The sequence below is a fragment of the Pelophylax lessonae genome (assembly GCF_965119305.1).
Source record: "Pelophylax lessonae genome assembly, chromosome: 3".
Lineage (NCBI taxonomy): Eukaryota > Metazoa > Chordata > Amphibia > Anura > Ranidae > Pelophylax > Pelophylax lessonae.
The window spans coordinates 299,773,185-299,845,273 of record NC_138770.1 but is presented as its reverse complement, the minus strand read 5'-3'; the positions used below and the strand labels follow the sequence as shown (position 1 = coordinate 299,845,273).

The 72,089-nt window shown below is 41.7% G+C and overlaps 2 protein-coding genes across 2 annotated transcripts; one reads left to right on the top strand and one right to left on the bottom strand.

The window, feature by feature from the left end:
* Positions 1-33,224: 33,224 nt before the first annotated feature.
* On the bottom strand, positions 33,225-57,760 carry CLDN1 (claudin 1). The gene is made up of 4 exons (XM_082251900.1): positions 57,375-57,760; positions 40,598-40,762; positions 39,763-39,847; positions 33,225-34,115 (listed from the first exon to the last, which is right to left on the bottom strand). The coding sequence occupies exons 1-4, from the start codon at positions 57,595-57,597 to the stop codon at positions 33,947-33,949; spliced, it is 642 nt and encodes a 213-aa protein (XP_082108026.1). The 5' UTR covers positions 57,598-57,760; the 3' UTR covers positions 33,225-33,946.
* A 9,585-nt stretch (positions 57,761-67,345) lies between these two features.
* Positions 67,346-71,657, top strand: LOC309549218 (uncharacterized protein). The gene is made up of 2 exons (XM_082249333.1): positions 67,346-70,652; positions 71,489-71,657. The coding sequence occupies exon 1, from the start codon at positions 68,929-68,931 to the stop codon at positions 70,090-70,092; it is 1,164 nt and encodes a 387-aa protein (XP_082105459.1). The 5' UTR covers positions 67,346-68,928; the 3' UTR covers positions 70,093-70,652; positions 71,489-71,657.
* Positions 71,658-72,089: the final 432 nt, after the last annotated feature.

Sequence of the window (72,089 nt, the reverse complement as noted above, 5' to 3'; positions counted from 1 at the left end):
CCAGTCCATCACCTTTACCCTCAGCTTCTTTAGCAAGGCAGTGGTCATCTTGGAGGTGTATTTGGGGTCATTATCATGTTGAAATACTGCCCTGAGGCCCAGTCTCTGAAGGGAGGGGATCATGCTCTGCTTCAGTATGTCACAATACATGATGGCATTCATGGTTCCCTCAATGAACCGTAGCTCCCCAGTGCTGGCAGCAGTCATGCAGCCCCAAGCTGTGACACTCCCACCATCATGCTTGACTGTAGGCAAGACACAATTGTCTTTGTACTCCTCACTGGTTGCCGCCACACATGCTTGACACATCTGAACTAAATAAGCTTATCTTGGTCTCATCAGACCACAGGACATGGTTCCAGTAATCTATGTCCTTAGTCTGCTTGTCTTCAGCAAACTGTGTGCGGGCTGTCTTGTGCATCATCTTTAGAAGAGACTTCCTTCTGGGACGACAGCCATGCAGACCAAATTGATGCAGTGTGCGGCGTATGGTCTGTGCACTGTAAGGCTGACCCCCCCATCCCTTCGTTTTCTGCAGCAATGCTGGCAGCACTCATACATCTACTTCCCAAAGACAACCTTTGGATATGACGCTGAGCACATGCACTCAACTTCTTTGGTCGACCATGGCGAGGCCTGTTCTAAGTGGAACCTGTTATATTAAACCACTGTATGGTCTTGGTCACCATGCTGCAGCTCAGTTTCAGGGTCTTGGCAATCTTCTTATAGCCTAGGCCATCTTTATGTAAAGCAACAATTCATTTTTCAGATCCTCAGAGAGTTATTTGCCATGAGGTGCCATGTTGAACTTTCAGTGACCAGTATGAGAGAGTGAGAGCGATAACACCAAATTTAACACACCTTCTCCCCATTTACACCTGAGACCTTGTAACACTAACGAGTCACATGACACCGGGGAGGGGAAAATGGCTAATTGGGCCCAATTTGGACATTTTGACTTAGGGGTGTACTCACTTATGTTGCCAGCGGTTTAGACATTAATGGCTGTGTGTTGAGTTATTTTGAGGGGACAGAAAATATACACTGTTATACAAGCTGTACACTCACTACTTTACATTGCAGCAAAGTGTCCTTTCTTCAGTGTTGTCACATGAAAAGATATAATAAAATATTTACAAAAATGTGAGGGGTGTACTCACTTTTGTGAAATACCATATATATATATATATATATATATATATATATATACATACATACACAAACACACTGAACAAAATTATAAATGCAACACTTTTGTTTTTGCCCCCATTTTTAATGAACTGAACTGAAAGATCTAAGACATTTTCTATGTACACAAAAGGCCTATTTCTCTCAAATATTGTTCACAAATCTGTCTAAATCTGTGATAGTGAGCACTTCTCCTTTGCTGAGATATGCCACACCTGTGAGGTGGATGGATTATCAAGATGCTGATTAGACAGCATGATTATTGCACAAGTGTGCCTTGGGCTGGCCACAATTACAGGCCACTCTAAAATGTGCAGTTTTATTACACAGCACAATGCCACAGATGTCGCAAGTTTTGAGGGAGCGTGCAATTGGCATGCTGACTGCAGGAATGTCCACCAGAGCTGCTGCCCGTGAATTAAATGTTCATTTCTCTACCATAAGCCGTCTCCAAAGGTGTGTCAGAGAATTTGGCAGTACATCCAACCGGTCTCACAACTGCAGACCACGTGTAACCAAACCAGCCCAGGACCTCCACATCCAGCATCTTCACCTCCAAGATTGTCTGAGATGTCCACCCAGAAAGCCACTGCAGCGATCTGTTTGCATAACCAAAGAATTTCTGCTCAAACTGTCAGAAACCGTCTCAGGGAAGCTCATCTACATGCTCGTCATCCTCATCGGGGTCTCAGCCTGACTGTAGTTCATCGTCGTAAGCGACTTGCGTGGGCAAATGCTCACATTCAATGGCTTCTGGTACTTTGGAGAAGTGTTCTCTATATATTTATATTTGTTCTTAGATTTAGTTGTCCTTTGAGGGCTTTTTCACACAAGAATACTTGCATTGACATGCATTATTAAAAAAAAAAACATTGCATTCTACAAGCATGCCAGTTGAAAGGCAAAATTAGACATGTAGGGCTTTTTTCCCCAAGGGAGTCATGGTCAGAGAGGGGTGAGGCCACCATGTCAGCCACCATGCTCAATCATGGCGTTTTTATCAAACCTCTCTCACATGTATACCAACCTACCGCATATACATACACTGCTGAGATTAGTGTTCTTCCATCATCACCAACCATGTCATGGGAACATTGTGGCAGGAAGTTGATATTAGGGCTCAGAAGGAGCCATCAGGGAGACATATGAGAGTAAATTCTCAGCTTCTACTAAAAAGCTGATTTTTTTGTATAATAAGCATCATTCGATTAATCTGCTTGGGCAATGGAAATGGTCAATTAAAAATAGATTTTCTATCTGTTTACCTATTTACCTGATATTTTAAAGCCAATCTCACAAAAGAGGAAGTATTCTAGGGCAAAAGCAGCATACACTAGGGTGAACTGATGTCTCTGGTTTCCAGGGACAGTCCCCAATTTTAGGAGGCTGGCCCCGGGAAATAATTTCCCAAATTTTGTACCTGGTAAATAAATGCGTCCCCCATTTCTTTCCAGATTTAATAAGGACCTGTTCGGCCTGGATGGTTGCAAGTTAATCATTCTTAGCAGCATTTCTTTTATTGACCTGGAGCAGAAGGACGGAGGGGAGGGTTGGGTCTATTCCCAGCTGTGTCTGGGGTTACTGATGATTACACATGCTCACATGTGTAATACCACAATGAATTACACACAGACACAATTCCAACTGAATTCAACCTTCACTGTTTTACTTAATCAAAAGAGGAGGAGAGCGTAAGTGAACAACAGTCAGCCGAATCCTGGGAAAGGCAGCTGAAAACTCAGTTGAATTAACTCTTAGCAACTATTAAGTATAAGTAGTAAATAACAAATGAATAATGATAGAACTCAAGGTAACAGATTATTAACAGACATTTAGCAATGAGATTTTTCAAAGGAACTTTAGCTGATTATGCTGCTACGAAAGGGGAAGAAGGGCCAGCCTACAGTAACTCTAATCCTAATGCTTGAGGTCATTGTAGCCGTATTAGTGCACTTGCGACAGAGACAATTGAGTACTGTCCGTAATACTTTTTTTATTTGCACTAACATACAATTTTTCAGGACAAGCTTTTGGGGTATGTCCCCTTCTTCAAGATCCAAGCAGTACTCAAGTTTAGTTGAGTACTGCTTGGATCTTGAAGAAGGGGGACATATGGTACCCCAAAAGCTTGTCCTGAAAAATTGTATGTTAGTGCAAATAAAAAAAGTATCACGGACAGTACTCAATTGTCTCTAATCCTAATGAAAGGTTGAGCTGTATAGGGAGCAGTAACACTTCTCTTTAGAGGAGCAAAAGAGTAGTACTCGTTATCTTCACTGGCAGTTGGAGCTCAGACATAATAAGGGATCCTCAAAGTGTAACAAAAAGGGTTAGTAATCAGCCTAAAGATGTTTGATATGGCAAGTGACAGGTCCTATTGGCAATCCGGAACTTTGGGCTTGTGCCTGCTCACCAAATCCTGAAGATAAATATATAGCGGTTACTCTGGAGCAATGCAAGTTCATCCCTCATCTGGAGATAGGCCCAATGCAGCCGCTCGGTTCGTTCTTTGAAGCGATCTGTGTTGTGCCTTTGCTGTTAGCTATATTGCAGGGAAGCCTCTGGCATAGCGGTGCAGGTCCCGTCCTCGTGGGCAGGAACAGCGGTGGCACTGGATGTCGCAGTAGGCCACAATCAACTCCAAGGATCACAGCAACCTCTCTAGACAAGTCTCTCTATTTTCCCTCCTCGTGGTGGTCTTCTCCAGCCCCAGGCGGACAAGATGGTGTTCTCTACTTCTCCCCCCCAGAGCATGCTGGTCTTTGTAGTCTCTGCCCTATAGAAGGCTATGGGGTCCAGGTTGTGCTACGGACTACATGTCCCACAACGCTTTGCAGCAGCTGGGTCCTTTTAGTGATTGGCTCCCTTTCTCCTGCCAACCCAGAGTGAGAAGAAAGGGAAGGGGAGAAATCTCCCGCAGGAGCTGACAGGTGTGTGCTCCCTTCTGTGAGATCCGGGATCAGCTTGGCACGGCCAGCGGGAGGTGTGGGAGCCGTGGAGGACAAAGCAGCCCCATGCTAAACAGCCTTTTTACACAGAATTAACCCCTTAGGTGCCACAGTGACTCTAATTAGCATGTTTTACTGCATATACAGACTGATTTTACTTTTATGGGTTTAGTAACACTTTGATTTTGAAAATCTGGTCACATTAGCATACACAACACTTTTATTAGCAGAGTATCTTCAATTTAATAGCCCTATTTATTAATACAAAATAGTACTAATTATTCATGTATGAGCCTTTACATACAAATCAGTTATCATGTGCAGTTTGAAATAAGAAGCTGATTGGCTGATTTAGGCAACTGCTCTACTTTTTGCTCTAGTTACCCTATCTTTTATAAAGCAGCTCCACTGTATTTCGTTTTGCTACCTTACAATGTCAATGACAGTAGTTAGAAAAAAATCTATCTTCATTTATCTGACTTTGGAATGTGCATATGTTTAAAAGGTACTTTGAACTTTTAGAGCTGTCAAGTGTATTTTTCTTATTTTTTTCAAAAACGCAGCATCGATGTTTTCACCTTGAAACCAAAACATCAAAAAGAAAAAAAAACCTTGACATTCCATTTATGTTCTAATTCACTGTATTCTGCTGTTAACATCTGCTTTATAATGAGGTAACTGTTTTTATTCACTTATAAACTCAGCAAGAGCCCACACAGTCTATGCATAGGTGACAGGATAATGGCAACATTTATGTGAACATAAAAGAAAAGTATTCATAAGTGTAACACGGCTATGTTACTTATCTAAAGACTCATTTATAGATTCAACAAAAGGAAAGAAGTATTTAAAAACCTGAAGTTCATTCAAGGAACTGCAGCCATTAAAATAGTGTGGCGAGCAAACAGTAGAGTGTAGTGCTGGGCTATTGGCTCAAGAAGCATAGGTCTTCAATTCAGAGCATCCCCACCTCACACACTCCCCCTCCCAGGCACTGCAGCTCACAGTGGGAGGGTCTCAGCAACAGATCCAATCCAGAAATCAGTGGGCAGGACTAGGTGTGGTCAGGTGCTGATTGACAAGCTACGGTGGCAATGCTGAAAGCCACAACCCCTGCAAAGTTTTCTCACCCATAACCTCATGTATGCTGTTCCTGCTTGCATGTAGCTCTCCAATACAACAGCCCACTCTGATGGTCACCTCTCACCTAATCTGTGTGCCCCAGCCTTTATCTGAGATGAGATTAGGCTAGGGGACTTATGGCACTTTTCCACTGCATGGAACCGAACGATTCGGCTCGCTTTTGTGCTTTTCCACTGCTGGTACCGCATGGTATAGTGTAGGAACGGTTCGGTACGGTACGGCGGCGCTTTTCCACTGCATGGAACCGAACGGTACGGCTCTCAAAAACAGTACCACCTCGATTGTGGTTCCAAGAGGTACCATACCCGATACCATGTCCCACAATCCTTTGCATGCAGTCACTACTAGCCACTGATTGGTCAGAGAATCGTTGTTATCCCACCCACTTAACTTTAGTACTACTTTAGTGGAAAAGCAAACCATACCATATCGTACCGAACCGTTCCAACACCGTACCATGCGGTACCAGCAGTGGAAAAGCAAACCGGGCCAAGCAGGGCCGAGTAGAGCCGAGCCGGTACTTGCAGTGGAAAAGTGCCATTAGATTCCCTGCCTAACTCCCCTTAGCCACAGTTACACACCCCAGATGTATGCTTACCTGCATCCCACGGCTGTTGAAAGCTGGTCATGGACTATTATGGGACCATAACCCCTTATGTCCAATTATGGCTGCAAGGAAAGCATAATAATGAGGGGACATGTTGGTAATTTATCTTGCTGAATATGTATCCTACTATATGGCACATAGAGGTAGGGGCTTTATTTGTGTGTGTGTGTGTGTGTGTGTAACAATAAGTCGAAAAATGGACAATCAAACAAGAAAAGATTTGAGACACAGACAATGCCACTGGACAATTCTTAGGTTTAAAAGTAACTTTCTCAAAAAACAGTCACAAATAGGATATATCAGTATACCTGTCTTTTGTTATGGGCAAAAAAAAAAAAACAAATATCTATATATATATATATATATCTATATATATCTATATCTATATATATATATATATATATATATATATATATATATATATGTATATATATATATATATATATATATATAGATATTTGTGTTTTTGTGTTGAAAAAAATGCCTTATTGATGTCAGAGGTCAGAGGAGAATGGGCAGACTAGTTTGAGATGATAGAAAGGCAGGCAACAGTAACTCAAATACCATTCGTTGTAACCAAGGAATGCAGAATACCATCTCTGAATGCACAGCACATCAAACCTTCAAGCAGATGGGCTACAGCAGCAGAAGACCACACTGGATGCCACTCCTATCAGCTAAGAACAGAAAACTGAGGCTATAAATCGCACAGGCTCACCAAAATTGGACAACAGAAGATTGGAGAAACATAGCCTGGTCTGATGAGTCTCGATTTCAGTTGTGACATTCAAATGGTAGGGTCAGAATTTGGCATAAACAATATGAAACGTGGATCTAGCCTGCCTTGTATCAAAGGTTCAGGCTGGTGGTGTAATGATGTGGGGGATATTTTCTTGGCACACTTTGGGCCCCTTAGTAGCAACTGAGCATCGTTTAAACACCATGGTATTGTTGCTGACCATGTCCATTACTTTATGACTACAATGTACCCATCTTCTGATGGCTACTTCCAGCAGGATAATGTACCATGTCACAAAGCTCAAATCATCTCACCACTGGTTTCTTGAACATGAAAATGCATTCACTGTACTCCAATGGCCACCACAGTCGCCAGTTCCCAATCCAATAGAGCACCTATGGGATGTGGTGGAATAGGAGATTCGCATCATGGATGTGCAGCCGACAAATCTACATCAACTGCGTGATGCTATCATGTCAATATGGACCAAAATCTCTGAGGAATGTTTCCAAAACCTTGTTGAATCTATGCCATGAAGAATTAGGGCAGTTCTGAAGGCAAAAGGGGGTCCAACCTGGTACTAGCAAGATGTACCTAATAAAGTGGCCAGGGACTCCAACTTTGACCTGGAGTCCCAGGTATCCAGCCCTTACTCCCTGTCTGCTGTTTTGCATACCAAGTGGGCCCATCTGCACCCCGATCTCCGATATAATCTGCTTTTTAGAGACACTGCTAGCGCATGGAGGGAGGTTCGGAAGCTCCTGAAACTACCTTTATACTTCTCCAAATATCTCCCGATTCGTGGTAATCCTAATTTCCCTCCGGGACTGGAGCACGCAGTGTATCAATCCTGGGAAGAGAGGGGTCTGGTAACTTTTGCTCACTTATGCGACCTACGCACTGGTATTCCCCTCCCTCTCCGCTCCACTATGGCTAAATATGATCTCCAGGACCCGGACCTCTTTTATCTGTCTCAATGCCTTCACTTCATTGCTACTGTCGCCAAGATACCGGCTGACAGATTCAAGCCATCCTTACTGGACAATTTCCTGGAGTCAGCTGTCTTTCCGATTTCTGGTATCTACAAACCCCTGCTAAAGATGTGCCCCCCTGCTGTTTTCACCTCTACTGCATCCAATTGGCTGAAGGACTTTCCTGGGGAGGACACCCTACCCAACATGATAAGCGGTCTCCGCACTACCCTAGGACTCACCCCTAATGCGATATGGAAAGAGACGCAGTTGAAAATTTTTCACCGGGCCCATATCCCATTCCTCTCGGACAAGACGATTCCTGATGCTCATAGATGCCCTCTTTGTTTAGCGGAAAAGCCTTCCCTTTGTCACAAATTTGGGTCCTGCCCGTCCATCTCTTTGTTTTGGGACCAGATATTGACACTCATCAAAGACGTGACACAACTCTTAGTGCCCAAGGACCCCCTGCTGCTGTTGTTTGGGTATTGGGACAAACGTTTGCAAAAATGGTCGGGCCCTTTGGCCTCTACAATTCGGTTATGGATTCTTACCTGCCTGCTGGTAGCCAGACGGTCGATCCTCGCTCAATGGATATCTACAACACCTCCCTCAATCTCCCGGGTTAGATCAGAGCTTACCACACTTCTATCTATCAATACGGATTTCACTGCCCCCTCTGCACGAAAATCCTTTCATCAGAAATGGGACCCCTACCTCTTGTTCATTATGCAACCATCGGCAGGGCCGGACTGGCCTACCGGGATACCGGGAAATATCCCGGTGGGCCGCCGGCCCTGGGGCCGATTTAAGATTGGGGCCGCTTTAAGATTGGTGGGACCGCTTTAAGACGCGGCCGCTATTGGGATGGCCGCTGCAGCCCCAGTGAAGTCTTTCCTACGTGACGTCAGCCGCTATGAGCGGCATGACATCACATCTCGCGGGAGCGGCTGCGCGGCGCCGGTGTTCGGCGGTGGATCATGTGACTCAGCAAGACGGACGTTGGACGGTCACTCATGGCGCCGAGAGTCCCACACCACATCCAGTACTGTCAGTACACAGACGACAGCAGCATGATCAACTGGATGAATGAATCGACTGACCAAGTTAGTCATAAAAATCAGCAGCAGTGCAATTATTGGTCCCATCCTCCGACCTCCACCACTGCCCCCTGGCCCTGTTTATCTCACCACCCCCACAGATCTTATCCCTGATAGGATGGGGGGGAGCAGTGGCGGTGGGGAGGATGGCACCACCCATCACCACTGCCACTAATCTCCCCTCACCACTATAGCTGCCACTGATCTCACCACCACCACTGATCCCCCCCACCCCTGCCACTGATCCCATCCCCCCCACCACCACCCCTGACACTGATCCCATCCCCCCCACCACCACCCCTGCCACTGATCCCATCCCACTCACCACTACCACCGATCCCACCCCCCTCACCACTGCTACCGATCCCACCCCCCTCACCACCACCACTGCCATCGATCCCACCCCCCTCATCACCACCACCGCTGCCACTGATCCCATCACCCTTGCTGCCGCCAATCCCACCCCCCTCACCACCACCGCTGACACCGATCCAACCCCCCTCATCACCACCACCACTGCCACCGACCCCACCCCCCTCATCACTGCTCACCACCACCGCTGCCACCCCCTCACCACCACCCCTGCTGCCACCGATCCCACCCCCCTCACCACCACCCCTGCTGACACTGATCCCACCCCCCTCACCATCACCGCTGCCACTTATCCCACCCCCCTCACCATCAAAACAAGAAAATTGACCCGCGGGACTTTGTATGAGGTACGTGCTCAGTGGCTGGAAATAAATGACATGCATAGTATGTGAATAAAATAATGATTGATTTTATTGCATAATACATAAAAATGGCAACGTATGCTCAATGGCACATAATATAGCTCAATGTCTCAAATACACATGACATGTAACATGAATAATATAATATCACATTTCAGTAGACAACTTGGTGTAACCTCTTGCTTTTAAAGGTAACATGAATGATGTAATAAGATGACCTGGCAGTAGAATATATGTTGTGAACTGACGCGTTTCGGGAGAACATCTCCCTTCTTCAGAGATCAATATATTCAAGGTGTCTCTATAAGAAGACAATATATTACAGTATGCAGTAGGAATGGAATTTAAATGAAAAAAGGTTCAGTAAAATAATGAGAGCTAAAGGAGTACTAAATACTCACAGATCAATAAAGCTCGAATGGCAAAAGTGGACTCCTATATGGCAGCGGTGCGTCGTGTCTAACCCGGGAGCTGAAGGGTCCCAAAGTGCCAGCAACCAGAGAGGGGGGTCCATGGCAGGCAAGTGTGTATGTATGAAAGAGAACCTTCCAAACCTGTTGTATATATAAATATCAAAATAGTGAAAATGTAGCATATGTGCTAACAATAGTAATAAACTTGTGTGATTTTATACCAGGTGGGAAGGGCTGGTGTGACGAGAATAAGGGGTTCCCAAAAAGGGTGTAAGAAACGTGAGAAAGTGAAGGCAGGGGGGGGGAGGGGGGGAAGGGGGAGGAAGGGAAGGAGGAAAAGAGGAGGGGGAGCCCAAAAGCCAAAGAATGGTTGGGGAAGATAGAGAGGCAGTGTGGGGTGAAGAAGTGATGTGAAGGGTGGAAGGAGTGAAATAGGGAGTGAGTGAGGTGCTAGCCTGAGGAAGGTAAGTGTGAAGAGAGGATGTGACCGTGAAGGGAAAAGGTGGGAATGTCCCAGTGACTGACCTGTCAGGTTGCTCCGTGGCTGGCAGCAAGAAAGGGACCCTAGCGTCATGCAGCGGGTGAAAATAGATCAGACAGAGCCGAGGCATCTGTGATCTCGTGGAGGAGATGAACGCTGAAGGCGAACCTCCCCGTCCTGCAAAGATGACGGCACGCAGTTACGCGGGTACGTCAGTGGAGGCACTGACACACAGCGCTGAAGGTGCAACATGACGCCGATGTAACAGGTGGACCCGCTCATCCCAAACAGAGGGGAGGGGCGGGACAGCAAGGGGGGCGGACCCTCCCTCTTCGTACATCGCAGCTCCCGGGAAAAGACCAGAACACCACCTGGCACAAAGGGCCACTATGTCATAAAAAATATAACATTAATTATTTGTAGAGGAGAACTCTGTATTGGTTAAACACTGCATACTGTAAAGACAAGAAAGAAAATAATGAATGGAAAATAGGCAAAAAAGAGGGGGGGCCACCAAGGTTGCATTACCAGCCGGGAGGAAACCAGATCATTGATGGGCACGGTGGGTGTCTTCCACCCTAAATTTAAGTACAAAAAGGGGTAATGGTCTGGTTCCCACCAAAGCTCTCCTCCATCCCAAAATATATATCAAAACAAGAAAATTGGCCCGCGGGACTTTGTATGAGGTATGTGCTCAGTGGCTGGAAATAAATGACATGCATAGTATGTGAATAAAATAATGATTGATTTTATTGCATAATACATAAAAATGGCAACGTATTCTCAATGGCACATAATATAGCTCAATGGCTCAAATACACATGACATGCAACATGAATCACCACCGCTTCCACTGATTCCACCCCCCTCACCACCACCCCTGCTGCCACTCATCCCACCCCCCTCGTCATGTCCACAGCCTCTGACATCTCCTGTACCATGTCCACACAGCCTCTGACATCTCCTGTACCATGTCCGCACATCCTCTGACATCTCCTGTACCATGTCCGCACAGCCTCTGACATCTCCTGTACCATGTCTGCACAGCCCCTGACATCTCCTGTACCATGTCCACACAGCCCCTGACATCTCCTGTACCATGTCCACACAGCCCCTGACATCTCCTGTACCATGTCCGCACAGCCTCTGACCTCTCCTGTACCATGTCCGCACATCCTATGACATCTCCTGTACCATATCCGCACAGCCTCTGACATCTCCTGTACCATGTCCGCACAGCCCCTGACATCTCCTGTACCATGTCCACACAGCCCCTGACCTCTCCTGTACCATGTCCGCACAGCCTCTGAATCTCCTGTACCATGTCCGCACAGCCTCTGACATCTCCTGTACCATATCCGCACAGCCTCTGACATCTCCTGTACCATATCCGCACAGCCTCTGACATCTCCTGTACCATGTCCGCACAGCCCCTGACATCTCCTGTACCATGTCCACACAGCCCCTGACATCTCCTGTACCATGTCCGCACAGCCCCTGACATCTCCTGTACCATGTCAGCACAGCCCCTGACATCTCCTGTACCATGTCCGCACAGCCTCTGACATCTCCTGTACCATGTCCACACAGCCCCTGACATCTCCTGTACCATGTCCGCACAGCCCCTGACATCTCCTGTACCATGTCCGCACAGCCTCTGACCTCTCCTGTACCGTGTCCGCACAGCCTCTGAATCTCCTGTACCATATCCGCACAGCCTCTGACATCTCCTGTACCATATCCGCACAGCCTCTGACATCTCCTGTACCATATCCACCGCCTCTGACATCTCCTGTACCATGTCCGCACAGCCCCTGACATCTCCTGTACCATGTCCGCACAGCCTCTGACATCTCCTGTACCATGTCCGCACAGCCCCTGACATGTCCTGTATCATGTCCGCAGCCTCTGACCTCTCCTGTACCATGTCCGCACAGCCCCTGACATGTCCTGTACCATGTCCACAGCCTCTGACATCTCCTGTACCATATCCGCACAGCCTCTGACATCTCCTGTACCATATCCGCACAGCCTCTGACATCTCCTGTACCATATCCGCAGCCTCTGACATCTCCTGTACCATGTCCGCACAGCCTCTGACATCTCCTGTACCATGTCCTCACAGCCTCTGACATCTCCTGTACCATGTCCGCAGCCTCTGACCTCTCCTGTACCATGTCCACACAGTCTCTGACATCTCCTGTACCATGTCCGCACAGCCTCTGACATCTCCTGTACCATGTCCGCACTTTTACCACTTTTAACTAGAATTTGCTCTTTTATATATAAACCCCTATATGCTTTTATATCTATCTTATCTATGTATAGTACACTCTTCAAATTTGCTTTAAAATGCATGGTTTTCCCTTTTATAAACAAGAAAATAATGGGGTTATGCTATTGGGCCGGTATAATAATGCTATGGGGCTGGTATGAAATTTTTTCCAGGGCTGATTTTTATTCCCAGTCCGGCCCTGACCATCGGACCCCTCTATGGACTGCTTCACGTTCACTTTCCAAGACCCACTCAAGATCACTTTCTGATGATATACTTCTCTCATTCTAGTCCTACACCTTGGACCCTGTCTCCCCACCCTCCCCTCCTGCCCTACCCCTCCCCAGTTCGGTTTACCCCGTACCATAGCAATCACCATTGTACTTTGCTTATGTTTACATTGCCTGTACTCATTACTGGTTTGTTATGCCGTAAAATTTTAAATAAAAAAAATAAAAAAAGAGGCCAGGGAGTGTATATACACTATATTACCAAAAGTATTGGGACACCTGCCTTTACACGCACATGAACTTTAATGGCAACCCAGTCTTAGTGCACTGGTCCAAATCATTTGGTGGAGGGGGGATTATGGTGTGGGGTTGTTTTTAAGTGTTGGGCTTGGCTCCTTAGTTCCAGTAAAGGGAACTCTTAAGGCATCAGCATTCCAAGACATTTTTGACAATTTCATGTTCCTAACTTTGTGGGAACAGTTTGGGGATGGCCCCCTCCTGTTCCAATATGACTGTGCACCAGTGAACAAAGCAAAGTCCATAAAGATATGAATTAGTGAGTTTTGGGGTGGAGGAACTTGGCTGGCCTGCACAGAGTCCCCACCTCAACCCAATAGAACACCTTTGGGCTGATTTAGAGAGGAGACTGCGAGCCAGGCCTTCTCGTCAACATCAGTGCCTGATAGGGTTGCCACCTCATCCCTTTAAAGCAGGACACATTTTATTTGCACAGGTTCTGAGGCTAATATAATGCACATAAGGCACCAAGTGAGTTTAATTACCACCTTAATCAGCCACAGAACCTGTGTAATTATTGTGTGTCCTGGTTTAAAGTGATGAGGTGGCAACCCTAGTGCCTGACCTCACAAATGCACTTCTGGAAGAATAGTCAAACATACTCCTAAAGCCCCGTACACACGCATCGATTATTGGCCGGGAATTTTCGGCCAACGTCAGATCGGCCGATTGTCGGCTTGTTAGTATGATGCTTCCCACAACCGACTCCGACTTTTTGGCTGAAAAAATCTGGTGTGCAGGCTATAAAATTTTTGTTGGCCGTCAACACAACGGCTGATTTTCGTGCAGTCAGTACAGATTTCGGCAGACAAAAATCTGATGAGCAAGACTGGGCATGCTCAGAGAAGAAAAAACACACGGAAAGTAAACCAGCACGTGACATCACTTCTGAAGTAGAATTTTGTTGGCCGAGAAAATTTGTGTGCAGTCTAGGCACATTCCAACCAACAAAACACAACTCTGGACAAAAGTCGGACGATCGGTCGGCCGATAATCGTTGCGTGTGTACGAGGCATAAGGCCCGTTTCACACAGGCTTTCCGATCAAGTCTGCCTTTCAGTTTTTTCAGGTGGACTTGATCCATGCACCTCTATGGAGGAGCGGATGTCAGCGGTGAGATCTCCGCTGACACCCGTTGCTATCCAATCCTATCCTGTCCGTGAAATCCTATCCAGACAGATGGAAACCCTATTTTCCATCCATCTGGAGGATCAGATAGGATCAGATGAAATAAGTGTAAATAACCTTAATAGGAAAGGTTACCTATAGCGCTTGCTTGATAATGACAAATAAGGTGCATGATGTACAAATATAGTTCAATACTAGATATTGGTGCTTAAAGTAAGGTGCATAAATGTTTAGTGCAAACAATGCAAATATGGTTCAAAACAAATACTATGCCAGATAAATAAAAATATATATCCAGTGAAGTATTTGGTTATACCAATTCAATATAAGGTGCACACTGTAAATAAAATTGTTTCATAAGTGCGAGAACTCAAAGTTCATATAAAGTGCATGAGGCGTATAAAAGTCTCATAAGTGCTCCACACAGTTCATATATAGAAAAGGTGACTTCTTGTGAGATTGTTCAAAAAAACATATATCTCTGTGCCATACAAGAGATAAAGTGCAGGCCCATTGGCGTGGGGGATATACCAACAGTATATCATACCTAGGATCAGATGAAAACGGACAGGCGGTCCATTTTCATCCAATCTCCTATAGAGGAGAGCGGGGGTCTGACAGCTCCAACTCTGAAAAGTAAGCGGAGACAGAGCTGTCCTCCGCCTGCTCAGCGGGGATCGGCGGCTCTATCCCTGCTGAGCAAAACCGAGTCCGCCGGGCGGAAAGCCTGTGTGAAAGGCCCCTGAACCTTGTAGACAGCCTTCCTAGAAGAGTTGAAGCTGCTATGGCTGCAAAGGTGGACCAGCTCAATATTGAACCCTATGGACTAAGACTGGGATGCCATTAACCACTTGCCGACCGCCGCAAGTACTTTTACTGCGGCGGTCAGCTCCTCCTGGGCAAAGTGACGTATATATACGTCACTCGCCCGTGAGCCAATAGCAGGCGAGCGCACGCCGACGGAGGCGCGCTCCCGCCCCCGCTCGTTCCTGCACATCCCCGCATGTGTGACCGGCGGCCCCGATGTCCGCCGGTCACTCGCGATCGTCCGCTGCAGAGGGAGAAAGGCAGGCAGCCGATGTAAACAAGGCCGCCTGTCATTCTCCCTGGTGTAAGTGCAGAGACTATACAATCCTGCTATGTAGGATCGTATGTCTCTGTGGTTACATGAAAAACCACACCCCTTTACAGTTAGAAGCACACCCCTAGGGACACATTTAACCCCTGCATCTCTAATAAAGTTAACCCCTTCCCTGCCAGTGTCATTTTTACAGTAACAGTGCATATGTATAGCACTGATTACTGTAGTAATGTCACTGGTACCCCCAAAAGTGTCAAAAATGTCAGTCAAGGGTCCGATCTGTCCGCCGCAATGTCGCAGTCCCGCAAAAAAAATCGCAGATCGCCGCCATTACTCGTTTAAAAAAAAAAACAATAAAAATGACAAAAATCTTTCCCTTAGTAAACGCAATAACTTTTGCGCAAACCAATCAAAATACGTTTACTGAGATTTTTTTTACCAAACATATGTAGCAGAAAACAAGTTGGCCTAAAATGTTAAAAAAATTTGATTTTTACATTTTTTTTGGGAATTTCATATAACAAAATGTGAAAAATATTGTTATTTTTTTCAAAATTGTCGCTCTTTTTTTGTTTATAGCGCAAAAAGTAAAAATTGCACAGGTGATCAAATACCACCAAAAGAAAGCCCTGTTTGTGGGAAAAAAAGGACGTCAATTTCATTTGGGTACAGCGTCGCACGACCACGCAATTGTCCGTTAAAGTCACGCAGTCCCGAATAGCAAAATACCCCCTGGTCTTTGAGTAGCCAAATCCTCCGGGGCTTAAGTGGTTAAAGTTCATATATATATATATAGATGTACATACACATATACATACAGTGCTGTGGCCATATAATGTATAAAACACATCATGCGGCAGCTGTAAAACAGGAAGACTAACCCTACTTAATTGGAATAGACTCAGTCTGACACTTACGCACATAAGAAGATAAATGGAGCAGGAAATAAAAGATATACTCATAGCTTTTGACATATCTTCCACTCCCTTTTAAACGGTTCTAGCAAACACAGTGGCTGCAACAAGGTAACACTCAAAGTGAGTAAGCAGCTACTGACTGTTGCTAATACTATATCTCTAAATTGTCCCTACTTATAGAGATGCTTTGAAACAAGCTGATTTTTCAGTGAGTAGTGACCACTTATGAAAATCGCAGGGCTCCTTTAACTTGGTAAATGTGTTAATTTGCTGTTATAAGCAGAAGTATATAAATGTATATTGAAATGAATGTGTTCCCTATAGAGTGTATTGTTTTTACCTCCACCCTCAGCCCCTGTAGCTAGACTCCCAGTTGGACATAGTTATGAGAGTACTGTCACACTGACATCGGGTTATGAAAAGAAAGCAATCTACAGAGAAACTCGGAGCGGTTATTTTGGGATCTGCTATCTGTCCCTCCTGTTTTTCTGCTTTGTACCACAATGCAGTACTATAGCAATAACATCAAAGCCTCTCTTGGGAATCATCGAGGGGGAGCCATTTCATTGCTCTTGTGTTTTGTTTTTGGGTAGGGTTGTTTGGGGTCTCACCTTATGGTTTGCTGTATTTTTACTTTTCAGAGTAAAATTTAAGGAGTGGTGATAGCAGACTTAATATCTGGATTTACCATTTGTTTCTACTGACCTGACTCTAACCTTAGAGAAAGATGCAGGCTGATGTTCAGGAATAACGATTTGCCTGGATCTTTTTCCACATTCAGTTACTCTCTTGTGATAGATCTCAGCTACAATTTAAGACAGGTGGTTAGAAGGAAATGACCAGAAGCAGACCACCCACCCACGGACGCATAATCACTAAACGGGAGGAACACGGTGTTCTGAACAAATAACACGCACTACAAAATAAACACTAAGAATTGCGCTGCTTCATGGGGAAACTTTAATAGCTTACAATGTCCAAGAGATAAGTGAGACTATAAAATACACATACAATAGAGATTGCAAAAATAAGAGAAAACAAATAGCCAATGTTATTATTATGTCAAGTGAAATAGGGGGAAAAAACAAGGCAGGCTGTCTTTTCAGCACACTGTATATTTTACAGTTATATGCAAAGCATATTCCTTGTAGAATTTCGTATCTTGGGTCTTCCTATGCAGATAATTTTAAAAATAGTGGAAGACAAAATGCAGCATTTACATAGCTTTCTACTTGCTGTGCTCTGTTTTGAGCCTTTCCATAATTAAAATGAGAATTTCAGTCCTTAGAGGGTCTTACAAAAAAGCTATTTCCAAACCAGAAAAATCACCCACCATCCCTGCAAACTATCACTCTTTATCATTATTAAACAAGGGTGCAAACAACTATGCTAGACTCTTAGTGAACAGACTAGATACACTTCTTCAGTTAGTTAGAACAGATCAAGTAAGAATTATTAAATATATTTATATTTATTTATAGATCTGGTAAAATGGCCCGAAAAACAAAATGCCTTTTCTGCTTCTCTCATTGAATGCAGAGAAGGCATTCAGCTGAGCACATTGTGGATACATAGGCATGCACACAGTGTGTGCCGGATGTGCCTGGGCCTAAACACCCCATGTGATGCAGATTTCACCTGCTGCCTGGGCCCCTATGTCATTTACTGGCTCTTTCCTTTTGTGAATGAACACAGTGAGTGATTGGTACAATCACTCACTATGTTCATACATAACTAAAGCATAGTAAACTGTGTTATTTTACACACACATGGATGTGTGCTTGAGCCTTGGCGTTTACCCTCCTTAATGCAATAGACTGGGCACACCTACAGTAGGTGTGGATATTTAAAGTGATTCTAAAGCCGTGTTTCTCAACTCCGGTCTTCAGAGCACACTAACAGGCCAGGTTTGGAGGAAAAGTGAAATACATCACAGGTGGTATCTTTTGCTGCTCAGTGATTGCAGTATTCTAGTCTGCATCTCCCCAGGGTAATACTTAAAATCTGGCCTGTTAGTGTGCCCTGAGGACCAGAGTTGAGAAACACTGTTCTAAAGGATGTAATAAAAAAAAAAAAATCAACATGTTTTACTTACCTGCTCTGTGCAATAGTTTTGAACAGAGCATCCTCAGTCCTATTCTTTTTGGGTCTGGCATCTCCCCCCTATTGAGTGCCTCCAATAGCAAGCCTCTTGCTATGGGGGCACTCGAGCAGGCATGCTCCCAAGACATGCTCCTGTGAAAGGACATTGTCCATTCACACGCAGAGCATGGCTCAGCCCCACCCCCCACTCTCTCCTCATTGGCTCACTGGCTGTGAGGGACTCCTGCTGCTGTGTGAGCCAATGAAGAGAGAGACCCAGTAGAGCTGCTGCTCTCATACACATCGATGCCCCCAGATGTTTTTTTAACCTTAATGCATACAATGCATTAAGGTAAAATCCTTGTGCCTTTAGAATCACTCAAAGTTTGGGTTCCACATCTTTCCAAATATCCAAGGGATCTAGACAGGGATTCCCACCCGATTTGGATCTGGTAAGGAACCATTAGCAAACGCAATCAGAACAAACCATAAGATAACGGGCATACTCAATGGCAATACTTAACATAAAATAGGGCTCTTTGTTGATGACTTATTAGTCTCTCTCCCCAATCCATCAACATTCTTGCTAGAAGTACAAAAGATACTTAAAAAGTACAAAAATAAAAAAGATAAGTAGGAAGTACTTAAAAAGTGTCCATGCTACCGCTAGAGACATTCAAATGAATGCAAATAAGGGAATTATAGAGGCTGGCTTTGCTGATTTCTTTTTCTGAAGTGCTAGTTTCCTGGCTATCATGCTGATCCTCTGGATTCAGTACTTTAAAGCACAAATCCAGAAAAAGTATAAAGTTTAAAGATTTGTGACCAGGTTGTGCTTTAAGTAGCCACAAAACCATTTCACTCAGCTTGTCATGGCAACACCTCCCTAGGTTGCCATGTATCCACAAAAGGCCCTCTCTCATTGTCTTAGCAACATCACCTCCTGCCCATATTACCATGGAAACATCCATAAGCCCCTCCTCAGATTGCATGTCAGCATCCACAAGTCCTCAAGTACTACTAATGTTATAAGTTGTCTTGCTTGCCCCTCACTTCCCTGGTAATAACACCTTCCCTTCTTGCCATGGCACCACCCACAACAACATCTATATCCACAAGCACAAAGAATCAGTGTACACACTCAGTCAACATACATGGAAATTTGACATTCGATATGACTAAGGCTTTTTAGTTGCCTGAAGGCCAGCCTGACATACAGCACAAGTGACTACAACCACCTACCACCCCTGATAAAATTTATAGGTGCAAGACAAAATAGCCATGTTTACAAATTTTAAACCTCACCAGTTGCATAGGTGTAGCTGGCTACACAGGAAAATGTTCTTCCTTGCAGTATCTCTAGCCAAAAATATTTTGAGAGAGTAGCGAATGGTTTTCTAATAATATTCAAATTTCTGTCTATTTTGCTAGAACTTTGTCTATTTTTGGCTATTTAGCTGTTTGTGGCCCAAATAGGGAGATTTTCCCACACTTCCTGTCCCGGGGACAACATTGTCATGGTCTTCAGGAGCAATGAGGGGAAGTCTCCTTAATAGGGACACAGTGGGGTTGATTTACTAAAGACAAATAGGCTGTGTTCTCTGCAAGTGCGGTTGCACTAATTTTCCCCAGAGCTTAGTAAATACAATAAAGCAATACTGATTTCCATCAGCTAATCATATTCAAGTAAAAATATGCTGTTTTTTTATTTTCTTTGCACCTGATTGGGTATTCTTTACAAAGTGAAGCTTTACCACATTTACTAAGCTCTGGAGCTGATGCAGGCAATAGCACAGTGTTTCTGGCAGACAACTCTGTCCCTCTTTTTAATGGTGTGGTGCAGGATTGGCCAGTGGCCTCTCACAAGGTCTGTGTCGACAGCAGTAACAGCTCACCATGCTCTATGCGAGTGTGTGTTGGATATGTGAGGAAGATAGGTGCTACAGCTGGTGTTCCCATAAGCCCAACACATAAATCCCTTTAAGTGAGCTTGCACTCCACCACTGGACTGTATGGAAACCTTTTTTTTGCAAATCACGGTGAAATTTCACTTGTGATGTTTACCCTGTTTTGCAAAAAAAAGTTTTCTGTACAGTCCTGTGGTGAAGTACTGGCTTACTTAACAAGATTTGTGTGTCAACAGGAGGTCTCCATCTGCTTCCTAGGTAAAGGGCTCCTTTCCGTCAGTGTCTTCATCAGCCAGCCCTTTAGCTAAACAGCAGGCTCCCCAGTATCCAGGCTCACTTCATTATTACAGAATTGCTGCAACTCTGTCTCTACTGCTCTCAGTTCCACTGTCCACTCACAGCCTCTGCTCCTCAGCAAGAAGTTACCTCTCCTCTCCTCCCAGGTGCAACAGGTCAGTCTCAGACTCCATCTCTCTGCAGATTAGCTCTTTTCTCCCCTCTCATAAAAATGAACATAATGCCTCCTCCCTAGTATCTCTCAGGAAATTGTAGTTCAGAGCAAAGCTGTAATACTGGCTCTTTGGGAACTATATTCACCACAATCCTTCTTGTTTCTTTAGCAGCTCATGTCCTCAGTTCTCCCCCCAAGTGGATGGAGGATGCGTGAACACCAGCTTCCCTGTGATTTATAACAATAGTCTCTCCTTTAGCCGTGCTTCTATGAGAGTCCCCTGGAAAATACAAAGTTCCTTTCCTGCTGGAGATGCAGACTGGGTTACATGTTATTTTATTTAAATACAGTTCTTTCATTTCATTGTTTTTAATCCATTACATCTTTTAATGACACTCCCATTGATGACCCTGAAAGGTGAAAGTTTGGGTTAGATAAATGCAATGCAGTTAACTTTAGAGCAATTAGTACTGAAACACTCAATTTCAGGCTAACAGCACAGTAAATATTTGACTCTGCGGGAGAATAGCCTATCTATATCAGGCTCTACCTAAGCCACTGACCAGAGGAGAACAGTCCTGCTTGCCTTACGGCCCTTTAGCTCTCGGTAAAGCATTCATTCTCCATTAGGAGCATTTGTAATCGACAAAGTAAAGGAAATGACACAGTCCTTTTTGACAGAACTTCTCACAGTATCAAATAATAGGAAACAGTGCCCAGTAAAATACACAGCAGAAAAATCGCTATAGCGACCGCTTGGAAGAAACCAGTGGTAAATCTAGCTATTATGAAAAAAAAAAAAAAAAAAATGACATGCTTAACAAAAAGCTGGTCAATATCTTGCAGCATAAGGCTACTAAGTTTGACTGTGTTTGGGATGCTTGGAGTAAGTATCTCCAACTTTCAGCTGACTGAGGAGTGTGGGATGTGGAAGTGGGCATTCGGACAGTCCTTCTTTCTTCTTTTGCTTTGTTTCATTCTTCTTCCTTTGTTCCTTTCTTTTCTTTGTCTTTTCTTCCTTTAAATTTCTCCTTCTCCCCCTTCCCTTTTCTTTCTTGGATTCACACTTTCCTTTTTTCATTTAGTTGTGTTGCTTCCACTTGTAGTTGCACATTATGTATACTCACGGCCCATGCCAGTGTGTCAGTGGGTGGTGGCGAAGTATGGGCTCTAATGTTTCCCCTGACAGGGGGTTTTCTGAGTGGGACTGCTGTTTGCCTTATAAGAACCCCTTTTTCTTTATGTTGAATTTCTACTTTATACGGCATCCCTTTGTGTTGGAAATAACTGGTGGTATAATATTTGATTGCCCCTTTTATACTTGTTCATAATGTTTTGATATATTTCACCTGCTTTGTAGAACCTATTTTTGAAAAAACTTTCATTAAAAACATTGAAGCAGAAAATACACAACAGTGGACAATAGGCTTCTCAATACCTTGGTGCTCTGGTGATTCCATTGACAGCTGTTCCTATGGTCAGAATGACTACAGATTGAACAATAGGCCTGAGTACCTCTGACTGAATGAAGGTATCTGCGATACTGAACATGTTGCAGAGTGAGGATCTGTCTCTGCTCCCATCTTCCAGTTTGTTTATTCGGCTACTTGGTTGTGGCTGACTCTGGCTCATTTTGATTATGCTTTTGTTTCCTGCACCCACAACTTCCTGTGCTCCACCTGTGGGCCACCATTCTGCACAAGCTCCATAGTATCTCAGCAACATCTATACTGTCGTCTGCACACACACCATACCAGGGCCTACTACAGGCATCAGTCCCACTCCTTGTCCTGCTATACCCTGTCACCAACTCCAGTATTGTACAGGAGATGTAAGGGAAGCCTTCTCATCAGCTCAACCAGGTACCTGACAAGCTTACAGTCCTTCAGACACTCCTGCAGCTCAGTAAAGGCACAGCCCACAGCAGCCAGGTGTTCAGGTCTCTCCATCCATAGCTCAGTCTGTTCTACCCTGGGATACTACAGTATTTCTCTTTATACAGTGTTCTTCTGGGCTCTGATGGCTCAGTTCCTCTCCGTTTACACATGGTGGCTCTGTACCCTCACTAAGAGCATCCCAAGTACATTCTGCCCTCCAAGCCCTCTCCCTAGGCTCAATGCACCTGCCACCAAGTGGTTAACAGTGCTATTTTTTGGCTAAGGTGGTGGACAATCAGAATTTTTCTTTCTTGTTGAGGTAAGCTTCCTCAGAGGCCACAGCTAAAGCCAGTTAAAGTCTTCTTAACTCCCATCTCTCTCTGCTCTTTTCTCCCACAGAGAAAGAGTAATAATCTGGACCACCGACTAGTGCTACAGTAAATTTGAATGGGAATATTGGATAGGCAATTTAAAAGATCCTGTCACCAACTTTACAACTGCATGTAAAATTACAAAAAACAAATCTTAAAATTTAAAATGCTTACTTGCAGCATTTCTCTTTTTCCATAAACAAATGTGTTTACTTGTAATGTGCCTTTGAAATATTAGGGAATTTGATCACATCAGGAAGAGTGCACTCCTAGCACAACTGCAGCTTCCCCTGCTTCCTGCCATATCACAGTCCTTTTACACATGCATATACATATATACAGTGCCTTGCGAAAGTATTCAGCCCCCTTGAACTTTTCGACCTTTTTGCCACATTTCAGGCTTCAAACATAGAGATATAAAACTGTAATTTTTGTGAAGAATCAAAAACAAGTGGGACACAATCATGAAGTGGAACGAAATTTATTGAATATTTCAAACTTTGTTAACAAATAAAAAACTGAAAAATTGGGCGTGCAAAATTATTCAGCCCCTTTACTTTCAGTGCAGCAAACTCTCTCCAGAAGTTCAGTGAGGATCTCTGAATGATCCAATGTTGACCTAAATGACTAATGATGATAAATAGAATCCACCTGTGTGTAATCAAGTCTCCGTATAAATGCACCTACACTGTGATAGTCTCAGAGGTCCGTGTAAAGCGTAGATAGCATCATGAAGAACAAGAAACACACCAGGCAGGTCCGAGATACTGTTGTGGAGAAGTTAAAAGCCGGATTTGGATACAGAAAGATTTCCCAAGCTTTAAACATCCCAAGGAGCACTGTGCAAGAGATCATATTGAAATGGAAGGAGTATCAGACCACTGCAAATCTACGAAGACCTGGCCGTCCCTCTAAACTTTCAGCTCATATAAGGAGAAGACTGATCAGAGATGCAGCCAAGAGGCCCATGATCACTCTGGATGAACTGCAGAGATCTACAGCTGAGGTGGGAGACTCTGTCCATAGGACAACAATCAGTTGTATACTGCACAAATCTGGCCTTTATGGAAGAGTGGCAAGAAGAAAGACATTTCTTAAAGATATCCATAAAAAGTGTCGTTTAAAGTTTGCCACAAGCCAACCGGAAGACACACCAAACATGTGGAAGAAGGTGCTCTGGTCAGATGAAACCAAAATTGAACTTTTTGGCAACAATGCAAAACGTTATGTTTGGAGTAAAAGCAACACAGCTCATCACCCTGAACACACCATCCCTACTGTCAAACATGGTGGTGGCAGCATCATGGTTTGGGCCTGCTTTTCTTCAGCAGGGACAGGGAAGATGGGCAAAATTGATGGGAAGATGGATGGAGCCAAATACAGGACCATTCTGGAAGAAAACCTGATGGAGTCTGCAAAAGACCTGAGACTGAGACGGAGATTTGTCTTCCAACAAGACAATGATCCAAAACATAAAGCAAAATCTACAATGGAATGGTTCACAAATAAACATATCCAGGTGTTAGAATGGCCAAGTCAAAGTCCAGACCTGAATCCAATCGAGGATCTGTGGAAAGAATTGAAAACTGCTGTTCACAAATGCTCTCCATCCAACCTCACTGAGCTCGAGTTGTTTTGCAAGGAGGAATGGGCAAACATTTCAGTCTCTCGATGTGCAAAACTGATAGAGACATACTCCAAGCGACTTACAGCTGTAATCGCAGCAAAAGGTGGCGCTACAAAGTATTAACTTAAGGGGGCTGAATAATTTTGCACGCCCAATTTTTCAGTTTTTATTTGTTAAAAAAGTTTGAAATATCCAATAAATTTCGTTCCACTTCATGATTGTGTCCCACTTGTTGTTGATTCTTCACAAAAAATTACAGTTTTATATCTTTATGTTTGAAGCCTGAAATGTGGCAAAAGGTCGAAAAGTTCAAGGGGGCCAAATACTTTCGCAAAGCACTGTATATGCACAAATACATACCCATATGCAAACACACGCATATGAGTCAGAGTATAGTATTGACGTCAAATTCCTCATTTAACCCTCGGGGTGCGAGGGTATCGAGAGTGTAAATCCAGTACGTTTCGCGCATGCATAGCTTAGCGAAAAGTTCTGCCTCAGGCAATTCTTTTGGAATGGCTTCAATCACTCAAATTTTAAGGCCTGTAGTGGATTTGCTATGATTTTCTGCAAAATGTCGCGGCATGCTGTGCTTATCACACCCGACCTCAATAAACCGGCGATGCTTGCCAAACCGCTGTCTCACTGGCCTGATAGTACGTCCCACGTAAAGAAGCTTACACAGACAAGTGAGACAATATATCACATACTCTGTGGAGCAGTTAAAGAAACCTACCAGGGTGTAAACCTTGTCCCTGCATGTAAATTGTCGCTGGCCATGTTGGACAAAATTACACATTTTGCAGAGTTTCTTGTGGCAAGCAAACATCCCTGTCAACGAGACCATACATGGAGGGTTTTTGAGGGCTTAACTGTTTTTGGTTTGCTTGGTGCAATCTTATTTTTCAACGTTGGGGCTCTCCTCTCCTATAGGTGACCTTCAGTCTATCCAAAATGACTGAACTCAGATGGGGATCTTGTTTAAGGATACCCCAATGTTTCTGTACATTCTTCTCCATTTTATTATATTTACAATGAAAGGTGAAGGTTTCATTGTAAATATAAAATAAAAAATAAATAAAGTAAAAGTAAATAAAATTTGGGTGATTGAAGCCATTCCAAAAGAATTGCCTGAGGCAGAACGTTTCGCTAAGCTATGCATGCGCGAGACGTACTGGATTTACACTCTCGATAACGATAAACGAGGAATTGGACGTCAATACTATACTCTAACTCATATGCGTGTGTTTGCATATGTGTATGTATGTGTGCATATATATAGTATATATATATATATATATATATGTGTATGTGTATGTATATATATGCATGGAGTTTCATCATTTTTTCTTTTTAAACTTTTTTATAATATATATTTTTTTATAATAATTTTTATTTTTGGGCATCTATACTATTATCATTATTTATTAATTTATATTTATTTTATTATTTATATATATATTTTTTAATTACTATTTTTTTCTTTTCTTTTTTTCTTTATATATATATATATTTTTCTCAGTTCTACTAATTAATTTTACTATTCATTTATTATTTTTATTTATTATTATTTATTTAATATCATGTAGTATATATATATATATACATATATTTCTCAATAGTCAATTTAGTTATGGATCTATTAATATTTACTATTATTATACTTTTCTGGCAACATATTGGTTGTATATTATTTTACTGTATATTATTTTATTTCATGTATTGTATTTATTCACATACCCATGATGGCTATAGTTTTTATAGTATATTGTAATTTTTAAGTTATTTTTTAGATAGCTTTTTTAGTTGTGTACAATCAGCTTCATTGTGTGTAAACAGCCCTTTTCCCTGGTGGAGAATCGCTTAGTATTGGTGTTTCATTTCCCTTTGGACACTAATGAGTGAAGCGCTCCTCCTCTCTCCATATATACCCAGCATTATGATCTCCCCTCAGCACCTGACGAAAGAGCGCATATGTCCGTTGCGGACCTAGCGCATGCTCAGAAACGCGTTGTGCTTTCCGGGCCCCGGGATACCAGTGAGCATCACAGACGTGACCCTTCCTCCCTCCACTGCAGCGTGAGCATCTGCTGGATAACCTGGACACACCGAGACTAAGGCTGGCCACCTTCTCTCCTGCTCCACGGCTCCACCGCACATCCATCAGAGGGACGGCACATACCCATGATGGCTGTTCGATCATCCCTACTCACTACTTTACATTGTAGCAAAGTGTAATTTCTTCAGTGTTGTCATATGAAAATATATAATTAAATATTTACAAAAATGTGAGGTGCGTACTCACTTTTGTGAGATATTGTATCTCTCCTTAAAGTAAAAATAGATATAGTACTTTTTTTTAGTTTTGGATAGGAGTAGAGAGGGAATCTGTCAGATTGTTATTCCAGTCAGTGCCCCGTTTAGGGTACTTCATCCTCTCAATTTGTTATTTTTATCACTATCACCAAAAGTAAAGTAAAGAAAATCCCAAATATTGTGTTGTCTTCAAAACAATGAGGACACTAGTTCTGGTGACAACCAGGGAGGGATATTCTCCCACTTACTGCTTTGGCTATGGGACAGGAAGTGAAGAAAAATCTCACTAGCTGGACACAAATGGCGAAAAACTGCTACGGGTCATACCCTCCCTTACTCCATCCAACATGGAAAAAAAATGTTTTGCCTTTAGTTCTACTTAAAGGACTTACTTCTCCCTGTGTAAGTAGCTATAAATAAACTCCAAGAAGCAGTTTGAAACAGATATGTATGACTATTTTTAAATTATGTGAGATGTATTCCTTATTGCTCATTGAAATTTGTGGAGGAGACTGGTGGATGCTGGCTATTTCTGCTAGCTTAATGGGCAGACCTAACTTACCCTAAACACTGTGTTCTAATTCCTAAGTGTGCATTCCTTTATTTATTTATTATTCATTTAAGTTGATGCGACTTGATGTTTGAATTAAATACAAATTTGATGAAACTTTTATAAATTGGCAGCAAAGAAAAAAGTCAGGAGATTTGATTCTCAAGTTCTTGAATAGAAGCAGGGTGTTGGATAGTGAAAGTATATTGAATTTAATCTACAGTGGTGATCGAAAGTTTGGGCACCCCAGGTAAAAATTTGTATTAATGTGCATAAAGAAGCCAAGGAAAGATGGAAAAATCTCCAAAAGGCATCAGATTACAGATTAGACATTCTTATATGTCAACAAAAGTTAGATTTTATTTCCATCATTTACACTTTAAAAATTACAGAAAACAAAAAAATGGTGTCTGCAAAAGTCTGGGCACTCTGCAGAGTTAATATCCTGTACTGCCCCCTTTGGCAAGTATCACAGCTTGTAAACGCTTTTTGTAGCCAGCTAAGAGTCTTTCAATTCTTGTTTGAGGTATCTTTGCCCATTCTTCCTTACAGAAGTCTTCCAGTTCTTTGAGATTTCTGGGCCCCCGTGGATTTTGAGGTGTGTTTAGGATCATTATCCATTTGTAGAAGCCATCCTCTCTTTAACTTCAGCTTTTTCACAGATGGCATCAAGTTACCATCCTAAATTTGCTGAAATTTTATTGAATCCATTTTTCCTTCTACTCGTGAGATGTTCCCTGTGCCACTGGCTGCAATACAACCCCAAAGCATGATTGATCCACCCCCATGCTTAACAGTTGGACAGAAGTTCTTTTCATTAAATTCTGTGCCCCTTCTTCTCCAAACGTACCTTTGCTCATTCCGGCCAAAAAGTTTGATTTTAACCTCATCGGTCCACAAAACATGTTTCCAAAATGCATCAGGCTTGTCTATATGTTCATTTGCAAAGTTCAAACACTGATTTTTGTTGTAAGGAGGTTTTCTTTTGATGACTCTTCCATGAAGACCATAGTTGTACAAGTATCTCTTTATAGTGGAATAGTGTACCACAACTCCAGTGTCTGCCAGACCTTTCTGGAGGGATCGTGCAGTCAACTGTGGGTTTTGAATTGTTTTTCTCACAATCCTGCGAGCTGTTTTGTCTGATATTTTTCTTGGTCTTCCAGATCTTGCTTTAACTTCCACTGTTCCTGATGACTGCCATTTCTTAATTACATTCCGAACAGAGGATATTGACATCTGAAAACGCTTTGCTATCTTCTTATAGAGTTCTCCAGCTTTGTGAGCGTCAACTATTTTCAGTTTAAGTTTTCTAGACAACTGCTTAGAAGATCCCAAGGTGCGGATTGTTGGGGCAAGGTCAGATGAGTCTGGGCGTTTAAAACCTTTGAGATTGACATCACCTGGTCTTCCCAGATGATGATTGAGAACAATCCATGACACTGGCAGGTCTCAGCCTTGCAAAGGGGGCAGTGCATGCTATAAATTCTGCAGGGTGCCCAAACTTTTGCAGACACCATTTTTTAGTTTTCTGTAATTTTGAAAGTGTCAAAGATGGAAATAAAATCTAACTTTTGTTGACATATTATAAGAATGTCTAATCTGTAATTTGTTGACTTTTGGAGATTTTTCCATCTTTCCTTGGCTTCTTTATGCACATTAATACAAATTTTTACCTGGGGTGCCCAAACGTTCGATCACCACTGTATAGTGAAGGAAACTACAGACGAGACACAGTGCTTTCCAATGCTGCCTCACAGCACAAATTTATTTATAATCCCATGGGTAAGGACTATGTTGTCAGATCCTAATAGAGGTTTCAGACATTGAATTTCATTTAATGATGATCGCGTTTTCTTGTGCAGTAGACAGCTCCTAGGTAAAACCCAAACATATGACTTCAGGCAAATAACATTAGCTCTACCTTGTTCCTACATGTCTTAATTCTTATGCCAGACATGTACAAATATGTACAGCCCATAATTACTGTGTGTTTACACTTACCATTTGTGACCCAGGCCTATCCTAAAAAAGCTTGCACAATAATCAACAGCTAGGTGCGTCTCAAAGTGAATACTGTTACACTAGTCAAGGTAGCAATTTTATGTTCTTGTAAACAGTTATTTTCAAAGGGAAAAACAGAAAGAAAGAATGCGTGTGAAAGAGCAGAAAGAGAGGTGTGAAAATGTATTGAGGTTTATGTGTGAGCTATCTACTGTATCATCATCAGTCTGTGGACTTCAGACATCTTACTGGCTAGCTCTTTAATCAGTCAGGTTTTCAGACTTCTTCAAATGCAAAACTCAGCATAATTCCATCAACAGCTACTGCAATACCTGATTTATTCCAATTTTGGTAAATAGTTCAATCTAAAAAAAATTTATGATATTGATACATTTTTATCTTTTGCTAGTACAAATACAGTGTCACTATAAATATATTCCATGTATGATAATCTTGCTGCTTATCTTAATTTTAGAAACCCGCCTTTCTAAATCTTTTTAACATGGTAGAACCCTTGAAATAACTTTCTGGGCTCAGGGAACCCCTAGGAACACTAGGAAGAATCAATCCCCACTTACAAATAGCTAAAAAAAGGTCACTGATCTCAGTGGTTACTCTGAGAGGCAGAAGTTGCTCATTGCTCAAGGAACCTCTAGAAACCTGTGGATTAACCCTAGAGTTTTACAGAACCCTGGATGGGAAAGGTTGTTATGGACCCTAGTGGCTTCTAATACCAGCCCACAGGAGGTTTTATTTTAGCCATACTAGTATTCTCATATCCACTATACATATTACCATTACAATTCCTATCCTGTCACATCTGAATGATGAGCGCTTACTTATGGTTTTTGTCCCAGAATTCAGTAATTCCTCTGTTGTATAAGTGTCCAACAGACACACTTTTTACTGTACACAAAGTTAGCCATACACTAGTACAACTTAGATTTTTATTTGAAATTTGTTCTTTTTTAATTGTTCGACTTTCTAATTGTTAGTGGGGTCACATTAATGCTCATTTCTGACTGCAGTGACACGAAAATTCGAAATAGTAGGAAGATACATTTTTCTCCAAAAAACAAATTTCTATTAGGTTTATGTAGTTTTTGTTCAGGAAAAAACATCAATTCCAAACTCAAAAATGTTAAGGGCAAAACATGTTGAAGTACTTTTGAACAGCATTTGTCAAGTCATTGAGTGGACTTTGAGTTTTCATACAAATGTTCAGTCACATTTTTGTACAAACATCCTACTAGGATAATGCCAGCTTAAGTCCAGGCAGATGGGCAGCGCAAACAACAGGCAGTAGTAAAGTGAGGAGTCTGATGGCCAGGTTTAGTCCAGACAAGCAAGTTACATGAAAAAGTCTGATTTACTAAAAGGAGTTTTGCATGATCACACTATAAAATGTGTGGCATGCCTGTGCTCTGAGTGTGGTTGTACTTACAGGTCATAATATGTTGGAAGTAAAGTATGCACTTTGACCAGGGTTATTGGATGAAGGCCGGGTTCATCTAATGCGATTTACAAAGTAGAGGTATGAGGTATGTTTTTCTTCTTTGTCATACCTGTTTTCTACTTAAATTATATATGATTTTGAATGAAAGTTTTCTTTATATTTCATAAAGACAAAAGGTACTACAAGCTTGGTGTTTAAAAAGAGCACGGAATGTATTAATTGTGTGTGCTTGTATGGATATTGATTTTGTGTAGCCATTAAACTGAGAGCATCAGTGTTACATCAGCTAATGTATTCATTTATGTGTGAAATTGCAGTGTAAAATACACAGCAGTATATAAAGACATAAAGTATTTTATTATTGTAAAAAATTATTTATTGAAAAAAAAGTTATCACAAGAACAATTTTAATATCTTCTTTACTATCATATATAAAATACAATGTAAACCCATCTTTTCTGGCTAACACAATATTTTAAGCTAAGGCAGTAAAATTATCAATTGTGCTTAATGGTAATTACATTTACAGAAACAGCAGGGTTGATATACCAAAGGAATAAGGTATATTTAATTTGTAGTGTTTGCTCACATAGCATTGCAATTGAGGTACGTTCACTTAAACTCACCACAGAGCAAATAGAGAAAAATCTTTGCCACCGCACACCATACAAATTCAGCATGTAATAAGTGATAGCAGCCTCAGCCTAACGCCATCCAGGCCACGCCCCCGACATGTTTTGCCCCCACGGGGCTTAGTCAAGGAGGTCATTACCTCCATGACTAAGCCTTGTGGGTGGGGCAAAAATTGTTGTCGAGCATGGCCTGGGAGGGAGTTAGGCTGAGGCTGCTGTCATTTATTACACGCTGGGCTTGTATGGTGTGCCGTGGTTGAGATTTTTCTCTATTTGCTCTGTGAATTACATGAAATCAGGGATGACTCCTAGCTTGACTTCCAGTGAAGCACTCTGAATGGGGGGACATAGACAATGTAATGAATATGTGCAGCAGAAAAGAAGGTGGGCTTTTTATGCCCACACAAATCACTCATATGAGTCAGCTGAGGTTTCTGTGCTGCTCACCTTTACTAAATCAACCTCAATGAAATTATGTTTCTAAATGAAAATCCATATTAAAACTGAAGAAAGCTATGATAAAACCCTAATAACAATAAACAAAATTTCCACATTTCCCTTCAATGGATGTTTCTAACTTTAGACAATAGCCACAATTTACTGCCCTGCTTTACAGTATAACATTTGCCACAAAAGTGGAGTTACACTTTAAACCACATTATAAAATGTAATATCTTGATACTCTCAACTTTCAACATAGCATGAAACATATCAAGTTCATACCAAGCAAATATTCCCCTTAAGCTCTAAATTCTAACCCTCCTAAATATACATTCTAATAAAAAATGAACTCAGTGTATTCTTATACTTGACAAATATTACAATATATATTTAAATGATCTTCTGTAATGGCAGTGATATGGTTTAAACAACCCTAAAAAGAAACAAGGGTACATGGGTATAAAGCATTTTATCTTGAGTGGGAGGAGCCATTATAATGGACACAAATAGGATTCTAGTTATTTAAATTGTACAAAGAGCACATCCTAGAGTGTCCTATAGAAGATAACCAAGGTCCCACTTCCAGGTGTGTCAGGTGCATGGTTCCCTGCTGGGTAATGTGGTTCCATCCTCTGGTCTCTTCATCACTACTGTGTCTTGTAATGGTGTAGAGGATGGCTGACGGAACCACATCATGTATCCAACACACCCAAAAATGTGATGTTTGGCATCAGTAGCTCTTAAGGACAGCAAAGTACTGAAATTCTTCTTTAGGTGTATGTTCCTTTTTTCCAGGTGGTAATGTAGTTGTTTTATTTGTTTATAAATATAGATTACCAGCATGTGTGGAGCTTCTGATGACATTTTCTCAAAACACTGTCATTATCATTGTCTAGAATATCATCATTGGTGCCCTAAATTTAACCCCCCCCAAAAAAAGAAAAGAAATTGGCAGAGACAGATTAAGTAGCATTATAATGGGTGAATTATTTATATGTTAAACAACATTCAGTATGTCCATGAGTTCCAGAGTAGCCTGCTTTGAACAGAGAACTTGTAGTCAATCCAGTTGCTTTGCACCTTATCTTGTATCATCAATAAATTGAACACATTTTTGCATTACAAAATTTTAAATGTTGCAATTACACAGTAGTGACTTAGCCTATCCTGCTTGTGATCCAACATTTTTCATTCCTTTCATCCTTTTCTTATACTGTATATATATATTGACAGGTGCTGTACAAGCTCTTACAACATGTATGGTTTAACCAAAGTCAGTGTTATGTTCCTCCTTTAGGAAAACCTGCCAACTGTTTTGGACTTTAGTTGCTTTTTACAAGGCTTTTCAATGTTCTTTAAGTGAAACAATCTTTTATTTAGAATACAAATTCTTTCGAAAACTAGCTTCTGTTTTAGATTCGAACAACTAAAACAATGCTTCTATTGTGGCTCGCTGGCTTTAGTTCAGGAAAGTATGTCGACAATTTACACAGCATTTCATCAAGTGATACAAATAGCTACATAACTGTGTTTAACTATAAAAAAAATGTACTGCAAAACCACTAATTCTTTAGTATGCAACCTTGTCTTTGAGATTCCAGTATTCAAAAAAGTCCTTAATACTTATAAACCTGTGTAATAGTATAGTAATTACTGCTTGGTACTCTGAATACTAATAATCTAGAAATATTTTAACAGCCTTATAGATGTATTTGCAGTAATATTTATTTATCATTACTAGGGGACCTTTGATTGTCTATGCATTATATGCAATATTTTCTATATGCTGCAGGCGGTTGTTAATATTTAAAAGATGAAATTGAGTATTGTTACATATTTCAGACCTGCAGCTCTTTAACTGTCTTGCATCTGTATGAATATACATTTGGACCAGTTCAAGTTCACTGAAAAAATTGGTCATTTGTTGGTTATATTCAAGTTGGCATAGGGAAAGAAGAGTTTGAGTCTCAGTGGAGTGAATTAAACGTAGTCTTTTCCTGCAGGTGCTGAAGGTGCATTTTTGTGGTAGCCTCTTGGTGGTGGGTAAGAAGTTTCCCTTTTAGGACAGGAGCAGCACAGCAAAGCCCCTCCTAAGATTGCCATTGCAGCACCAGCCCAGCCAATAAATAAAGCAGGACCGAATTCATATCTGTAAGAGAAAGAGGAACATTTATTATTTATGAAACATTCAGTGGTGTAGCAAAAGTATATTTTTACAAGGTTTTGGATACGTTCTCTATATATAGTTTGATGTCATTCCTGAAATGCCTTATTCTGTACAAGAAGTGTAGAGCTGCCAAGTGAATCTTAAAATCAGATGCAAAAAACAAACATTTAGATGCTCTATAGTGGACCATAAAATAAATGGCCACTTGCAGCAATGAGGAACATATTTGGTACCAATTAGGTCCCAATACACAGAAAGAAGCAACCTCTATATATATATATATATAGCACTGGGGATGAGAGTCTATACAGCCCAATGATAATTCATGTACTTGCTGGCTGTTACTTGTAGTCCCACAAGATGGATACAATCACAATTGATAACATTAGTGAATAGTTTATTAATAAGTCAATTAAATCTTTCAAAATTGACTGTGAACAGCTGTAAGCAATGTACAAAAACATTGATGTTCATGATCCATCATACCAACAATAACACTGTATGAAGGCTGCATATACCAGGAACCAAACGCTGAATAGAAGACAGGAAGTGATCTGCCCCGGGTAGAAACCAACCATTCCCCACAGTATATTCAGCTGTGTCTCTGTGGTGTACTGCAATATGACAGCTCTCTGTGATGTCTCAGTGAGGGATGGTGGGTGCCGAGAAGGAGAGCGGCTGTTCCCCACTAGCTGTGTGTCCCTGGGAGCACTGTCCTGGACGCTGTGTAGGCAGACCCACAATGCACACTGGGGCCGGATAATGAGTGAGGATGCTGGATGTAGGCAGTCATGCTGTCAGTGGAATCCCAGGAAGGGAATGAGTCAGACTGGACAGCTGTAGGCGCGCTCGCCAGTGTAGATGCAGTGTAGGTCAGGGATGATGGATCTGATGCCTAGCCATCCGTTACAAGGCTGTCACCATGAAGATGTGTTTCAGGCGTGGCCCTTCATCTGGTCATGTGGTATAGACAGCCAGAAAGGATATATATAGGTAATTACTAAGGGGATCAGGATTTTTTTAAAGGTAAATCACTTCCTTCTTCTATATCAAATATAAAATTATAAACCCATAGACTTATCTTATTAAAAATAACATTCACAATTAAAAAGACTCAGAGGAAAAAAAAAAAAAAGAAATGGAATTGAAACTGAAAAAATAATAATAAACATAAAAATCCCATAGTGGTGTAAACAGCTAGCTCTTCATTTAACCCATTGGGAGTCAAGGTCGAAAGCTTGTAAATCCAAAAGGTTTCCCTTTTGCACAAAAGGGAGAACCTTTCATTGGCCGTCTAATACCCCTCAGGTATGATGGCACAAACAGATAAATCTTTAATATTCTGGTTGTGATAGATTTTAAAATATCTTGACACAGTGTGCTTATCACAACCACTGGCAATGAGTTTCCTAAGGGTTCATTTGGTGCGCCCCAAATAAGACAAATTGCATGGACAAGTGAACATATCAATGACATATTCAGTGGAGCAAGTAATACAATGTTTATTCTGAAAAATATTGGTTTAGTGGTGAATTGGCGCAAGAAGAGGTCTCAAAAAAGTCTGGTCCTGGGGACCCGGGGGAGGGGGGGAAGGGAAAAGGGAAACACCAGGGGTAGGGGGACCCCCAAACAGTTCAGGGGGTAGCTGTCCACTGTAGCGGCTGCTGGCGGAAGAGACAGAAGAGATCTCTGGAGGGAGACAAGAGGGAAGACTTCTAAACCACGGCCTGAAGAAGGAGCGCATGCTCCGATAATGCGTCGCCGTAGCATCCCGCATCACCGCTAGGAGTGATGTCAGGATCCCAGGACCCACGAGTGCCAGCGTTCCACCAGTTGACGGGGAGCCCACAGACACCACCGAGGCTGTCCCTGTACACACGGAGGAACCCCCTCTGCCGCTCTCACCGGGATCCACTGCCTCCACCACCAGGACCCGCTCCAGTGATGCTCCTGATGATCAACATTACTTGACTAACTGCATCTTATTCACCGACTGAATGTGAGTGTAATACTGCTGCACATACTTCAATAAATGTCTTGCTGCACTTAGAAGGCGCTGCGCTGTCTTCCCTCTATTCTGAAAAATATTACCTGCTCTATCACTAAAAGAAGATTGCCCATGTTTTAAAAATTGGCACGTAAGGCAAGCTCTCTTTTTGCACTGAAAAGTGCCCAATATATCATCAAAAGTATGATTGTATATCCATAGGTCTCTTGCCAGACTTATTTTTGATCTTACCGGGTGTGATAATGTTTTTTTATTGTGCGTGCCCTCCTGAACATAATCTGTGGCACAGATGGAAGAGTCGGGCCTAGCTTAGGGTCCATTTTGAAAATATGCCAATGTTTTCTCATAATTCTCAAAATGGACCTATGCCCACTATTAAAATTGGTTATAAATCTGACGCTGTTTTGGGAGGAAGCTCAACGTTTACATGAAGAAGTCGGAGCTTCCTGGAACCTTTCAAATGCCTCCTGAACCAAAGTGCTGGAATACCCTATTTGAATAAATTTCTTCATCAGTTCCATGCTGGTAATAATCCACCCTCTTGGTGCAGTTCCTCCACAATCTTTGGAACTTCCCTGAGGGGATGTTGTTGTGCCACACAGGATGATGGCAACTGGAATAGTGGAGGTATGAGTTTTCACTTGTGGGTTTACAGTGATTCTTGGTAAAAATAGAATCATCCTCATGTGACAGTTTCAGATCAAGAAATACTAATGACACGGGGTCAACCACATGGGTGAATTTAGGACCGAATTTATTGTTGTTGTTACAATGTGTGAGAAATGCTGCAAAGTCCTCATGAATACCACTCCAGATTAACAGAATATCATTGATATAACGACCAAATAGGACAATATGCCTCACAAAAGGGGTTGTGGTTCCATATAATTGTTTTCCCAAAAACCTATAGTGATATTGCCATATGAGGGAGCAAAATGTGCTCCCATTGCCATGCCATTTGTCTTGAGATAAAACTTATCTTGAAAAAGAAAGACAAAATTTAGTGGCATCAACCGCAAATTGTGCTTGTCTATGGTTCATGTTGGGATCACTAAAAAGATAGTTTTGGAGGGCTGTAAAACCTACTGTGTGTGGGATAGAAGTATATAAGGAGCACACATCTAGTAAGCCCAATAAGTAACTGTCCTACCACTAATATTGTTTGAGTATATTTATTATATGACCAGAATCCCTAACAAAAGAAGGCAATTGAGACATGATGGGTTGTAAAAAGAAATCAATATATTGTGACAATCCGGACATAAAGCTCTTTGTGCCAGCCACAATGGGTCTACTCTGAGGGTTCTTAATGTATTTGTTAATTTTTGGTGAATGATTAAAATATGGGGTGATGCACACAGATTTCTCCTTCCTGTCCAGTCCCCGTCTCTAAATGCTTCTTCTATCAGGGACTCTAGTTGTGCCTGGTAGCGGGTCATTGGGGATAACGAAATAGGTATTGGCATCAGATAACAAGTGATAAGCTTCTGTGAGGTAGTCTGCCCTGTTTTGTAAAACAAGGCTTCCGCCTTTGTCAGCCTGTCTGACTATTATATTACCATTAGACTGCAAATTTTTAAGAGCTAATATTTCTGAACTTGAATGATTATTGTGATGTCTAGCTTTAGAGTTGCAGAGAGCCAGAAGATCACGATAGGTGGCCTGTTAGCATGTTTCTACATACGGTCCTTTGGAAGACACCGGGAAAAAAAATGGGAGGACTTGGGTAAAAAACTTGGATGTGAGAAAATTTCTGTAAGGCTAGGTGTGGGGATTCCATTGTCCCATAAATTCTATTAAAAGGAATAAGATATTATATCCATTGATGTCTTAAACAGCCTCAGAGTCCAAAACCTTGGGCTCAGGGCTGTGTGTTGCCTCCACAGATAGATCACCTTGATCCCTAGTATAAAAACATTTTGACTGTCAAGTTCTGAATAAATCTATTCAGATCTTTAAACAGGTTAAACCTATTTGGTCCTATGGAGGGAGAAAAATTGAGCCCTTTGGAAAACAGTTGATATTTGTCTGGGGTGAGTGTATGGAAGGAGAGGTTATACATTTTACCATACTTCAAGCTGACCTCAAACACTGTCCCTTCTTTCTTTTTTGTTTGATCTTAGTGCTTCTTCCTCCCGCTCGCCTCTGCAAGTTTTCTTTTACATGATTTATGGGAGATTTTATATTTATTATTATTTTTTCAGCTTAAATTCCTTTTCTTTTTTCTGAGAGTCTCTGAGAGTCTTTTTTTAAATGCAAATGCTATTTTTAATAAGATAAGTTTATGGGTTCATAATTTTATGTTTGATATAGAAGAAGGAAGTAATTTACCTTTAAGAAAATCCTGATCCCCTTAGTAATTGTTTATATATATATATATATATATATATATATATATATATATATATATATATATTTCCTTACTGGCTGTCTATACCACATTACCAGATGAAGGGCCATACCCGAAATGCATCGTCGTGGTGACAGCCTTGTAATGGATGGCTAGGCATCGGATCCATTGTCCCTGACCTACACTGCATCTACACTGGCGAGCACAGCTACAGTTGTCCAGTCTGACTCATTCCCTTCCTGGGACTCCACTGACAGCAGAACTGCCCACATCTGGCATCCTCACTCACTGTCCGGCCCAAGTGTGCATTGTGTGTCTGCCTTCAAAGCGTCCAGGACAGTTCTCGAGGGACACACAGCTAGTGGGGCACAGCCGCTCTCCTTCTCGGCACCCACCATCACTTCCTGAGACATCACAGAGAGCCATCATACTGCAGTACACCATGGAGACATAGCTGATTATACTGTGGAGACAGGTTGGTTTCTACCCAGGCAGGTCACTTCCTGTCTTCTATTCAGCTTTTGGTTCCTGGTATGTGCAGCCTTCATACAGTGTTATTGTTGGTACGATGGATCATGGACATCAGTTTTTTTCCCATTTGAAAGATTTATTTGACTTATTAAAAAACTATTCACTATTATCATCCATTGTGATCCATTTTGTGGGTCTACAAGTAACAGCCAGCAAGTACATGAATTATCATTGGGTTGTATAGACTTACATCCCCCAGCGCTATATTTAGAGGTTCTTTTGTTGCTTTTTTCAAGTGAATCTTAAAGCCTAATGTGTGTCAAAGGAAACAATGACATCTGCACTTCAAGATAGGATCCGCAATAGGCTTTATTGTGCTATGTCTGTACACAACCCACCGGGCTACTCCACCTAAGTAGAGAGAGCATCCCAGCTGGGTAGAGGTGGATATGTAACATGTATTTTTTAGTGCTATTGCTATCATTTAATTTAATGTTGTATGAATGGAGCCAGAACAAGCAAGGTGAGACACTGTACCTGAAGCTGGGGAGACCCAGTGCACACACGTGCCTGAAATGAAGTCACATATCGCACTGGGTTTAAAGCTAATTGGGTTTCCCCATAATATCTTAGCACATACAGTATACTGCCTCATGATAGGAGTCTTTACTAACTGTATTGAAATCTTGCATTATTACTGACCCCTGGTACTCACAAGCACAAATCTTCTGAATTTTTATTTTTTAAAGTTGTTAAATCTAAAGAAGAAAAAGACAAAAAAATACACTTGCAATACTTACTTGGAGTTGGTTGGGGTAAATGCATTGTAGAAATCCCTGGCAATTTGGTTTCCATACCATGCTGTTGCAATAAGAACACATAGCCCTAGAAAGAAAAAATCCATAAGCCATTAAGACTAAATAAAAACGGACCTCAGATCAATAAATCACTATCAACATTTCTAGCCTTGAACAACATAGAACAATCATACACAGAGGCACCAAAAGCGATTTTGAAATATTTTGCCATAAACATACATGCTCAGATTCCCTAAGTGCACATTTTATATCAGTGTAAGTGTGGAAATGTGTGATCAGATTCCTATGGCGCCAATTTATTCTTGGCTGAAAAAACAGTGATTGGCTGAAGATATACAGCACATTTAAATCCTATTTCCCCAGACATTGTTCAGCTCAGGATGTCTGGTGCAATCTAATGGTGTCTATAAAATTAAGAAATAAGCTGGACTGGGTAACATTTATCAGTCATCACATGAATATGGATACCTTAAGAATGGTATCTGCCAATCTTAAATACTGTAGCCGTTAGATTGGATAGTCAACAAGACTGTAAAACTACCTTAAGTGGAAGAATTAGGCTCAATTGTTCAGCTCCATGGAAGACCACAGGACGCTCAATATAGAAATTGCATGAACTATCAGGTTGCAAATGTCCCACTGTGTTATTATGAAAAGGTCTGTGCGTGTGAATCCTAATCCCAGGGCCACCTTTAAATGTATATATTTAAACCTATTTCATTATTTGTGTCTGCTGGAGATTATAGTGTAATACTGTATATGCATTTAGTGAATAAACACCCATCTCTATGGGACACCAAATAAAACTTATACATACCAGCAATAATGAAAAGAATACCACCAACGATTCCAACCCTGGCTTTCTTCACCTCATCATCTTGAAGGCAAGTTAAGCATTTCATTCCAACTGCAGCAATACAAGCTGCAAAGAAGCCACAAATAATTCCACAGATCATCAATGCCCGGGTAGCCTGCATAGTGCCTAGTAAAAGAGAAAGAATATTAAAATATTACAAATTGTATCCTCATTTGTTATGCATTATATAAAGAATGCTAACAAAATGGTTCCAAAACACTGGTAAAGAGGCATCACAACTTGAAGATGATATACCCCCAATTTCTGCAGAAAGCTAAATAGAGTTGGGACCAGTGAAAGAAAATAGGCAATAAACATTTTTGACTAGCCTGAAAATATGCATGTAAAGCCATCTGATCTGCAGAGAATAATGCAATACAGAAAGAAGTTAAGGTGATCATGCTTTATGAATTGTATGAATCTTCAAAAATTGTACAAATCTACATGCGTGTATTTAGATGATCACTACTCTTCATTGGAACAGAACAGGTGATTCAATGCTGCTGCTACCAGAGGGAATTTTGTATTAATAATTGTACAATAATAAACTCAGCAAAAATGTTAGTTTGTCAACCTAATGTATTGCCAAGTGCCCAAAGCTCTTTGTTGGTGAAAGACTCCCATTAACTTTTAACGTTTGCTTAATAAGCAAATAAAAGCTTGAAAGTTGCCGCTAGTGCTTGAACACATGATCTTTGCCTGATGTAAAAAACTCTCATTTGCAAGCCACATCTTATTTGATATAGGTTGCACATCCTGGTATATTTCCCATTTGTATAAAGAATATGAAACTATACAGCAGAGCAATAAATAATGTCAAACTTAATTCATAACGGTATTCCTGTATGCCATAGAAAGAAATGAAAAATGGATAGCAAATTTCACTTATTCCCACTATGAAACCCTGTCATGTATTACAAATTTTATTCTTAATACTGACTTTTTGATGGAGAAGGGTGAATTAGATGTCTAAGTGGTGTTGTCATGTTTCATATCTAGATTTTCTGATTCAATTAAGTTTGTGATTATCACTTTATTGTATTTGGCATCCATGCTATTATTTTGAGGAAAACTGCTCTTGTTATGCTTCTACTGATCCCAGATACTGTAATAACATCTTTAAAAGCCTTCCGGTCTGAAATTCTAAGCTAAGTCCTAACTTGAAAAGTAGCATGTGTTTTACTTGAAGACAGGTTAAAACCTGACATTGTTGTCTTTGGAAGTTCAACCAAATGATTCGGTTTCAAAGGGTTGCCCTGCATGAAATCACACCCATTCATGTTTAATGTGTACATATTTGTGGCAAATTTTATATCCTTTTTGTTTTAAAAATGTTGAGAACATAAGAATATGAGCAAGATTCTTACTTCTTATTTTTATTCTGGAAAGCACATAATGATAGCCAAGACACAAGCCCAGGCTTATGAAACCAAAGTAGTATTGATACTGTTTAACTGTAAGTAGATAACAATCCATCTCGTTAGATGAGAAAATAATAATTAATTCAACTTACTTTTAAATGGCACTTTTTTTGGCTTGGTTTAAGTGACTTGACTGATGTACAAGTTATGAACCATAACTACAGTCATTCAAATTAGGGGTCTTAAAAACTTTACATTGCTTTGCTCAGTTGTGTAATGTGGTCACAAACACAGTGATTTGGGAACATTGACAGAGTTTTTAACCAACAGTATTTTATTCAATTTCATTAAATGCTTAAAGCCATACATAGGTGTTTTCTTTATTTTAACCTTGTGATCCAGTCAGTGACACAATTCCTGTCATAGGGTATCTCCACTCTCGATGGAGGAGCAACAGAAACACCTTTGGACAGCTAGATGCACTAGCAAATTTAGATACTGACTAACAAATGGATGGATAGATAGATGGACTTGAATAACAATTAAAGCTACATCCAACTTTGAGCAGTTACAGTTTATTTTTACCTTTTGGGATAAAGATTTAACATAAATGAATAAAAGCTGACCATTTTAGGCACTCCTGTTAGTGGTAAATGGTCTGTCAACCCTTTAATTGTCAGATTTCCTAGACAGCTTGGTATTTTAAAGGAAGTTGAGAAATGACAGACAGGACGTCCAGTGAAAATAAAGGAAAAAAAAGCCACCACATCTAAGAATCAGCACAATGTAATACATTTTTGTTTTTGCATTTAATGCTGCTTCAGTGCTAATCAATTGTCTGTATAAACAGGCTACAGTAAATTGCAGTAATCAGCAGCCAATGGACATGAACATTTAAGCTGAACATCTTTTTTGGTGTCTAATGTTTTCCTTGGTTGGTAAATATATTATGAAAACTGATGGTGAGATATTTGCACTAAAATTAGATTCTGCACTCATTTGGCAAATGTTTTGTTGCACACTTCCATCCAAGTTCTCCATTGGGCTAGTACTGAGGCCCATTGTAAAGATATCTTCCAACAAAAATAATAAGACTACAAAAACTCTTCTTCACTACTAACAAACAAAATACCTATTTATCCAGCATATATATTATATACACACATACTGTACATACACACTCACACACACACACACATAAAATGTTCAAGATATTTCAAATATAAAACCACAGAATTACAGCAACTACAGCACAGAGGTAATGAATAAAGAGATTGACAATAAAAAGCTCTGGTGTGTCCTGGCATAATCATGAAAATGCAAAACAAAAATATATTGTGATCAATAGGTGTCCGAATTAAGACAGTAGAATATAGTGTGTCAGTTAAGTACAGTTTTCCAATAACCTGCAGAATGCAAAATATATAAGTAAATCCACACAAAAGTTAAATGCTGTTTTAGTCCAATATTTCTCTATGCAAATTAAGGCAACATTCTAATAGTCTGCAAATTGCACAACATGCGTAGGTGAATCTGCAAAAACTGAACTTTGGTCCAATATCATCCCCCAATACATTCACATCAACAGTGATCCCCATAAAGGTGCCAATGTCCCCCAGTGTAATTTCACACTCAAAAGGCTGAAGCTCACCTTTGTGTACGAACCACAACTTAAATCCTTTAACATGGTCAGATACACTTGTACCACACAAGGGGGAATATCCCTCCATGGAGCACATATATGATAATGCCTCAGGATTTCCCTGTACAATCACATCAGAGAAAAATACAAGGTGGTGCATAGCCTTAAATGGTATGCAAAACATTATTAAAAAGGAGTTAAAACACACCTACACAATTTAGTGCACAAAGAGTGTGAATACACATGTAGGTGAGGAATGTTACATCTCCTTTTGCCATTTAACATATGAAAGAATCTCAGCCACACTTCATCTTTTCTAGCAGTATTTTTGAATAATAAATTAATTGACTGAAAACAGTAATCTCTCCACCCAACCTTCCTTGACGAAGTTAACCACTCTTGGCTTGCTCATGGCGATAAGGAAAGGGAAACTTTCCCTGGGAGCAAGCCAGGAGTGGGCTCAAACACATTAATGTAGGTTGGCTTTTGGGTGAAGACATTACTATATGAAGTCAATTCATTGATTATTAAAAAATACTGCAAAAGAAGCTAAGTATGTGCGATTGAGATTCTTTCAACTTTTAATTGAGAGTGAAGGTGGACCATGATGGCCAGCACCCTGCTTGTCCATGTGCAAGACAGGCCAATCTTAAATGGAGTCTTGAGTGTGTGTCCCTTGCCAGCTGCTCCCACTCTAAGGGCTCTTTCACACTTGCTGACCAATCAGACCGTCCATTGCCATCTATGGAACAGTGAATGTAAATGGACATGTGTTTGTTTACACCTGCCGAATGCCGATCTGATCCTATCCGCTAAAAACAGACCAATGGGGTATCCATTTCCCATCCATCTGGTGAATCAGATTGGATGACAGTCAGATGTAAATGGACAGGCAGTCCATTTACATCTGACCGCCCATAGAGGAAAGCAGGCTGTGCCCATGTCCTCTCTGCATAAATGGAGCGGACACAGATCTGTCATCCGCCTGCTCAGCGGGGGATCAGCAGACAGATCCCCCACTGCACAGGTGGATCCATGGTGGAGTCCACCCATGTAAATGTACCCTTATACCTAGGTCACAGCTAAAACTTAATTTCTGGTGTACGTGTTTGCATTCTGCAGATTGTTTGAACACGATTGCACTTTATTGTACTGTGCTTACCTGGACACTTATTTATCACAATAGTATATTTATTGTTGTATTTTCACAATTATACCAGGACACACTAAAAGGGTTTTATTGACAATATTTATATATTGCACTTGTATAATGTCACATTTGTATTTGAAAGTTTTAAATTTACAGCGCTAAACTATTAATATTACATACATATTTTCCAACATGTTGGCAGAAAACTTTATTATCACACCCAAGGGAAACACTGCATGGCCTCTGACACAAACATGACAGCACGTTTTCAAATCGTACTAAAAACAGGGCAATATATAGCCACTCTGTTTCAAACTGTCTATTCACTTTTAGATGAATCCAATCAGGTTTTTGGCTCTTACACCAAGTTGTCTGTCTAATCATTTTGGCTTGACATTTCTTGGCATACAAACCACAATTAAGAGTCGGTTCACACTGGGGCGACATGACTCTCCACGACTTGGGGAGGCGACTTGTAAGTCCCGTGCACCACGACTTCGGAGCGACTTGCAAGGACTTCACATAATGGAAGTCTATGCAAGTCGCTCCGAGGTCGCCCCAAAGTAGTACAGGACCCTTTTTCTAAGTCGGAGCGACTTGTGTCGCTCCTATGGGAACGGGTCCTGTACTACTCAATGGACCGCGACAGAGCGCGACTTGTCAGGCTGACAAGTCGCGCTAGTCTGAATGGGCTCTTAATGGTTAAAAACACCTACACTCCTCCTATTATTTATAAATTTGCCAAGAGAAACTACTTTTGAGTAACTGTGTCACAACCATGTGCAAATGTTTATATTTATGTACAGTTTATAAGATAGGATTTTCTAGAAGATCTCCAATCAAGAAATACATTTACCATTTTGTTGTATGTGAACAAAAAAATTAAAACAAGTCACTGACTACTTCATGTTTGCGAGTTCAAAGTTGAAAATTTGAGGAAGGTGGAAAAATAGCACTGGACCCTTAGGGTTATCTCACTGCCACTGATACGGTTATCCTAAAGTATTGATATTGATGTAAATTATCTGGTTACCAGGCAGGCAGCTCTTTATACTTCAGAGGATCTCCACAGTCTGTTTGGTTTGTAGTGTAATGGAAGATAAATTTAAATTGCAGCGTGAAGCCACTGCTAAAAGGTCCAGATACAACTTTATTCAAATAAAAGCCATGGGACAATCCCAAAAGTAGCCAACATGTTTCGAGTCCAAGAGCTACCGCTTTCTCAGGCCTTGGTTGACAACAATGTACATTGAAGTGAACTGGACCTTAAGTATTAATTTTTTTATTTATTTTTTTCTTGGTGGGATTGCAAGCACAGGCCTTGTCAGTAGCTCGTCTGGCAGTGTCACAACCATGCAAGCATATCCATTTTTCTGTACAGTAAGGCTTTTCAAAATACCAGCAGTGATACAATTGAGAGGATAAGATTTTCTTAAAGATCCCCAATGAATTAATACATTTACCCTTTTGCTGCTTATTTAAAAAACTAGTTTACAACAAGCCACTGACTACCTATTGTGTGCGTGTCCCAAGTGGAAAAGTGTCACAAGTACAATGATGAACCTGAAGGACATATTTACCCTCAGGTGCCATCACTGCCCTAATAAGGAACTGCAGTGTTGTACTATACTTCCTAAAATGTATATAATCTAATATGGAAGTAAATACAGAGACTGGTTTAGGCGCTCAGAGGTCAAAGGTAAAAGAGTTCATATAGATATAAGCTGAAACAATGGCAGATAAAAGTGTTGATGTACACAGGTGGGGCAAAAACAGTTCGCACGGGGGGGATTAAGAGTCCATGTGCAAATTTCTGACAGTTCTTAGAAGCAATCCAAGGGTGGTCCGCAGCTCAGGGTCAGCTCATTCAAACAGAGTGAAGTCAACTCTAAACGGATAAAGGAGGAGGGAAGAGCACCACTTGAGTGCAAGTTTATGATTTATTATGACATAAATACGTAGTAACTTACATTAAAGTAAGGATAAAAGCGTCTGTCAGGTACAAGACGGTTCCACGATGGTGAGAGGGGTCCGCACAATCCAGGGTGCCTCAGGTACAGAGCACCAGACCAGCTGGCTGTGTGCGTCTGGGCGATCGGGGAGATCAGAAAGATGCGGCCGTAGAGGGAACCGGAAGGTGTCTGACGTCAGCGGCAGGGAACTGGCAAGATGGCTGAGGGAGCTTCAAGACGCGTTTCGGAATCTGCGCGAGGGCCCGGGCAGGGCATGCACACTCCTTCAGTTGAAGTCACCATCGTGGAACCGTCTTGTACCTGACAGACGCTTTTATCCTTACTTTAATGTAAGTTACTACGTATTTATGTCATAATAAATCATAATCTTGCACTCAAGTGGCGCTCTTCCCTCCTCCTTAATATGGAAGTAAAGTACTTCCTTTTTGGGCTGATGATGTAAATGTGCTTAGAATACTATGGTGTTACGGGATAACTATTATATTCCAGTTGAGAGACAAGAGCTCACCTGGAGATAGGGAGTCCATGCTCCCAGCATTAGCCTCATGGTTGAGGGCACCAATGTGTAATCTGCATTCCAGTTCACAAATATTCACAGATCAACTAAATATTTAGTTGGTGGAGTAAATAATCAAATATGTGGTGTAATTTCAGTTTTCACAGCATATTTTTTTTTTGCAAGCATTCAAGTGGTAGGTGAAGTGTGATTTTTTTTTTTTTGGAACATTATGAAATACATTTGTCAACAAAACATTTTGTCTTAACTCCTAATAAAAAAAAAAAAATGTTGTAATCACTGATCATTGATATCTTGATGAAGAAGTCTTTTGAGATCCCAAAACATAGCAATATTGGTGCCTGCTTTGTGAACCAGTTATGTCAGAATCTGCCCGAATGGTTCTAGATTGTTGAATATAGAATAACTTAAATCCAGTGCAATTATTATATCTGCCTACTATGTCTTTGAATCCTGATTTAAATTTAAATTTCAAATAATGTTCTATACAAACATAGATACATTCTCTAGAGAAATGCATATACTTTTCATTTCTTCAGACTGTAGGAAGTCCAGTATGTCTTCCTCCTCAAACACTTTTTATGAACACTGAAGGGTAATGGTGTTTTCATGCTGTATATTCTTCTCTATTTCTCATGTAGCTATCCTTGATTCAGAGTCATAACATCTTGTCGGTGTCTGTGTGTTCCTGAGGCCTCGTAGGGAGTTGCACGAGCCATCTAGTTCTGAAATCCCTATCAAGCACCCCTTTTCTCATCTTATTGCTTCTTCACTGACTTCAAATAGTCAAAATCGTCTAGGAGAAGTAGTTATTTGTGTTAGTAATTTTATGGTTGTTGACATGAAAAGGTGATCAGTATGATGATCCACTTACTCGGGAGAGGCAAGCAGCAAATTACTACCCACATAAATAATGTGTAGCATAGATAAATCCTATATATGTTTTACCAAGGATCATATGTTTCAAATCTTTATATTTAGCATTTGAGAAATATTCTTAAAATAGATCCTCTAGACCTGGTTTGCCAATATAACAGTTATTTCTTAATTTAGCCAAAAATGGGAAACTGGGAAGATAGAAAAACACGAGCAGCTATGGAGTTTCTTCCCTTTCTTCACTCTTGCTGTCCTTGTCCTCAATGTGGAGATTTTCCTTTACTTCCATCCCCTGTGACACCCTGTCTTCAGGGCAAGAAGTGAGAAGAAATTCCCACCATGGGGTACAAACAGCAATTAAAACTGCTGAAATTAAATACTAATCCCAAACTCAAAAAATTTGGGCTAAACCTGGGCTTTAAAGTGGAACTAGGGGTAAAAAAAAGTAAAAAAAATGAAAAATACATGGCGGTCTGTCACTAGCATTAACACAGCAATCTCTTGGTCCTGCTAGTAAATCTGTTATCTTTCAACTTCCCTTAAAAGACCAAGCTGTCCAATAAAAGAGACAAACCAATGAGACAAACCATTTAACACTGGTATGAGTGCTCACAATTATCAGCTTTTATTTCTTTATGTAAAACCCAAAAGGAAAATCAAAACCGTTACTCTAACTGCTTAACAACTGTTAGTGGGTGTTTTGGTTTAATCTGGTAAACACTTATGTAAAGTCCACACACATCTAAGGCTCCATTCACACCTGGGCGTTTTCAGCTCCAAAAACGCTCAAAAGAAACGCTTCCAAAACGCCCAACAAGTAAAACCCCATTAATTTAAATGGCCCCTGTTCACATCTGAGCGTTTTGCAAAACGCCTGTAGCTGAAAAAAGTACATGAGCTTCTTTTTGGGCTGATTACCAGCGTTTTTGATAGAGGTCAATGAAAAATGCCTGAAAAAATCGCGGCAAAATCGCGGTAAAAAACGCTACGCTCAAGTGTGAATGCAGCCTTAAAGTCCATCTATATTACCCTTTCACAGGTGGACACTGCTGCTGTCCAAGAGTGGCTATGCTGGTCCTCCAAAGATACAGTAGAGGAGTGAGCGTAGCCACCCTAGGACAGGAAGTGTGTTACTGCCTGGATCACCAGGTGAAAATAAAAATAAAGCCTAAAAAAGAAGGAAATTGAATTCAGGTACAACATTTAAGGATTTGCAAGCTGCACTATATTGTATTTTTGTCCTTGGGTTTCCATACACGTCCGGGAATTACACAAAAAACACTGTTGCAGTGCCCCCTTGCCCCTCCACAAGGGTGAAACACTTGTTAGGGAGTAGAGGAATAAGGTGTAATACTTAACCCATTATTCACTCTTGCAGGCTCTTCTGATGCTCTCCTCATCTCTCCAGTGCTCTGGGTTGTGGGCAGTTCCTCACGTACAATGCAGGCATTGCATTATACATTATGTCAGGGTACATCTACCTGCTGAAGTACCTTAGAGAATAGGCTTTCTTTGGGGAACTGATTGCACAGCATAAAGAAAGCCTGCGGAAGCAAGGAATAAGGCGAGTATGCAAAGCTTATTCCTCTACCCCAAGACTTAAAAAGCACTTTCAGTGCAGATTTGGGCACTGCAAGGGTGTATTTTTTTGGTGTAATTCCCAGAGTTCTGCTTTAGGAAAACTAGGTATCTTTGTTAAAAAATGGCTCATAGAGTGACTCCCTGTTTATTGCTTGGAGTGTATTGTTAAAATAATAACCTTTTGTAAGAAACAGTAGAAAACTAATTTCACTAGAACTTTTTAATTAAGCAATTTCATGTCACATGGGTTTTACATTTAGCAGCTAGTATCGAAGTGGTTAATTTGGCATGTTGTAGGAGGAATGTTCTACTGGAAAAGCTGACGGTTTTGTTAATTCTTGTCTTTTATGTTTGGGAGGGGAGCTGCTTTGCTGAAAATATGCAGCTCTCCGGGGTGACTGTTTTGACAGGTCTGATCTTGTCTAGGAGTCAGTTTCAATCTATGAAAGGAGACGTGTTTAGCATTGCCCAGATCCTCACCTAGGTAGACAAGGATGGGAACTAGCCATTATTAAACTGTTAATGCTTCATGTATATCACAAAATCAGCAATCCTGACTCAACCCAGCTTTCAAGTTTCAGGCTGCAAATCTTTTTATTTTATGGATAAAAGAGACCTGACAATTGTTTCCTAACAGAGCACAGTTAAAGTTTAATAACCATTTCAATAAAATCATTATACATGTGAGAGTGGTTCAGTTTGACACTTTTATTGCCATGTGCTTTATAATTGCCCCACAGCTTCTGTGCTGGCTATAATAATTCTTGTTTAGCAAGTTGCTTAGTAAAAAAGGATAGAAAAAAAAAAGATAAGAAAGGTAGGTGAGGACTATTTACTAGATTGTGAAGCAAAGTCTGATCACGATTAATCATGTCTGTTCCTTGATGCCTGAATACAGGAATTCTCTACTTTCGCAACAATGAGAAAAAGTGCAGACATATATAATCTCCCACTTTGCCTTGGTTTAAATGAATAAATAACATTATGCATATTTATAAAGCCGTGAATGTGACTTTCAATCAAGCATTCACTGCAGGTGAATCATTCGCTGCTATTTTTAAATTACATCCACCAGGAGGATTTACCTGTAATGAATATGTGGTGAGTGCTCAAATTAAAAAGGAGGATGCTGTATTAAATTTACAAACTGTTAAAAATATTAAATATCATTAGCAATCTTACTTCCTTTTCTAGCACTGTTACTATGTGACCAATCATTATGCTCTCATAAGATTCTCACAACTTATAAGCCTGTACCCTCCCACTACCCAAAAGTCCAAAAACCTGTGACATTCTATTGGGAAAATACCAACTTAGGCTAGGTGGATGGAACTTTGACTACCCCACCCTGCTTCTGGCACTTTAATCTTAGCCTATCACTGTAAAGGGTGATCGTGCTGACCAATAGAGAGGCACAGGAGGCAGAAGAGGGTGGGCCAACTTGTTGACTTTCTAATTGACGTAGGTATTTGCATAACACACTCTGGGTTTGAGGGTACTATAAGCATACTTAAATGAACAGGCCTAGCTCTTAGTCACTCCAGTGCCAACATCCACCAGTGAGAAGTTCTACAAAAATGTCTAATTTGAGGCCAACATCCACCAGTAAGAAGTTCCACAAAAATGGCTAATTCGAGGCCAACATCCACCAGTGAGAAGTTCCACAAAAATGTCTAATTTGAGGCCAACATCCACCAGTAAGAAGTTCCACAAAAATGTCTAATTTGAGGCCAACATCCACCAGTGAGAAGTTCCACAAAAATGTCTAATTTGAGGCCAACATCCACCAGTGAGAAGTTCCACAAAAATGTCTAATTTGAGGCCAACATCCACCAGTGAGAAGTTCCACAAAAATGTCTAATTTGAGGCCAACATCCACCAGTGAGAAGTTCCACAAAAATGTCTAATTTGAGGCCAACATCCACCAGTGAGAAGTTCCACAAAAATGTCTAATTTGAGGCCAACATCCACCAGTGAGAAGTTCCACAAAAATGTCTAATTTGAGGCTATCACTTTAAACAGGCTTTACATTTTTGAGTTAGAGTTTATTACAAAAACCTATTGAAAGGGCTAAGAATGACTACAGAAATCTGAATAAATTTAGTAAGCTCTGTTCTGAACTGACAACACACAGGGGGTTATTTACTGAAACACTGGAGAGTGCAAAATCTGGTGCAACTCTGCATACAAACCAATCAGCTTCCAGGTTTTATTGCCAAAGCTCAACAAGCTGAAATTTGAAGCTGATTGGCCACCATGCACAGCTACACCAGATTCTGAGTAAACCAGTTTTATTAAATCTACCCCACAGGTTTTTTTTGTGGACCCAGTGGTGTCAGCCCTGCCCAGTTGTCTTTTACTGAACTACTCAACCACTCCTACTTTCAGATCTCTACAACATAAATGCTAACCAATACATATTCCAAGAGAAGAACTAGGAGGGCTTTTGGAGAAAAGACAGGAACTCTCCATAGGACAGCTCGATAAGCTTTTCCGATAAGATTGGCTTTTTTGCAGTTATAAAACAGATATAATAAAATGCTTCCAAGGATATATTTATGGAACCAAAAACTAGAAAATAAATGAAGTTCATTGTCAGGGTTTGCATATACTTTAACCCCTTCACCCCTTCCCGCCCCTCCTGGCATCCTTTTAAAAGATTCTAAACGCACAGGGGACAGGAAGCATTGGTGATCATGTGACCATTGTGTGACTGTGGCAGTGGCCACATGATCAGGAGCTGGTCCTGTGGGCTACCGACCCTTAGTAGTGACCAAGAGCCGTCTTTAACAGCTCGGTCTCTGTGTAGGAGCATGCAGCGAGTGCGCTCTCAGCACAGAAACATATGCAGTGACACATTAGTGCGGCATGTCAGCATTAAGACCCACCCTTTAGCCACCACAGGCTTTTTTCACCCCACTTGCATTGGGTTATGTTAGACAATGCACTCTCAATGCATGAACTGTGTGCTATTACAATTCATACCAATGTGATGTTTTGGTATGTACTTAAAAAAAAAATTAGACAAACAGCACATTGCAATGTGTTGCAACATGAATTAGTTAAAAGGAAAACACTGAGATAAATGTAACAGTTATAAACCAGACAAAACAGGCTGCTGACACTTAGAAAATACTGCTGTTGAGTCGTACAGTATGCTGCATTCCTCTACCTTTTGCATCTGTTGAGGCATCGCAACAGGAAGACCTAAGGCTCCACCCTGGTCTTCAGTTTAGACTCTTCTCTGCTACTAAAATTGCTTATTCGGATTTCACTGCACACTGTTAGCTTCTCACAGTGTGCATTAGAAGCTTCAGCAAATCAGAACCTGCCTCAATTCATGACTTTGGGATGTCCATCATGGTTTAGCCCTTTTCTTCCCCTGCCAGTTCCTAGCCCACCCCAGTCATTCATTAGATTTCAGTTCCTTTATATATGGAGGCTTAAATCACCTGTGAGCATTACTTAGGGCTGTGTGCTATTTTCAGGAATCTATGTACAATGATTCCCACCAGCCATGACATGCCTGTATTGTAAAGAAAACAGAAAGGCTTTATTAAAAAAAAAAAAAAAAAAAAAAAAAAGAAGGGGGAGTCGGATGTACCAGAGAAGGCAATTTTAAAGCCAATAAAACTTCATAGCCATAGTGTTACAGTCAGTGACAACATTGTTCAGTGTATATTGGCCATGTCTTCTCACAGAAGCATGTTTTTTAAAGTGGTTGTAAAGTTTAAGCCCCCCTCTCGATCCAGCGAAATGCATGAGAGCCTCGGCTTCCCCAAGACTCCCCCTCCTCATTGGCTGAGGCAGTAGTGGGAGCCATTGGCTCCCACTGCTGTCAATCACAGCCAATGAGGAGAGAGTAGGGGCTGGGCCGAGCTGCGGCTCTATGTGTCTTATGGATGCATAGAGCAAGGCTCAGGTGCAAGCATGCACCAGTGCCCCATAGCAAACTGCTTGCTATTGGGGGCACTGGTCAAGGGGGAGGAGCCAGGGGCTCCAGCTGGGGACCCGAGAAGAAGAGGATCGGGGCTGCTCAGTGTAAAACCACTGCACAGAGCAGGTGTGTATGACAGGTTTGTAATTTGTTTTTCTTAAAAGCCGAACTTTTAATACCGCTTTAAGTGAGCATAGGATAAGGACATACCAGAGCAACACTGAGGAATTATGATAGAAAACACCTTACATGCAATAGTGGGATCTTAGCTCATAGGGGTTGATTTACTAAAGGTAAATAGACTGTGCCCTTTGCAAAAGCAGTTGCACTCTATAAAGTGCAGTTGCTCCAGAGCTTAGCAAATGAGGGAAAGCTCTGCCGACTTCCATCAATCCAATCATGTGCAAGCACAAATTATGTTTTTTTTTTTTATTTTTCTTTCATGTCATTTGGTATTTTTTTTATATATAAAGTGAAGCTTTGCCTTATTTACTAAGCTCTGTAGCAACTGCACTTGCCTATTTGCCTTTAGTAAATCAACCCCATAGTTACCCTTAATTGGTTTGCACTAAGCCATTCCAATATAACAGTGTCCAAGGGACATCGTTAATCTAAATAAATGAGACAAAATACCAGTATCCACCTACAGAGTAGTTGTCTTTCAGATATCTACTATTCCTGGCCGAGAAACTGGCAGAATGGGGAGTTTCAAGAAATACTGCTACAAAGAGGTGTCCTGTTGTAGATGAATGTGATAAATCACATTAATTTCTTTAGCACTGACATGTCTTGTGTGATAGATTGCTGTAGATGAGGATATATATGAATTTGAAGGGTATCGAATCAGAATATCTGATATAATATATCACTGCATAGGGACATATATGAAAATGTATGCTACAGAATCAGAACAATTTATAAAGACATTCTTAAATCCTGGCAATTTGTGGATACACTTAACAACGTCAAACGAAATAAAATGAGCTGGCTTTTTTCATTCTCCTCTCCTCCCAGGTGAACTGCTGTAACAAAGATTGATATGGTTCTACACAGAATAGTTTGAAGTGCTGAAAACTATGAACTTCCAGTTACCCATCACCAAACAGTAATGGACATTTTTAACAACTCTGCTTCAGAATGTTCCCTTAATCATCAATTCCTACAAACACAATCTTCCCCTAGGAATGATGTGTTTACTTTTCAGGAGGATCAGTACAGCCATTTCAAAAAGAAGAACTTTGATCACCAAAAATGCTAAGGTGTTTGTTGGGAATTGTGGAAGTTGACTAAATAGGTTGTGTGGTTTAGCTACTGAATTTAAAGTGTATGACCAGCCAAAACTTTTACGAGTACGATTGGAGTGGTTGTGTTGGAGAGATTTTTTTCCACTAACTTTCACAAAAAAATAATTTTAATGGAGCCTTGGATATCTGGAAAAAACAAGGGTTCTTATCCTTCTAAACTAAAGCCTCGTACACACGTGTCGAAATTCGGCAGGGAATTTTCGTCCGACCGATCCGCCGATTTTCGGCAACCGACTCTTCGGCCGAAAAAAATCTGGTGTGCAGGCTATAAAATTTTTGTCCACCGTCAAAACACGTCCGATTTTCATGCAGTCAGTACAGATTTCGACAGGGAAAAATCTTATGAGCAAGACTGGGCATGCTCAGAGAAGAAAGAACACAAAGAAAGCAAACCAACACATGACATCACTTCTGAAGTAGAATTTTGTTGTGTGGGAAAATTTGTGTGCAGTCTAGGCACATTCCAACCAACAGACACCACTCTGGACAAAAGACGGACGATCGGTCGGCCGATAATCGTTGCGTGTGTACTAGGCTTTAGTCCAACCCTTATCAACAAAAAAGCTTTGAACTGGACATACACTTTAATTTTTAAAACATTAGCACCAAGGAGTTAATTTTCAGTAACTTTTATCCAACTTTTAGCACATGGCTAGACAGGATGGAGTGTTTTCAGTGTCACCACCTGCAATAAATTGATAAAGGCAAAAAAAAAAAAAAAAAAGTGAACAAACAGAGCATGTTACATGAAAGAGCATAGTCTGTATTAGCTATGATACAATTACAGCAATTTTGGCATCAAAAGATGGCGCACGTTTAGTCATGGTTGCGATGGTTTCAGATTTATCACCTCATCATGAGTAATACTCTTGTTGGTAGCCAGTGATGCTTTGGCACGTCAACCAGGTTAAGAACCTTAGGGTGACTTAGGATTTTAACTTCTCATAGAAAACTTGGATAGGGAAATAATTGGCAGTACCTGAAATATCAACTTTATTTCACAAAAATCTACTGGAGAAACCATTCACTGTACTTTTAAAAACATCAAATTATTCCATTAGTAAACAGGCCAGTGTCAAGTTATCTGTAACTCTCCAACTACTGCATAACTTTACATAGAGCAATGTTTGCTTACAAGGCAAAAAGAAAAATGATGCATAGTAATACATTTAAAAATATCAAATAATGTGTAAAAAATAATGTACAATAATTGGTTTGCTGGTTGGTTGCCATTGGTTACTGCACTGGTTGTCTTGCACTTAAAGAGGAAGTAAACCCTCCTCTGACACTTGTACCTATAGGTAAGCCTATATTAAGGCTTACCTATAGGTACTGTAAATATCTCCTAAACATGTACCGTTTAGGAGATATTTACCTTACATGCAGCCAGTGACGTCACTGGCGCATGCGCTCTGAAGGAACGGCCGCTGGTGCCGTTTCTTCAGAGCCCCGTGCCGTGACCGTCGGCTTCCGCGCACGTGCGCGGGAGTGACGTCACCGCGGCTCCGGCCAATCAGATGGCCGGATGCCGCGATCCCGGAAGACGGGCGACTGGACATGTCGCCCGTCATACAGGTGAGCGGGCAGGCACGGCGGGGGCTCGTTCTTAGGTAAGTAATTCATAATGAGCTAATGCGATGCATACTAGCTCATTATGGGTTTCTCTTTCAGGTTGCAGAAAAAAAAAAACTTTTGAGGGTTTACAACCTCTTTAATAAAGCCCAAAATGTCAGGATTGGCATTGTGTAGATGGTAGGCTTATATTTAAAGTTGACAACACACAAGTTCCAATGTGTAACTGAAGCAAACCAACAATATTGGACAAATAACCTTCTGCTTTTTTGTATGATTTGACATATTGCCATAACTATTAACTGTAAGCCAGTACAGCCCAGTAAAATATTATATAATATGTTCTGCTTTCCTACAGGTACATCAATTGAGGAAAATTTTTAAAAAAGCTTGTTTATAAAACCTCCCATATTTATTGGTAATTTGAAAGAAAAACATATGGTAGATAGATAGATAGATAGATAGATAGATAGATAGATAGATAGATAGATAGATAGATAGATAGATAGATAGATAGATAGATAGATAGAAGGAGAAATGTATAAAACTGGAGGGTGAAAAATCTGGGGCAGCTCAGCATAGAAAACAATCAACTTCCAGGTTTTATTGTCAAAGCTTAATTGAACAAGCTGAAGTTAAAAGCTGATTGGGTACTTTGCACAGCTGCACCAGATTCTGTGTGCTCCAGTTTCAGTTAATCTTCCCCAGATAGAAAACTTGGTATACATACATGTTTTTGTATGTGTGTATTGGTATTACAACTCATCTAATAAAATTATTATCACTTATAAAGCTATACAAAAAAGTGTGAAAAGTGATACTTACTGCCTAATTTCAGAAGAGAGTCGTAGCTTTTGCACTGCATCTGTCCTGTACTCTGCATGACACAGGACATCCATAAGCCTTCATAGGTCACCTGTGCTGTGATGATGGCATCTCCGGCAAATGAAGACATCTTCCATTGGGGAATAGCTACGGCCACTATAAAGCCAATCCATCCTATACAAGCCAAGGCAAATCCTAAAAGCTGTAAGCCTGCATTGGCCATCTTCTACTACAGGGATGTAAAACTACTGCTTTAAGATACAGTAGCTCTGCTTTGTTGTATTATTAACTATCTAATAATAAGGCTGAAACTAGTCTTTAAATTGATTATAAGAAAAGTGGCTGAGTAGCTGGGTATTCCAACACCTAAATGAACTGTGATAACTATCAGCCTTATTTAAACTCCCATCAGATGTTCTCCTAGTGGTGTTCCTTAGAATAACAGAGGATTAGCTGGATGATCACTCCCCTTACACAGTTCTTCACAACCTCCCACCACTGCTCCTGACACAACATGTTTTTTTCTAGTCTGATTTAGGTTAACATCTAAGTAGATTTCAGCCCTGAAGTCATTGTTTTGCTCCTCATCCATAATAGATCTTTGCAAAGCCAGGTGTCCTCCGCACATAGAGGGAAATAATATAAAATGTATAAATAGAGTGAACAATACCATGGAAAAATAGATGAATCAGGCAACCATCGCTTCGGTTTCTTTTACATAAATACTAGTCATTTGGCCACAAGTATTCTTTTGTTGTTTTGAGAAGCAACCACAATTAACAGGGATTTAAACGTAACTGTGAATTAGACAATCAGACACATTGAACAAAAACTGACAAATAGCAACAACAAACTGGAAGAAGACGTTACAGTTCTTGGGTGAATTTTAAAACATATGTGTTGAAAAGTAAAGATGTTTATTATATTTGATAGCTTACACTGGAATTAAAATCATCTTAGTTATTATGAAACATTTCTATAATCAGCATGTATATTGCCCAAGCTCTCCTTGACTCATGCTAACGTTGCTGAACTGCAAGTATGAAATCTTCATATTTGTTACCCTTCATCATCATAAACAAACTTTTGTATGTAGACCTAAATTTTTATTTTTTTTTGCTTGTAGATAAACAGTTGTACTTTCTGTCCTGAAGAGGTAAAAGGAAATGGGAGCAAATCTCAGCAAAGTGAAAGAAATTCCCATTTTAGACAGTTGTCATCAGAACATATGTCCCTACTGGATGACCTCTTGCTTTGGTGGTGACAGCTCTAAAATGTTAGCTCTCCCCTCACTGTGCCTTGAAAATAGTGGTCACCAGGATGTACAGAAATTAATCTCCCTAGTGTGAACACAAACATCAATAAAAACTTGACAGAGGGTCTAAGTGCCGGTTCACACTAACGCGGCACGACTTCGGGGGCGACCTGTAAAGTCGCGTGCACCACGACTTGCACGGACTTCATATAATGAATGTCAATGCAAGTCGCTCCGATGTCGCCCCGAAGAAGTACAGGAACTATTTTCTAAGTTGGAGCGACTTGAGTCACTCCTATTAGAACGGTTCCCGTAGCACTGCATGGACCGCGGCTTGTCAGGCGGCCAAGTCGCCTGACAAGTCGCGGTAGTGTGAATGAGCACTAATCCTTCCCCAGTCTTTAAAAAACAAACAAACAAAAAATACATTTACATACACATTAAAAAAAAAAAAAAAACAGCATTTTTATACATACATTTCCTTGGTGTCTACAGTCATGTGATGCAAATGGTTCTCTTCTTCTTTGTATGGTAAGCGGGCCTCAATGCTGATTTCTGCATCATTACACTGTGAGTGCAGGTGGTGCCCGCTTGGTAAACAGGTTCATGATGCCCTGCACTCACAGAATGTCCTAATTCTTCCACCTTGAATGATGCTGGGAGTCATTCAGACTGAAAAAGACTGAGGAATTACTGTAGTGGACAGTGCCAGAGAGGAGGTGAGAACTGCAGACAGAGCTGTTTTTTTATTTGACCTGTGCCTGGGGTACCTTTAAATATAAAAACGTTCAGATTTCTTTCCCATTTTGTTTCTGTTTCTCACATTTCCCATTGCTTTTACAGTTTTAGAGAGTACAATCGTTCCAAGTCTGGTCTGATGCAATGTAATTTCTCTTCCATGCTTTGTATTAAATCTTATAAATTGCAGTGATGAATTTTCTTCCTGTTTCAGCTTTTTGTTCCTTGTAGTGGACATCCCTTTCTGCCAAAAGTTATATGTAGCACAGACACCCGACTAGGCTGGCTGTAATATCCCAGGTTCTATTTTGTAAAAGACACATAACAGCTACACAGAATCCAGGCTGTGCATTAATTTTTGCAGTTTATTTGCTTGTTTAACTTGGATGGGTGCGGGTGAGCCTTGGGATACCCCAAAACTAGCATAATTATAATTGAGGACACCTGTAAGTGTTCTGCTTCTTCAAGGTGCAGCCACCCTCTTGAATCCAGAACTTAAAAAACAACAACTCAGGGGACCCATTGGCAAAAGTATAACCTGAATCAGTAACTGTGTTGAGCTCTCCCAAGGGGTGCCAAAGACAGTCTTTAGGATCCTCAAAATTAGTATTTACTGTTCCCTCTAATGATACTGTGATGTTTCTTGTAGTACCACCCAGTCTCTGTACTGTTTGACTCCAGCTTGGATCCTCTGCAAAACTTCCAACACTGATTCAGCTGTAGCAAAACTTCCTGCACTGCTTGAGCTGGGACCCCAAAATGATTTCTTCTGCCAATCAGGTCCCATCTCACAGCCCAGGAGGCCTTAGGCTGGGTCTTCTTCTCCCAGGAACACAGAGTGTTGTTCCAGACCCCAGACTATGTATACACCTCTCAGCCCTCTGCTGACTAGGGATGATCGAACGGTTCGGGTCGACCATCGGTTCGACCCGAACATTGGCTGTTCGAGGTTTTTGCTGAAAAAGTTTGGAATTCGGCAACCAGAGCCGACCAAAATGCAATGGTTCAGGAAATGGGCTTTAAACCATCAGTAAAAGCCAATTGAGACGGCAGGAGAATGCTAGGAATGTGATTGGAGTGACTAGGGGGTCCATAGGCCAATCATTAGTGAATACGCCCCCCCAGTATATAAGATAGCCCCCGCCAAATTCCTAGCATTGTTATACAGGGACATGGAAGAGAGTGGAAGCAGTTCTGTTACTTCTGCTACAAAGTGTCATTTAGCAATTTTTAGTGTGAGGAAAGGGATATCTAGTGTAGTTAGGGTGCTATTTTGCACTATAGTTAGCTTTAATAATTTAGTTTCTGTAGGGAAAGTGTTAAGTGTAAGGGGACCGTAGTGAAGTGTAGGGTTAACTGACTCTGACTGCTATGGCAGGGTGACAAAACCCTTCCATATCAGGGTGACCGCTATAGAGAAAAGATTGTTTCTCTTAGGTCACATTCAGTGCACTGATACGGCTTCTCACCTGTGAGCATGCTTTTTGCTGCAGGGCTTTTTTGAGGAGATGTTTGGAGTCAGGCATGACATCTGAACATCTGTGTAGGTGTATATATACATACACCCATGTCTGTATATATACACATACACATATATAGGTGTGAAAGTAGCAGAAACATATGCTTGCGCTAATTAAATAATTAACAGGCATATGTCTCTGCTTCTATAACACCTATATGTGTGTATGTGTATAAATACATACAAGTGTGTGTGTATATATTCCCCTATACAGAAGTTCAGATGTTTTGCCTGCCTCCAAAGACCCCAAAAAAATGCCCAAAAAAAACGCCAGCTGCAAAAACACACCTGGGCGTTTTTGTAGCTGGCATTTTTTTGGACATTTTTTGGGCGTCTTTGGAGGCCGGCAAAACATCTGAACTTCTGTATAGGGGTATATATATATATATATATATATACACACACACTTGTATGTATTTATACACATACACACATATAGGTGTTATAGGAGCGGAGACATATGCCTGTTAATTATTTAATTAGCGCAAGCATATGTTTCTGCTACTTTCACACCTATATATGTGTATGTGTATATATACAGACATGGGTGTGTGTATATATACCCCTATACAGAAGTTCAGATGTTTTGCCTGCCTCCAAAGACCCCAAAAAAATGCCCAAAAAAAACGCCAGCTGCAAAAACACACCTGGGCGTTTTTGTAGCTGGCATTTTTTTGGGCATTTTTTGGGCGTCTTTGGAGGCAGGCATAACATCTGAACTTCTGTGTAGGGGTATATATATACATACACCCATGTATGTATATATACACATACACATATATAGTTGTGAAAATAGCAGAAATCTATGCTTGCGCTAATTCACACTAATATGGCTTCTCTCCTATAACACCTATATATGTGTATAAATACATATAAGTGTGTGTGTATATGTAACCCTATACAGAAGTTCAGATGTTTTGCCTGCCTCCAAAGACCCCAGAAAAATGCCCAAAAAAAACGCCTGCAAGAACACACCTGGGCATTTTTTTTTGGTGCAGGCATTTTTTTGGGCATTTTTTGGGGGTCTTTGGAGGCAGGCAAAACATCTGAACTTCTGTATAGGGTTATATATACACACACACACTTATATGTATTTTTACAAATACACATATATAGGTGTGATAGGAGCGGAGACATATTGGTGTTCATTATTTCATTAGCGCAAGCATAGTGTTCTGCTACTTTCACACCTATATATGTGTATGTGTATATATACAGACATGGGTGTATGTATATATATATATATATATATACCCTACACGGAAGTTCAGATGTTTTGCCTGCCTCCAAAGACCCACAAAAAAAAATGCCCAAAAAAATGCCTGCGCCAAAAAAAAAAAAAAAATGCCCAGGTGTGTTGTTGCAGGCGTTTTTTTTGGGCATTTTTTGTGGGTCTTTGTGTAGGGGTATATATATATACATACACCCATGTCTGTATATATACACATACACATATATAGGTGTGAAAGTAGCAGAACACTATGCTTGCGCTAATAAAATAATGAACACCAATATGTCTCTGCTCCTATCACACCTATATATGTGTATGTGTAAAAATACATATAAGTGTGTGTGTGTATATAACCCTATACAGAAGTTCAGATGTTTTGCCTGCCTCCAAAGACCACAAAAAAATGCCCAAAAAATGCCTGCGCCAAAAAAAAATGCCCAGGTGTGTTTTTTTGGGGTCTTTGGAGGCAGGCAAAACATCTGAACTTCTGTATAGGGTTATATATACACACACACTTATATGTATTTATACACATACACATATATAGGTGTTATAGGAGAGAAGCCATATTAGTGTGAATTAGCGCAAGCATAGATTTCTGCTATTTTCACACCTATGTATGTGTAGGTGTATATATACAGACATGGGTGTATGTATATATACCCCTACACAGAAGTTCAGATGTTTTGCCTGCCTCCAAAGTCCCCCACAAATGCCCAAAAAAACGCTTGCTACTAAACCGGCAAGGTGTGAAAATAGCGGAGCCATATCCCTGTTCTATAAGTGACCTAATACAAACAATCTTTTTTTTTCTGGTTCTGGACATGATACAGAGCTGAAACTTCACAGGTACACTTTTTAGACACCCCCCCCCCCCCAGACACTAAATCCAAAGAATTTTTTTTTTTTTAATTTTTTTTTTTTACATTTTTACAATAATTGGCTCTCTATCAAAAATGACAATTTTTAAGAACTTTTTTTTGTGTGATTAATAGTCCCGGAGGCATGACCTAGAACCTTAGGCACTTTTTAGGGGCATTTATTGGGTTTTAGGGCTTCAAAATGGTGTTTATTGATTACCAAAGTTCAGGTCCCATTGATTTCAATGGGGTTCTGAAATCCTGGCCGAACTTTCGGGAAGTTCGGATGTTCTGGCCGAACTGAACTTTTGAAAAGTTCGATCATCCCTACTGCTGACCACTCTCATGACCAGATATTGACTTGGGCATAGGCCAGAGACTGCCTCCCCCACCCACTATACTCCAGAACTCAATGGAATGCAGGATGAAGTAGGTGAACCTGCACCAGTGGAACACAGAACAGCCAAAAGCAATGAAATACTGCTCCCTTGCTACAGGGAAGGCAAAAACTAAATTTACCTCAACTCTAGCATCCTAACTAGGAGAGTGCTACATATACAGCTGCAAGAAAAAGTATGTAATCCCTTTGGAATTATATTGATTTCTGCACAAATTGGTCATAAAATGTGATCTGATCATCATCATCTAAGTCACAACAATAGACAGACAATCACAGTCTGCTTAAACTAATAACACACAAAGAATGAAATGTTGCCATGTTTTTATTGAACACGCACTGACACTATGAGGTAACAGCAGAATAATATGTAAAAGACAGCACCAACAATAACGTTAATGGTAGTACAGTCTGACTTTGGCACGCTCTGCCTAACCACTGGTCAGTGGACCATTACCCAGTTATGCCTGGTATTGTGGCCCTTTCCCCATTGTTGACAACCATTTCCCCAATGAAGTGATTTGGTGGATGGGGAAAAGCACAGCCTCCCCTTAGCAGAACTTGCTAACTTTAATGACAATGGCAACAGTAACATACTATGGTGGTGCATGGCTTCCTGGCTAAATGGTGGCCAATCCCAAGTTCTCCTTCAGGCAATCAGGTGCCATCTTGTTGCCATTGCTAGGGTTGAGCTTGTCCTAGGCAGGAGTTCAATTCCGCTCTCCCGATGCTGTCTAAAACAGCATAGGAGAGAACAAAAAAAGTCTTTGCAGCAGAAGAGGAAACGATCTTCTGGGCGGCTTAAAGTGTTACTAAACCCACAACTGTAAAATCTGTATATCTCAGTAAATATCTATAAATGCAGTTAAGTATGATGTTATACTCACTGTGGAACCTAAGGGGTTACTCTTCCGCATTGTATAAAAAAGCTGTTTGATCCCGTCTTCTCTGATCCTCCCCTTCTTCCACTGTCTCCAATACATCTCCTGATAAGACTGAGCCTTTGGAGTCACTCTTCAAATGCTCAGTTTGGTGTATATTTCTAGAGAGTTTTTTTTTTTCTCTTGGGAGGGTGCATGTGATCAGCACAGGGAAAATCAGCACTGTCCAGACAGAGGGTCAGGGGTCCTGTAGCCTCATAGGACAGTCAGAGTAGAATGGAAACTCCTTCTACAAGTGTTAACCAGACACTGATAGAAGTCACATGACTGCTATATACTGCTGATGAGAAACACAGTTAGCAGTTTAAATTTACTAAAATAATTGAAATTTCATGTTCTGTGTAATGTGGGAGACCAGATCTAGTGAATGCAGGGTCCTGGGTTTAGTAACACTTTAAAAGGGCTGCCAACATGCTGTTATGCATACAGTCTTTCTTTGGGGAACAGCTAACTTACAGTATGTGCATCACTGGAAACGGAATGGCTGAAATTATATTGTGATCATACACAGGCCTGGACTGGGACAAAAAACAGGCCAAGTCATTCCAGACCGAGCAGCCACTTCTTGGGACACCCATGGAGCCGGTCCCCTGCACTGCAATGCAAACCCCACCAACTGCCGCCCCGCAAAAAGAACCCCATCCCCACCACTGACAGACCCCCCCACCTACTGCCCCCCCACCTACCGACCCCAAGTCCCAAATACCACTCCCTCTCTCTACTAACAGGCTCCCAACCCCCCCCCCCCTCCCCTGATCTTCATGCCACTGTGAAATCATGTATCACCCGTGTATCTCTACTGTTAATAATAATGACTCGTGTCCCCGCTGACCATTCCGCATTTAAGGTGTTAACTGAGTTCAGTTACATCACGTGTGTCAAACATAAGGCCCGTGGCCCGAACCTGGCCCACCAGGCCATTTCACGTGTCCCCTGAACTTCTCCTGCAGCTGTGGCACCCCCTTGTCTCCACCCCCACCTTGTCTCAGCAATTAGCAGCAGAGAGGAGAACAGAAATCCTAACCCAGATCCTGCGCTTCTCAGTGCTGCCACAGAGAGGCTCGTCTCTGTCCCCCCTCCCCATCAACAGTTCATGGCAAAGAGGGGAACAGAACTCCTCCTACAAATCCTGTGCCTCTCTATGCAGTCGGAGCACCCCCTCGTCTCTGTCTCTCCTGGTCTAGCATTCAGAAGGCTCCGGCAGCAGACTCCATCCTTCTCAAAACCCTGCAGGGGTTCTCTGGACATCTAGTCGTACAGATACCAACCAGCCCTTTGAGGGTAACCATAAAGTTAATGCGGCCCATGATGAAATTGAGTTTGACATCCCTGAGTTACATCTACGGGTGCAGCTTGGCACTTGCCTTGTTTTGCCTGAATCTGGCACATGCACAGTTGCTGCAGAGGATACAGATCTTCACACTACGCTGGGAGGGGAGACCCAGGCATAGCCGCACATCAGGGGGTGAGTGGTGACCACGGCCCACGTCAACCCTGTGTGCACCGCAGCCACCGCCCACCTTCCGCCACATGGCTCTATCATCAAAGGCCGCTCCTGCCATGACATGCGCCCTGGTGGCCCTGGCCTACTAGGCAACTCCTGTGTGTGCCTTCTACTAGTGTGCCCTATAGCCAGTCTTGACCTGGTCATACACAATGATCAGCGGGGATCAATGGGTTAATTTACTAAAACCGGTAAGTGCAAAATCTAGTGCAGCTGTGCATGGTAGCCAATCAGCTTCTAACTTTAGCTTGTTCAATTAAGCTTTGACAAAAAATCTTGAAGCTGATTGATTTCTAAACAAAGCTGCACCAAGTTTTGCACTCTCTAGTTTAGTTTTAGTAATTCAACCCTCATGTGTTGTAGTAAATCCAAGCATCTTGCTCTGAGCCAGGGTGTTCCCAGGAAGTAGCATTTGCTTTGCTGGCAAACCCAATTTGCTCAAGGAAACTGGAAAAGTGGTCCAAAGGACTTGGATTCTTAAAAATGGTACATTGGCACCTCAAAGTGGATGCCAAGCCAAAATATTTTTCCTGGTGCCTCCGTGGCAGCATACATATGGTTGGTTGCTCCACCCTCGACCAACCCACAGGACCCCTTTAACTCTATAAAAGAAAGAGCTCCCCCCACGCCATTCTTTTTTCTGTCCTCAAGACTGCAGGATCACCCGGATTAGCCCTTACCGCAGCGCCGTGTTGGTGTTACAATTGCAGGGTCATGCTCCCCTGTAGTATGGAGTCCCAGGACTCAGGCTGCTAAATGCGCCAACAAGTCTGGAAGCCTGATTTTTCTGTGGATCTTTTTCAGGCATTGGGGTTAGATCTGTCTGTCCCTCTCCCCGGGAAGACCCCCCCCTTTTCTTGGGGCTCTCCCAGGGGCGCTGATGCTTCCTGCACCAGGAGCCTTCTGCGGAATTACCTTGCTGCTGTCTACAAGGTGCCTTCCCAAGCCTTCATGTGTGGTTTTTCGCTGCAATTTTTCTATATGGGGGCGTTCAGCCTAGCTATGCCCCTCTCCCGAGCCTCCTTGGCGCTTCGCGCCCACCTCATCGGCCTCCTTTACTGACTCGGAGGCGGATCCGCGGCACCTCCGAATGACGTCATCGGCGCATGCGCGATGACCAAGTGAAGCCAACGGCGGCCATCTTGGTACTCCCTAATAGGAGTACATATAAATATGGCCAGTCTTGCTCATTATGGAGGCAGCTGTCAGCAGGAAAACAGCTCCCTATGCTGCTGGAAGACAAAATCTCCTTGCATTTGTCTGTGCTGCTACCTCTCGATGTAAGTTAGAGGTATTGCAGCTCTTACTTTTTTTTTTCTCTCCCCCTCTCCCTTTTCTTTTAGGATTAGGATGATTCTTTTGTTTTGTTCATTCTATCTGTTTTATTTATTTATTTTTTCCAGCCATCTCCCGCAGTCCAGTCGCACAACAAAAAGATCCTCAACATTCCGCTAGGTAAGGGGCTGCACCATTCAGGTAAGTTCCTTTTAACGTAAAAAGGGCATTGGGCATATTCTCAAATCGCACAGATTGCCTCACTGCACATCTAGGAGGGCCACTCTGCAACATAGTTCCACCCGGCCTGGAGACAAAGAATGCTGGGTTTGTGGTAAACAGGCCCTACCAGAGAAACCAGTCTGCGAAGCATGTTTTTTGGAGGCTACTGGGGATCGGGATAAGGATAAGCAAGAATCCATTGATACAATGAAAAAGCTGATCAAGGACTCAATTCGAGAATTGAACATGTCCCAAGACTTGGTGGCTCCAACCACAAGTGGAAGGTCTATTGAGACTCCAATCCAACGAGCGATTTTCGGCTCCAGTTCGGAGGATGACAGGGACACAAATTCTTCTGCATTCGATTTTGGGTTGATCTACCCCTTTGTGGTGGCAGTTAAGGATGCAATTGAATGGGAAGAGACACCTGAACCTCCTGCCAAGTCCAGAAAATACTTTCCCCACCTGAAGAAAAAAACCCCAACTTTTCCGCTTGTGGAAGAGATCAGGGATCTTGTGACAGATGAGTGGTGGAAGGTGGATAGGAGACCAATCACCTTTAATCATTTTAACAAATTATACCCTCTGGCAGAATCGGACGCCCAACTATTTAAATTCCATGCCATCAGGGGATGCGTCGATCATGAGGCTGGCCAGAAACACAACTCTACCCTTGGAGGATGCAGTCTCCTTTAGAGATGTTCTAGATCGGAGAATTGATTCTGACCTAAAGAAGGCGTATCAGGCAGCCGGGGGAGCCTGCAAGCCAGCAGTGGCTTTAACCTCGGTATCCAGGGCAGCACAAACTTGAACTGATAACATAGAATTAGTGCTCAGACAGGGCTTAGATATGGACCAGATTGTTAAAGCTTTGGATGAGTTAAAATTGGTGTCAGATTTTGTAGCAGAAGCGGCAATTGATACTCTGAAATGTTCCACCAGAGCCATGCTATATTCAGTCACCGCAAGAAGGGCCCTTTGGCTAAAACAATTGTCTGCAGTTCCCTCTTCCAAACAAACATGGTGCCGCATACCCTACGTCGGGAAGGCCCTATTTGGCGAAAAGCTGGATACTGCGATTAATAGGATCACAGGAGGCAAGAGTGGCCTGATCCCTCAGGACAGGAATAAAAGGAAGAAATTTGCAGCAAGAGCGGCTTTTCAGCAAAAAGCCAGGAACGCCAGATCATACCGTCCAGGTAGAGAATATAGAAGAGGTTGGAAAGGCTCCCAAGCCACCTTTTTGAAGATGGGAAAACAGAAGGCTACTACCTCTGCACATGAAAACCAGAAGTCCTTTTGACTTCTTGCCCACCCAAGTCGGCCCAGTGGGTGCCCGTCTCATGGCATTCTCTCAGGTTTGGGTGGAAACCTGCACGGATCATTGGGTCACTTCCACGATCCGTCAGGGGCATTTTTGGAGGTTCAAACGCCAACCGCCCCATTCTTCTTTTCTGCCCACCAGAATTCCAAACTCCAAGGAGAAGCACAAGATTCTTCTACAATACGTTCAGACGCTAGTTAATCAACAGGCAGTAGTACCGGTTCTGGAATCTGAAAGATTCTTAGGCTTTTATTCCCCAGTCTTTTTGGTACGCAAAAGGTCTGGAGGATGGAGGCCGGTTCTAGATCTGAAGCGGTTGAACAAGTTTATCCGTCTCGAACGGTTCAAGATGGAACCCTGCAACACAGTCATCCTAACTGTGCAACCAGAGGACTGGATGGTCTCAATAGACCTCCAGGATGCGTATCTGCATATACCGATACATCGCGACTTCCAGTCGTTCCTAAGGTTCAAGATAGGGGAACTTCACCTACAGTTCCAGTGTTTACCCTTTGGCATATCAACAGCCCTCAGTACCTTTACCAAAGTGTTGGTGGCAATCCTGGCGCCTCTCCTGGGGAGAGGAATCCGTGTTTTACATTACCTGGACAATATTCCAGTCCTATCTCAGAACAGGAAAGTCCTGAAAACCCATGTACAACAAGTCATGGACACGCTGATGAAATACGGATGGCTAATCAATCATGCAAAGAGCCAGCTCACCTCGGCCTGAAAGATGATATATTTAGGGGCACTGTTCGACACACTGAGGAAGTCAGTGTCACTCCCACCGGAGAAAAACCCTATAATCACAAGGAAAGTAAAGAGGGCACTGGCGAGCAAATCCATGTCGGCATCAGAATGTCTGAGTCTCCTGGGAACCTTTTCCTCATGCATCCCAATGGTGAAGTGGGCCTGGTGGCATCTCCGGGGCTTTCAACAGGGGTTTCTATCCCAGTGGAGAAGGAGGTCCCTTTCTCAGGAAATATTGATTACAAAGTCGATGAAGTCCAGCCTGTGGTGGTGGACGAGGCCACCCAACCTTCAAAATCACTGCCATCTTCGCCCCATCTCATGGATCACTCTTACATCCAATGCAAGTCGGTTGGGTTGGGGTGCCCACTTCAGAGATCAGTTGATCCAAGGAAGATGGCAGTTCGACTCGGAGGATGTAGTAACCAACATTCTAGAACTGAGGGCAGACTGGAAAGCTATATCACACTTGGCACCTCATCTCACGGGCAACTCCCTCCTATTACGAATGGACAACAGAGCGGCGGTGGCCCACGTCCAGAACCAAGGGGGAACCCACAGCAGATCGTTGTCCCGCGAGGTAGCCCCGATCTTGGCATGGGACAAAGAGAACCTTGTAAACCTCAGAGCGGCCTATCTGCCAGCCCCCCAGAATCATTTGGTGGATCGTCTGTCCAGGGAATTCATCAACAACAATGAATGGTCCCTGGACAATGGGGTATTTCGGTGGATCTGTCAACAGCGGGGCAATGCTCAGTGGGACCTGTTTGCATCCTCACAAAATGCCAAAACACCTCGTTTCTTCACAAGATGTCCTGCCCGGAAGTCAACGGGAGTAGATGCCTTAGTTCAGCCATGGTCCTTCTGAGTCGGGTACGCGTTCCCTCCTACCCCTCTGATTCTCAGATTCTTTCAGCGCCTAACAGGGGAAGAAGTGACCATCCTGGCAGTGATTCCCTATTGGCCAAGGAGGCCTTGGTTCACGCTGTTGACCCAGCTGTCTCTTTGCAACCCTTTAGTCCTCCCGAAGATGCACAGCCTTCTGTCTCAAGGGGACTACATCCACCCACATCCAGAGATCCTGGATCTGAGGGCTTGGAAGTTGAGCGGAAGAGGCTGGAGGAATTAGGATGTTCTCATAATGTAATCCAAACGCTGCTCCAGGCCAGGAAATCATCCACTAATATCTCCTACTACTAATATGGCAGAAGTTTTTGGAATTTGCCGAGGTCAAACACTTTAACCCATTGAAGCCAGGTGTGCAGGACATTCTGCTGTTCCTACAGAAGGGTTTAGATTTAGGTTTGGGTCTTAATACCCGTAAAGTGCAAGTTTCAGCCTTATTAGCACTTACAGGCATCAGATGGGCCTTACATCCTCTGATAGAGCGTTTTCTGAAGGCAGTACTGAGGTTAAGACCACCCAGGAAAACTCTGTACCCAAAGTGGGATTGTGCTCTGGAAAATATTACTCTTAAGGCAGCCTTTGTTGTAGCTGTCATTTCAGGCCGTAGAGTTTCGAAAATCCAAGCTTTGGGTGCTCAAGACCTGTATATTACGTTCTTCCCAGACAGGGTCGTCCTGCAACCGATTCATCAATTCATACCTAAAGTTCCAACTGCTTACCACTTTAATCAAAAATGGGTTCTCCCAGCCTTTGAAGAAGATCCAGCTACATCAAAATTGCATGAACTAGATGTTGCAAGAACCCTACGTCGGTACATCGATCTAACGCAATCTTTACGTAAAGACCAAAGCCTATTTATCATTCCAAACAGAGGTAGAAAAGTTTGGTGGCATCAAAAAGAACTATTGCAAGCTGGATCATACGTCTGATTCAAAGGGCTTATCGGGCTAGTGGTCTTCCAGTTCCTAAAGCAATCAATGCTCACTCGACGCGGAGGATAGCCTCTTCTTGGGCAGCTCTAGCACAGGTCTCTCTGGAAACGTTTTGTCGCGCGGCAAGTTGGTCCTCATTTAACACCTTCATGGCCCATTATAGCCTGGACCCAGCCGCTCTGACTTCCCGTGATTTTGGGATAAAAACTTTACAATTTTCAGTTTTGTAAACCCTAATAAACTATATTTCTGTCCAGCATCCCTCCCTATGAGCGAGTTATTTACCATATGTATGCTGCCATGGAGGCACCAGGAAAATGGAAAATTGAATACTTACCTTTCCGTAATTTTCCTTTCCTTGTGCCTATCCATGGCAGCATACGCCCTCCCTTTACGTAATCTGCATTTTTGAGTCTAGTTACAAGAATGGCGTGGGGAGGGGGGGGCAGCTCTTTCTTTTATACAGTTAAAGGGGTCCTGTGGGTTGGTCGAGGGCGGAGCAACCAAACATATGTATGCTGCCATGGATAGGCACCAGAAAAGGAAAATTACGGAAAGGTACGTATTCAATTTTGCGTTTTCTGTAGTTTTGATTGCTATCCAGGACTCCATTAGACGTTTCTTCTCATGTTCTGTCCTGCTGAGAAAGGTTTAACCAGACAGGAAGTGAAGGGAAAATCTGCTATAGGGAAATAGACAAAAATATAAATCTGACAAGGGTTTTAGCTTTCGCTTAACTGATTAGCATTTTTTACTTCTTTCTTTGTTGCAGGTTGGGAGATACCTTAACTTCTGATCTGGTAACATGTCAGCAGAACAGAAAGTGAAGCCCAAAATAGCAGAAGAAAAGTGACAAGG

Excerpts from the sequence above, each read along its gene's own strand:
- CLDN1 (XM_082251900.1), bottom strand. The coding sequence starts at position 57,597 with ATGGCCAATGCAGGCTTACAGCTTTTAGGATTTGCCTTGGCTTGTATA. Across the intron at positions 39,848-40,597 it reads TATTCTTTTCATTATTGCTG|GGCTATGTGTTCTTATTGCA; the intron begins GTATGTATAAGT and ends TTTTCTTTCTAG. Across the intron at positions 34,116-39,762 it reads TTTACCCCAACCAACTCCAA|ATATGAATTCGGTCCTGCTT; the intron begins GTAAGTATTGCA and ends TTTCTCTTACAG.
- LOC309549218 (XM_082249333.1), top strand. The coding sequence starts at position 68,929 with ATGGAGGCCGGTTCTAGATCTGAAGCGGTTGAACAAGTTTATCCGTCT.